General features: G+C 34.7%; 5 protein-coding genes and 2 non-coding genes across 8 annotated transcripts; 4 read left to right on the plus strand and 3 right to left on the minus strand.

The window, feature by feature from the left end:
- The first annotated feature begins 5,599 nt into the window (after positions 1–5,599).
- Positions 5,600–15,520, plus strand: LOC131644131 (5'-3' exoribonuclease 4-like). 2 transcript variants are annotated; one of them, XM_058914545.1, is made up of 22 exons: positions 5,600–5,985; positions 6,212–6,314; positions 7,157–7,233; positions 7,318–7,509; positions 7,694–7,813; positions 7,917–7,979; positions 8,092–8,238; positions 8,329–8,493; positions 8,692–8,769; positions 8,979–9,065; positions 9,181–9,261; positions 9,500–9,595; positions 10,477–10,547; positions 12,095–12,223; positions 12,302–12,378; positions 12,470–12,510; positions 12,604–12,678; positions 13,213–13,370; positions 13,471–13,575; positions 13,655–13,730; positions 13,958–14,040; positions 14,376–15,520. In XM_058914545.1, the coding sequence occupies exons 1-22, from the start codon at positions 5,779–5,781 to the stop codon at positions 14,989–14,991; spliced, it is 2,847 nt and encodes a 948-aa protein (XP_058770528.1). In that variant the 5' UTR covers positions 5,600–5,778; the 3' UTR covers positions 14,992–15,520. The 2 variants fall into 2 exon arrangements, with proteins under 2 accessions (XP_058770528.1, XP_058770529.1); XM_058914546.1 differs by having other exon boundaries at positions 13,219–13,370.
- An 853-nt stretch (positions 15,521–16,373) lies between these two features.
- Positions 16,374–17,913, minus strand: LOC131644132 (probable transcription factor At3g04930). The gene has a single exon (XM_058914547.1). It carries the CDS (start codon positions 17,784–17,786, stop codon positions 16,605–16,607), a length of 1,182 nt encoding a protein of 393 aa, XP_058770530.1. The 5' UTR covers positions 17,787–17,913; the 3' UTR covers positions 16,374–16,604.
- Positions 17,914–21,963: 4,050 nt separating this feature from the next.
- Positions 21,964–23,010, plus strand: LOC131653496 (probable transcription factor At5g28040). The gene has a single exon (XM_058923656.1). The coding sequence runs from the start codon at positions 21,964–21,966 to the stop codon at positions 23,008–23,010; it is 1,047 nt and encodes a 348-aa protein (XP_058779639.1).
- LOC131644133 (guanosine deaminase-like) lies at positions 22,911–24,238 on the minus strand. The gene is made up of 3 exons (XM_058914548.1): positions 24,138–24,238; positions 23,718–23,902; positions 22,911–23,595 (listed from the first exon to the last, which is right to left on the minus strand). The coding sequence occupies exons 1-3, from the start codon at positions 24,166–24,168 to the stop codon at positions 23,431–23,433; spliced, it is 381 nt and encodes a 126-aa protein (XP_058770531.1). The 5' UTR covers positions 24,169–24,238; the 3' UTR covers positions 22,911–23,430.
- A 13,848-nt stretch (positions 24,239–38,086) lies between these two features.
- LOC131645553 (small nucleolar RNA snoR14) lies at positions 38,087–38,171 on the plus strand. The gene has a single exon (XR_009297159.1). It is a non-coding gene; the product is annotated as a small nucleolar RNA snoR14 (small nucleolar RNA).
- A 79-nt stretch (positions 38,172–38,250) lies between these two features.
- On the plus strand, positions 38,251–38,344 carry LOC131645501 (small nucleolar RNA Z101). Its single transcript, XR_009297118.1, has one exon. It is a non-coding gene; the product is annotated as a small nucleolar RNA Z101 (small nucleolar RNA).
- A 23,130-nt stretch (positions 38,345–61,474) lies between these two features.
- LOC131616458 (small ribosomal subunit protein eS24z) lies at positions 61,475–63,342 on the minus strand. The gene is made up of 5 exons (XM_058887794.1): positions 63,188–63,342; positions 62,710–62,751; positions 62,436–62,606; positions 61,781–61,867; positions 61,475–61,685 (listed from the first exon to the last, which is right to left on the minus strand). Exons 1-5 carry the CDS (start codon positions 63,257–63,259, stop codon positions 61,644–61,646), a joined length of 414 nt encoding a protein of 137 aa, XP_058743777.1. The 5' UTR covers positions 63,260–63,342; the 3' UTR covers positions 61,475–61,643.
- Positions 63,343–72,089: the final 8,747 nt, after the last annotated feature.

Raw genomic sequence — 72,089 nt, forward strand, 5'->3', positions numbered from 1 at the left:
TTTGCTAGATAAAATCTAAGGTAAGGGTGGAGTTTTAATTATCTAAGGGTATGTATGATGATGGTGGGTAGATTATGTCTATGCTTGGTGTGTATTTTTCTTCTCTCAATATTATGATCATTGTTGCATGTGAATGTTGGATTAATTGTATGTTGTTGATGAATTAGATGTGTTAAGAATATTATATGATGATGTTGTGGTTGATGGTTGAGTGTTGAATTATGTAATATTACTATTGAAATTATGCATTTGATGAAATTGTTGATAGTGGATGCTGTGTTGTTGTGTCTGGTTGCGAATCAGAGTCGGAGCTAAGTTATGAGTGTTTTCGGTGAAAACTATTTGGGGGTTGAAACTCTGGAAAAATGATTTTTCATGTTAAAACATAAGCTAAATAATTTGTAAGAAAATGAGGATTTTGGGATGGCTTAAAAGTGATTTTTCATTTGAATAAGCTGTAGAAAAGTACTTCTATCAATGAAGTAACCCGTTACCTGGATTGAGGTAACCCGTTACTATGCTATTAAAAGGTGTTTTTAGGCCTTTTTGGATGAAGTAACCGATTACATGAAATGAGGTAAGAGAAAAAATGCATATTCTGTTTTCTGAGTTTGAAATAACCCGTTACCTGGATTGAGGTAACTTGTTGCCCTGCTGTGTTGAAATTTTTGAAAATTCATAACTTTAGTTTCGGGTGTCCGATTCGAGTGTCGTTCGAAAAGTTGACGTGACAAACTTTATTTTATAATTGGTTTCAGTACATGAAAATGAATAATTAGTTATGTGACGGTGTTAAATGCATTGTATTATTTATATTATGGTGTGACATGATCTGAAATACATTGTTGTTGCTAGCTATATTGTATGTTGATGTTGTTAAGTTGTTATAACATGTGTTGGTGCATGGTGGCCAGTATTGGCAGAGTACTTTGACTATGGAGGTGTTGGTCATTGTGCTTGGTGCTGTTGTTGCTTGTGTAATATGTTGCATGCATTCATGATGTTGGACAATGGCCCGTTATTGATGTGCCTCAGTCCCATGAGGTGGGAATTTGGTACAAGTAGTTGATTTTGGAGGTGATGGAATCAATGAAGTGTTATCGGAGGTGATGGTAACGAATTGGTGGATCTGATCCTAGGAGGTAAGGATCGGAACGGTGAACCTAAGTGTTCACTTATTGGTACCATGTACATTGAGTCGAATGATTGAGTCTCATTGCATTATATATTGGTTGTGTTGTTATTGTGTTGGATGGTGTTGTGTTGATTGTATGGAATTGTATTGTAGAAAGAGTGATGCGCATATAATAATCTGATGCTTGCTTATTATCATGCTTTCCTTTATATAATTATGATATCTCACCCCTTCTGTTAGAATGTTGCCTTTAAACGGCATCATGCAGATAACTCACAGTAGAGGAGTTGGTGTGAGTGGAAGATGGAGTCTTCCTTTTTATTTTTTAGTTTCGGCGTTTCTATAATGTGTAACACTGGGGATGTAACGTTTTTTATGTCTTTTATGTTGTTGGAGATTAATTGAATATCTCTCGAGTTGATGTTGATATGTTTACTTTAAAAACGTGATTATGTTTTGAATATTTATTTGATGATGATGTTTTCGTTGCTTAAATACAAGTTGAATTTTCAAACATGTTTTATTATTATAATATTTATTATAATTTTAAAAATAGTATGTGTTACATATCATGATGTATGAGAGTTTTGTTGAATTGTAACATCCTAAATACTTTTGTGTTGAATTTACTTTGATAATCTATTTAAATCACGTGGAGTTATTTAGGGTGTTACAACTGGCCTTGGTATGCGAAGTTCATTGACTATGTCGATATGTGTGGTAGGGTGAGTTTGATCATTTGGTGCAGGTTGAGATTTTTTGCATAAAGCTAGAGGTAAGGAAGAGCTATTATGAGCTTGGTCTAATTTTTATACAGGTAGCCTGTTAATTAAGTAAATTGTTGTTGTAAAGTTGTGATCCCAATTTCAATTGGTACGGAGGCATGATCTAGTAAAGTGAGGCCCATTTCCATAATTTGTTTGCCTTTTCTTTCTATTGTCCCATTTTGATTAGAATCATGTGGACAGGTTAGCCTATGCATAATGTCAAGTTCATTGAAATATTTTGTTAAAGGTCTTAATTCACCACCATAATATGACTGAACTATTTTGGTGTTGGTATTAAAAATAATCCTAGCATAGCTTTGAAACAATTTGAAGGAAGACAAGGTATCACTTTTATGTTTTAACAAGTAAATCCAAATGTATCTTGTAAAAGTAACTACAAAAGAAACATAGTAGGAGTAGCCACATCTAGACGGTGAAGGTGATGGTCCCCATGAGTCGCTGTAAAAAAATTCAAAGAAACATCTATACTTAGTTAGAGTCAAGGAAGCATATATCCTCTAAGACTTGCCAAGACAACAAGAAATGCCAAAATTAATGGAATTTTTATGACTCAAGTGAACGTTACAAAATGCAAGTACATTAGTGAATAACTTTAGGATGAACATGCCCTAGTCTAGAGTGGCAAAAGACACCATTATTTGGAACATAAATAACATTATCATACCTAAGGCTAACACTTGTATTATTGACAACAAAATACATATTTTTCAATTTATTAGATATGAAATTATGGGAGAGTTCTAAAGCTAGATTGTTGAAGTAGCACAATTCACTTTCATCAAGGAACCCTTTAAATAACCCCAAGCTAGATATTTGTGATTTTAACACATCACTTGTTAGAATGAAACTCAAAATACAAATTTTTGTCTTTAAAAAATTTAGAGACTGATATTAGATTCTTAGTGATACTAGGAACATGAAGGAGATTATTCAACTTTAGCATAAAATTTGACAGGCTTTTGGACCTAAAGTTTGAAAAACCAACAAACTTGACTACTAAGCTTTATCCATTTCCAACTAAGACCTTATTAGGATAAACGCAAGATTGAACATTTTGTAATTTTGAAGAGCAATAAGTAATATGATGTGATGCACCTGATTCTGCAAAACAAGCTTGAGACTCCAAACCTTGAGGAACCTGAAGGCTATCTTTATGAGTTAAGAGAGTAGTTACTTGAGCATATGTCGAGGCCTGGTTTTTCTGATTGTCATAACTCTAACTAGTTCCAATTGAGAAAGAAGAATGTACTTGAGGCTTTAGTGGTGGAAGCTTAAAGTAATCATCATATATGTACCCATAGTCAATAACAACATGACCATACTTGTTGAAAAGTTGACAGGTTAGTTGATTTCCTGTGATGTTGGTCTGTCTACCACAACCCCTGTCTTAAAATGAAAGAGCTCTACCCTAAAATGCTGATAAGGACCTGATGCCACTCCATTTCTGCTCGAAAAATTATTGTATACAACTTGACCAACATTAACAATTATACTTGGAGTCGAAAGTTCTCTGGAAAACTTATCTAATTATACTTCTTGAACATATAACAATGCCTTAACATCATATATGTCAGTTGGTTCAACTTTATCAAGAATCATCATAATAAATGGATTATATTTCTCAGGGAGGCTTTACAAAATCAACTATGGCTCATCAATAATGAATCAACTATGGCTCGAATTCGAAGGACATATATACTAAAAAATTGAAAACGATTACCTTGCTAGTTTTCAACTCAGATCTTAGTTGATGAATTAAAACTCTCATATGTGAATAGAAATGTTTGTGCATCTTATCCTACACTTCATAAGCATGTTTGCACGAAAGCACATGTGATAACACAATTTCACACAATTTCAAAAATTGTAGATATCAACCAAGTAAAAATCGATTGATCTTCGTAATCTTCATAAACAACATTAACTAGTTTCTCATTGTCAATTTTGAATATATGATAGATGTGAGAATTTACCACTATTTTTTGAAGTTTGTGAGATAAAAGGACACCTTATACCTATTGATTCCACATGAAAAAGTTATTTTCTTGGAGTTTGACTGATAGCTTCAGTGCAAATGTGCCGGACGAGCTTGAATTTGCCATTTGCGATGAAAAAGCTTGCGAAGATCAAACCACATGATGTGTGTTTTGCAACGAGTTTTCTTTATCTGCCATTCAAATTTCTTTGAAGCTTGATGAAGGAATCGATCGGCAAAAAGTACTGAACAGAGAAAGGAAGCCTCTATGAATTATGAACTTAAACAATTAGAGAAAATGAAGATGAATATCTACTTGAGTTCATTAGATCGAGTTCTTGTGTTCATTAGGTCTAGTTCATTATTGTGTACATGGATCCAGTAATCTATATGTACAAAGATACAAAGGCAAGAGTTAGTTATTTTAACTAGGGGTGTTCATGGTTCATGAACTGCACTGAACCAAACTGTATTTATGGTTCGGTTCAGTTTGTAATAACCACTTTAATAAAAATGCAGTTAATTGCTAAAATGGTTTCAATTCAATTTAAAACTAGTTTAGAACCGGTTTATATTTATAAACTAGTTTATAATCAGTTTGCACTTTTAAACCAATTTTATATTTTGAACTCTTTTAAAATCAATTTTTTTAATTTCATGAAAAATTATATTTTCAGAATATTTTTTTTCAAAAAAATATTTTTTTATTTTCAGAAACAAAAATTTATTTTCGATTTTTTTATTTATTTTCAAAAAAATAATTTTTTCCAGATTTTTTTTATTTCTTTTATATTTCAAAATAAAAATTATTTAATTTTTTAATTTTTGCTTAAATAATACTACCATAGAAAAGTACAGAGCCACCGTTCGAAAATTTCAATTTCAGCCGCAACAATTATCGACAAGTATGCATGTGGTTTATATATTGTTTATTATTCACACTCCCAGGTTATTTATATTTCTCGATACATATTATAATGTCATGGTAAATGCAAACTAACTGCCGCAAAATTAAATATGAATTATTCAATTTAAACCAATACATGGTTATCTCTCCTAACGCAGAGTCACGAAAAACAATTATATATCAATTTCAACTATATTCTCATTATCATAAACAAAACACTATCCTCGTTTGATTCCATCATATAATTTAAAAGTTATATAATATATAAAGTTAGAGTACAAATTTTATTTTATGTAGTATTATATACGCAAACACAATTTTATTTTTGGTTTTAGGAAGAAAAAAATTTGAGAAAATTCTTTTTGAATTTTTTTAATTCCAAATGTTTTTTAAAATTTTTTTATTTATATTTTTTTTTAAAAAAATTTTTTTACTCAATTAATTTTTTATTCTTTTTATAAGAAATTATTTTATATAATTAAACCAGTTTATAAAAAGAAATTGGTTCTGAACTGGTTTTAAATTGAATTTGAATTGTTTAAATTAAATGGTTCAGTTTATTAACCATTTAAGTGGTTCAGGTTTTTTATGGTATAATGCAATTTAGTTCAAGTATACAATTCAGTTAACCATATTTTTGAACACCCCTAATTTTAACTAATTTTTTAACCTCTTTTAACTAACTATCTAAAGTAGTTATTCTACTTTTTACTTTTCAGTAATATAATTTATAATTTATTTACCGTGATAAGCATTCATTTTAGAGATGGTTAATTAAAATAAAAGGCAAAAAGATAAAAATACATAAAAGTGGAATGTTGTTGTCTTCACCGAGGCAATTAGTGTGAGTATGATGGAATCGCGCATCCAAATTGAATGAAACAGCACAAGAAAGGAATTTCCGTCCATCTACAACAACTCTTCACGAACTCACTCTTCGCCTAATTCACCGTTCCCAAACTCCTTCCCAGCTATGGGAGTCCCAGCTTTTTACCGGTGGCTCGCCGACCGTTACCCACTCTCGATCACCGATGTAGTCGAAGAAGAACCAACCGTCACCGACGACGGCGTTCCTTTGCCTATTGACGCGTCTACACCAAATCCCAACGGAATGGAGTTCGATAACTTGTACTTGGACATGAACGGCATCATTCATCCTTGTTTTCACCCTGATGGCAAGGTATGCAGTAACATTCTTTTCTTCACTTTTTCTTCTTCTGAATTTCAGCTAATCGTTTGAAGTTCTGCAACGCCTTTCTTGATTTAATTGAGTTTAGGTGTTATTGTACAGTGATCTGAAGTGAATTTCTGCGTTTTTGTTGCTTTGGAATTGAATTAATTTGAGTTTCTGAATTACAAATTAGCTCTAGTGCACCTATTATGATTCATGAATCTTGTAAATGCAGCCAGCACCAGCTACATATGATGAGGTGTTTCAATTGATATTTGATTATGTTGACCATCTCTTTTTGTTGGTTCGACCGAGGAAGCTTCTCTACCTTGCAACTGGTATGTGTACTATTGTATTAAGTAGTAGCAGTAGTAGTATTTTTTCTTTGTTCCGTAACATATTAGCATCGCTCACTGTGGAATTGTCTTATTTCTGTTGCTAAACCCTAATGTGTTAGAAGTAATCACTTTGTGTTAAACCTAGAAATCACATTGAAGTGATGTTTTAAAAACTGGGCCAGAGATCAGACTGGCGAGACTTCCGGATCATGGTTCAATTGGTTTAACTTGTTCAACCGCGGTTGAATTAAATGATAGATAAATAAATAATTAAGTGTTAAGAAAACAAAAATACCAGTTAAACCAACCGCTATTCGAGCACAATTCAATTCGGTTGAACCCACCGCTGTTTGAGCATAGTCAGTTTGGTCCAACCAGACTGTAGTACAACAGAGCTGAAACCAACCGGTAAATTGATTGGTTTCCCGGTCCAACCAGTTTGGTCCGATTTTAAAAACGTTGCATTAAAGAGGTGGATTTATCAACATCCAACAATTTGGTTCCAAAAACCTTTTTGTTTGTTTTTTTTTGTGAGGATGTCTTGTCGTCTTGCATTGCACTCTTAATTTTTTTCTTCCAACTAAACTCACTACTGTATGGTTTGAAGTTTGATTTGAACATTTCAAGTTTAGTGCAAATCTTTCCATAATAAGACTGGCGAGTATTTATTAAAAAAAATTACACATCCAGTTTTTGGAAGGCTACAATGTTTTTGTCCTTAAAGAGTCTTAGTTCCATAACACACAATCTCTCTCTGTCCATCTTCATGTTATTTTTTTTTATATTTACTATTCTTGCCATGCCAGCTTTTGTCTCCTGTTTCCTTACTTTGAAATTTGCAGATGGTGTTGCACCACGAGCAAAAATGAATCAGCAACGTTCTCGGCGCTTCCGGGCTGCAAAAGATGCAGCCGAGGCTGTAAGAATGTTAATATGCTCATTCTTTCAAGGTTCTCCTACTTTTTTCTGATGAAGGTACTGAGCTTTTTTTTAAACATTATAGGAAGCGGAAGAGGAAAGGCTGAGGAAAGAATTCGCCGGTGAGGGAACACCTTTGTCTCCCAAAGATAAGCCCGAGACTTCTGACTCAAATGTCATTACCCCTGGTACTAAATTTATGGCAGCTCTTTCAGTGGCTCTTCAGTCTTATGTACAGACTAGATTGAAACTCAACCCTGCCTGGAAAAATATAAAGGTACTAAACAATTGAAACCACATCCTATTAGTTCTTTATGCCGCTTGATCCCTTCAAGATGGGGTGATTCCTTTCTTCTGGAGTAATCCCATCTATTTCCTTCTCCCTTATACATCTGGCTTTCAGGATGCTCTTTCTCTAAATATTTATTTATGGGCTGCATTGGATGATTAATTATTTGAAGGTTATACTTTCTGATTCAAATGTTCCTGGTGAGGGAGAACATAAAATAATGGAATACATCCGGTTACAACGTAATGTTCCTGGTTTCAATCCGAATACTCGCCATTGTTTGTATGGATTGGTGCGTTTTGTTTTGTCCTAATTTTAATTTTCATCTTATCTGTCTAGGGTGCTTTTATCCTTTCCTTGATTTTTTGCATGATATTTTATGATCTTTAAACCAGGATGCTGATTTGATTATGCTCTCATTAGCTACTCATGAGATTCACTTCTCAATATTGAGGGAGGTTAGTTGTCAATGCGTGAGCTGCTCAGCTGATACTGTTATCTCATTGATATCAATAGATAGTATTGGGAATGTTTTTCACAGTATCAAATGATTAATTGCTTGATGGACAGGTAATTACTTTACCTGGACAACAAGACAAGTGTTTTGTGTGTGGCCAAGTTGGCCATTATGCAGCTGATTGTCACGGTAAGCCAGAAACTAAAACTGAGGACGGGAGTTCTGCTGATGATAAACCAGTTCACAAGAAGAAATATCAGGTTGGAAGATTGGAATCCTGCATGTTGATCTGAATCTTCATTTTACTTTCTTTTTCTTTTTAACGTCAAACTAATTCATAGTATTCACAGTTTCTTAACATCTGGGTGCTTCGTGAATATTTGCAATATGAATTGGAGATTCCCAACCCTCCTTTTGAGATTGACTTTGAAAGAGTAGTGGATGATTTTGTATTTCTATGCTTCTTTGTCGGAAATGACTTTCTTCCTCATATGCCAACATTAGAGATCAGGGAGGTAAGCATCTCGAAGGCACCCCGTTACACTAATCTGTACTTGAAACAGAAAAGATAACATTGCTATTTGCTTCTTATTACCATGTACTTGATGTAGGATCTTAACATGCTTTGGTTAGGCCTTTTTATTCTACTGCTTATTTATCTTCCTACCCTAGTGTCATTGTTGTACTCGTTAATACACTTTCTACTATTTCAGGGAGCTATAAATTTACTGATGCATCTATATAGAAAGGAGTTTACTGCCATGGGTGGCTATCTTACTTATGCGGGCAAGGTAATCTTTTTATATCCCGTGTTCATCTTTTTATTCGTCAAAATGTCATTAGGTTGTGATATGTTCTTTTACAGTCTTCTACAGCAATTATCTATTCACTTCTTCAGTTGTTTATATTGTGCTTTGGATATAACTCTTAAATTGTCAATTCAGAATTTCTTTTTGTCAATGGGTGTTGCATTATGATTGAATATCTTTATGCCTCCCAGGTTTTCTTAGATAGAGTGGAATACTTTATCCAATCTGTCGCTGTTCATGAAGATCAAATCTTTCAGAAACGAGTTCGAATTCAGCAGGTATTTTGCTTACTAATTAATTTCGTGAATTGATATGCATGGACTGTGCTACTTTCGTACAATATTGTATTGTAGATTGCTTCCTGATATTTAATTATTGTTACTGTATTTATAGGTGGCAGAAAATAATGAAGAGATGAGAGCTAGGGCAAGAGGAGTAATGCCTCAAGAGCCACGGCCCTCACTTTCCGATAAGGTTCGGTATTAAATTTGTCGTCCGGACATTTTTAGTTTTATCTTGCCTAAATTTAGTTATTATATCTTTGACTTTCTACAGCATGTTTTGGAACTCCACCGGAATAACTTTTCTTGATTACCAAAGTAATTCTACTGGTGTTCCCTAACATGCAAGTGGGTAACTTGCCTGTGATATAAGTAATCTAGAAATCCTGGCAGAGTTTTCATAATGAACTGCATGTTTCTTATTTTCTCAGGTCAAGTTAGGGCAGCCTGGATACAAGGAAAGGTATTATGTTGAAAAGTTTGGTGTATCAAGTTTGGAGGAGATAGATAAAATTAAGAAAGATGTAGTAAGTTCTATCAATTTTTCTTACTTACAAGTAATCAACCTTGTCAAATTATTTTCTGTTCTTGGATCACATTACATGCTCATATATTGGACTGACTCTAATATTTTGTTAGAGATATTTTGTAAGAAGTTAAACCTTTCGAAAATCTTATGTTTTTACTTAATAACTTCAGCTTTTTGAGTAGCTGTTTCATACTACGGTAACGAAACATCCATGACCAAGAGGTATGGAGTTTGAACCTTGCCGCCCCATTCTTCAAATAAAAAGCTGAATTTTAGTAATAGATAGGTGTGTTTCTGCATGTTCATGTTTAAAGTCCAAAGAGCTATTTCATGGGGGGCTATGTTATACATATAAGATAAAAATCATTCATGTTTCTTCAGCTAAAAGCCTGGGGTTTTAGGATAGATGATTCATGAAATGCGTGTATGTGCGTGTACGTAATTTCCGTCACATTTTCTCGTTTGTTCTGTTAAAATGGAAATCTACAAGCATAATTCTCCCCTTCTAAACTGGTATCTTTGACAGTGACACATCTTAGATGGTCTTGAAATTGTGTTATTATTCCCAGTCTTTGTTCCAAAGGAGAGAAGTAAGTCTGTTCATGTGAATATGTTGCTATTGTATGGGCATCTGTAGATACTGGTGTTAATGAAGTTCAATAGAGCAACCAATAACATTTTTTTTGCTGGATACATCTTTCACAAAATCCAATGTAGGATTCGGGTTATGCTTAATGCAAATTCTTATTATAGATAGATGGACTTGTTGATTTTGAATAGTTATCTTCCTTTCCTTTTGACAATTATCCTGCTCATTCTCATTAATTTCTTGCTATTGGAAATTAATATTTTAAATTATTGTCTCTGCTATCTTTGTAGGTTTTGAAATATGTGGAAGGCCTTTGTTGGGTTTGCCAGTATTATTATAATGGCGTATGCTCGTGGAAATGGTTAGTGATTATTTTATTTTATTTTTGTTTCTTAATTGCTTCGTTTTTCATGATTGATTTGGTAGATTGGTAACTTTACATGCATGACTTGATATGCTGTTAGTAACATAGCAGCCAACAAGTTTTTATGGACAGCTTCACTTTTAAACTCAGAAAATGATAAAGCTATCCCACAGTTGCTCAGAATGTCAAGTCCAACCAGTCATACCTTTTTTGTTGGTCTAGGAAGCTTGAAGACTGAATGTTTAATTGTGTTAGTGATTATTTCTGTGCTTAAAGATATTAATAATTAAGAGGTATGCATTAGGGCGATTTGAATATTAGAATGTGATAGAATAATGCTTCCTATTGGATAGGTTTATGGAAAGAGGAAGCAGAAAAGCAGTTGGGATTAGGAGGGGCTTACTGAAATTATTGTAATTTGAACTGTCAATAGCTAGTTAGTTGGTTTGGTAGAGATTTGGGACCAGTGCTATTAAAAGGAGGAACTAAACTGAAAAAGGAGTTAGTTGAGATTTTTGGAGTTAGTTGCAATTCTGTCATCCTTTCATCCGTGAGAGCAATGCAATTCATTCTTCATTCACGTTATTTCTTCTGATTTCAGTTCTATCAGAATGCTTCACTAGAAGGATGACAATATGATTAAAATAATGGATTCATAATTGTATTAAATTATTAAGTGGGACTTGATAAATGGCATGGTGCGCTTTCCAGGTCCAGTATCTTTCTATTGTGTGGGAACATCAGTGCTACTTCCAAACATAATATAGACCATGGCTGTCAAGATCGCACTAAAACTCGTGAAAGCACACAATCTTAGGTGTTGATCTTCCTGCAACGTAGTGGCACTGTAGAAAACTCTCCGCATATGGTGGTGTGACCGACGCGGAGAGATAGACTATGGAAGCGTATTGAAAATGCTCCAGAAGCGTAGGTTTTTTGACCCATTTGAAGACGGCGTATTGAAAGAGAAAAAAGCTCAGAAGAGACTTGGCAGATAAGATGGGACCGAGAGAGGCAGAGTGGATGGCTTGGTAGAGAAGATGAACAGAAAAGATGCTGAGAGAGACAAATGGGCAGCTAGGATTAGAGGAGAGTGTAGTCTTAGCTTTAGGGTTTCTCATGTGGAAATTGGGCCATTGAGCCCAAAGTCTTTTCTATTCCCCTTTTTTGGTGCAGTCCAATTTTTATTATATTAATAACAAAATAAAGGAAATTAGACAAAAAAATTAAGACCCACCAAATTAATGAAGAACATACACAATATTTATAATATATAAATAAATATGGTTTTGTCTCTTTGTTGGGATCTTGCGATTTGTGTTGCAATCCCACGATGTACGGTTTTCCTATACCCAAACTATCTTAGAATTTGACAACAAGTGATATATACTGATTGCTTTGATGACTGAGCTTTAGTCTATATGTCTGAGTTGCTTTTTGATAACTGACGTGAATTTCTAGCAGTGTCTCCGATGTTTTAGCTGAATTTCCACTCATGACCATTGTCCATTTCTCTCTCTATTGTCTTTTATTGTTTTTTCCAGGTACTACCCGTATCATTATGCTCCTTTTGCTTCTGATCTTAAAGATCTCCTTAATATGGAAATAATTTTTTCACCGGGAGAGCCATTCAAACCATTTGATCAGCTTATGGGGGTCCTACCTGCTTCAAGGTTCTTCCTATCTCATGTCCCTAGATCTTTACTGTTGTACTTTCTGTGATCTGCTGATGTTTCCTAATTTTGTTACAGTTCAAATGCACTGCCTGAAAAATATAGGGATTTGATGACCAATCCTTCATCACCAATTTTCCACTTCTACCCAGCTGGTAAAATAGATAACATTGTCCATTTACTTTGTATTCTGCTATATTTTACATATTTTCTTATTCTGGTATTACATTGATACCTTTTTGACAGATTTCGAGATTGATATGAATGGAAAAAAATTCGCATGGCAGGTATTTTAGCGCTTTTTATGTATTCAAACTGTTTTTGAATTACCCAAGGGTTAAGATTGATTTTTTTAAATTAATGTTGTGGATTCCTTTCAGGGTGTTGCCAAATTGCCATTTATTGACGAGAAGAAATTACTTGCGGCCACAAGGAAGCTTGAAGACACGTTAACGGTAGGTTTTGTTTGTGCGTGGAAGGGTAGGGTGTTTGATACATGTTATAATAATTACTTGTCCTTCAAAATTATCAAAGTATAACATGTAAAACTAAGCCTGCCAATTCTTTTGGAGTCCACCGGGAATATTTTAATGTTCAGAATTATGTAGAACTTAGGTTTCCGCAAAAGAATCGAAATTGTTTATCTCCAGAGATTAATTGTTTATTTTATAAAAACTTTTGAATCATAAAGTGAGTTGCATTAACGTATGCCCAGAACCTTGCAGGAGGAATGCAGCTGCAACTAAGTAGGAATTGTTGAATGTTGATGAGTTGCAACCATTTTAAAATAGATAGATTTTATAAGTGTTGATTACTTTGTTATATTTTTGTTGCCATTTGCTGGAAGCTTTTGTTTTGGATCTTTTTTACTCTTCAATAGATGTTTCAAATGGATAACTGTGAGATGCATTGAAGTGTTGTTCATGTTTAAAAGCAAAAGAGTTCAGATTCTTTGCCGTGTCTTTAGTGCTGAATTTCTGTTTTGTTAGATGCAGGAGGATGAACAACTTCGGAATAGTGTGATGCTTGATTTGCTTTATGTCAACCGTGCACATGATTTGGCTTCACATATTTTATCGTATTACAAAGTTTATGGCCAATTACCTACTCATGAAAGATGTGTTTCACCGATTAAAGCAAATGCTAGGTTGGAGAATGTAAATAGTCATCACTCATAATTCATGAATATCAGTAGATATTTTAGAGGCTTATATGCTTGTTTTGTCATCTCTTTTATTTGTTGCCAGTGGTGGGATGAATGGATATCTTTGGGCGTGTGAGAGAAATGTTTTAAACTCTATTGTTTTGTCTCCAATTGATGGATTGCCAGATACCGAGAGTAATCAAGTTTTGTAAGTAATTTCTCTATACTCGCCAAGTATTTTACAATCTTTGGTGAAGGACTCATATTGAGTGTTTTTTGAATTTCAGAAATATTACATATCTTAATCCTTCTAGACATGGACACATCCCAAAACCACCAGATGGTGTAGTGATACCCAAAAAGGTTTGTATATGCTGACCACACTTGGTACCCCGCTAGATTTGTGCATGTTAATTATCCATTTACCTAATTGCGGAAATAACTAGGCTAAGATGATTGACATGGATGGTATCATTTATGTGTTGGCCTATATTATGTTTCGCTCAATGTAAATAATGATGATGCCTTCTGTTCCTTCCTGGATCAGTTATATTATGCAGACTCCACTTTGACATTATTGTTTTTTGCAGTTAGTAGAAGACATTGATATCAAACCTTTTCCTATGCTATGGCATGAAGACAATGTTGGCCGGGGACAGCAAGGCAGGGAAAGGTGAGAATAGTATGACGATGTCTAGTTGCTATAGTATAATTTTCATGTTCTCTTTGACTAGGCTTTAAAAATACAAAAGACTAACTATGCCATACATGATTGTTAAGTTTAATGTTTCATATGATAATGGTGCTAATATAAGTCAATGTCATCTGTTGCCATAATTGAGAAGTAATCATGATTAAGTTTTTTGTTCAAGTAATTTATTCATGGAAAATTTGGAGAAATCATTTTTTAGGAGATTGAAAAGTTCTGAATAGCTTTCAAATTGTTCATATGAATTTCTAGATGCATGAAACATGCCCTTACTTTTGTTTATGTGATGCATCTGACAGGCCACAATTACCTGGAGCAATAACTGGATTTCAATTAGGAGAAGCAGCTCATCGCCTTGTCAAGAACTCCCTTAACATTAAATTGAATAATACATCCCATGTACTGGCAGAGCAACCTCCAGTTCGCCATACAGTGAACAGGTTCCAATCAGCTGGACCATCTGGATATGGAACATATTCTCGCGAGAACACCAACAGTTATTATGGAGAATATAATCACCATGGCGTAATGACTAGACATAGAAATCCAGTCTCATCTAATGGTGGGCACATAGACAAGCAGAATTTTAGAATACAAGATAGGTCACGGCATCAAGAACAGCTCCAAAATGTGAACAATGGGTTTTCTTCTCTAACAATGAAGGAAGGATCGAGACCTACACCATCGAGGCAGTCAATTTCTCGTCCAACAACCAATTTTGAACCCCGATATGTGCAAAACACAGGTCCTCCAACACCACATCCAAAGTGGAATACTAAAGCACCTATAAATGGAATATATACTAGGCATCAAGAAACTGCATATGGGGCAGTAACTCGCGATAAGCCGGCGAAGAAGGTTTACCAAGTTAAAACACGGTTGCCCCAAGAAACTCCAGACTGTGGGAATCAGTAGTGGTTTTTGTGGGTTTTACTTGTATATAGTGTGTGATGTGATGTGCCTTCTCTCTGCTCATTCCTCAAATTGGAGCTATGCTGTCTCTCCACCTGTTCCTTGAATTTTATCTATGCTCTCTCAATCGCCATCCTAGTTCCATAATCGATGGAAGGGGCACATAGTGATACTGTGATGTGATTCATTTGACAGAACAAAGGGGCACATAGTGATATTGTGATGTGATTCATTTGACAGAACAATGATATTTGAAGTTTTATATGATAAATATTGGATGCAATGAAGGTGCTACTTGGTTCCTCATCCGATAATGGTGTCCAGGCTTTGATAAGATGCAAAAGCTACAAGATTTGCAATTTTCTTGGATTAGCATGTAACTGGTGTAGGCCAGTGGAGAATATCAAATTGCGGACTAGGAATCTGTGTAGTTGTTTTGTTCGACAATATGTAACTTTTCTTTACAATAGTTAACCTGTACATACTTGATGTGAATATAATTCAATATGCCTGGCGGGGAATGTTAAATATTTATCTGGGATTTCTTACCCAGCGTTTGTATTCTGCATTAAACGTCACAGAGAAAAAATAGGCTGAAAAATATCACGTTTGGCACATTTGTTATTTCCCTTGTATTGAGGCAATTCAGGCTTGTTTGGATTAGTTTGTTGTAGAATATATTATTCCCGGAAATCATATTTGAACATTAAAATTTGGGACAGCATAATTGTTTGTTTTTAAAATTCATTATGTATTTGTTTATATTATTTAAATTTGTGAAAGTGTAGTAAAATTAGAAAGTAGAGCAGGTGTTAGTTTCTTTTTTAAATTCATTATGTATTTGTTTATATTATTTAAATTTGTGAAAGTGCAGTAAAATTAGAAAGTAGAACAGGTGTCAGGAAACTTGATATTGAAATAATTGACATAGTGTCGGAAAAATTGATTTCAAATAACAGTTTATTATTTCAAAAGAATTGACATTGATTATTTTTTTGAAATAACAATGTTAAGAAACAAGAATTGTACAGGAAAACCATAATTGAAACAAGAATTGTACAGCAAAAGCATAATTGAAATAGTTGATAAAAAAACTCAGAAAGTACAAAACGCAAAGCCATTCTGGTTTCTGGATATTAAAATGCACATATTTAAAAAGTAAATAAATCTACAGTAATCACATAAAATATCAAATGTGTATAAAATACCAAATGTGTCTGCGACAGACACAAGACACGCCATTGTAGGTGTCTGATTTCAGAGGTTTTATTCATGTCCAAATTGCAAACACATCAAAACAAAAATGTTTTAAACAAGTGCATTCTGAATTCTCTGTAAATTTACAAGAAAATTCACCAACAGAGTAGTAAAAAAAGCAAAACATATTGTTGAACTGTTTCTATGCAATTGCAATCATTATCAAACGCCAATTCTCTGTAAATTTACAATAAAATTCACCAGCAGAGTAGTAAAAAATTAGAACATATATTATTGAGCTGTTTCTATGCAATTGCAATGATTATGAGAAGCCAAAGCTGTATTTCCAAACAAAAGAAAACCAAAACTGTAAAAAGAAAATTACTAGCTGTCTAGATATGCTATCAACTATTAAATGGTTAAAATTTTCTGCTTCCTCCAGCTCCAGCTCCCGCATTTGACCTCAACTCCTCCAAAGCAACCTTGATCTCATCCTGCACTAGCTCCAATCGCTTAGAATACACTTCCAGCTCCAAAATCTGTTGCTTCTTCCACTTTTCATCTCCCACCTTTTCCCCATTCCCCATATTCAGAAAACTAAATGGCATCGGATTCAATGACAAACCTCCACCTCCAAACCCTCTCCCTCCATAACCAAAAGGACTCCCCATGTTGCTACTACCGGTTAACTCCTTCAAGAATGGAGTCAAACAACTCTTCACAGTCTCTTCAATCAATCCAGATACATTACTCTTATCTCCACTTTCATCTTCAGCATTGCTACTATTGTTGTTAGTAGAATTATTATGATTATCTTTATTCATCATTGCTGAATTATCATTCAATTTCCGCTGCTGTTGCTTCTCCTCCGTTGCCGCCGTTCGGGATCCCTTCCTTTTCTTCTCAATTACCGGTGGCTCAATCTTCACCGGCGTAGTATGACCTGAATTTGGACTACGGTTAGGGTTAGGGTTAATTTCGCCGTCATCTTCAACAGGAATCCCAATTGGAGTCACAATGTTCCAGATTTTGTGTGAAATTTCGAACGTAGCTTGTTCATGCGGGGTTTTGAAGAAAAACTCCTTACCAGAATCGAATTTCTGGAGAAGGTTCCGATACTTCTTCTTCAACCTTCGCAATTTATCAACAAGCTGGCTCTTGTTGAAATCGAGCTGAAGCTTCGACTTAATCTGATCATAGAACGACGCCGAGTCGTTATGATAAGCCGATCCTCGATTCGCGTTGTAATCCAGAAACCCTTGCAAGATTACGATCTCATCCTCGTCAGTCCAAAGCCGCTGAAACAATTTCCTCGAATCCTCCATGGACGACTTCTTCTCCTCCACCTGGTCAATTCGCTGCCGTTTCGGCTCAGGCGACTCAGCAGCAACAGCCGTTGCGGCGTTCGGTAAGGCTAGGATGACGGTGGGAGCGGCGGAGGAGGTTGAATGAGATTGTTCGGTTTCGTTGTTGGTGAGATACTCGTGTGGCTCTAAAACGTAGTCGTCTTCTTCTTCCTCCTCTTCTTCCAATTCGTATTCCTCTAAGATCTCAGGATATTCCTCTTTCGGGAAAACGACGCGGTTCTGGAAGAATGCCATTAGAGTGGGGAAAGGGGGAGAGGAGTTAGTTAGGGCGAAAGCGTGACCGGTGGTGACGGTCACGGGGTTTGTTTTTGTTTTTTTTATGGAGTTGTTTCAGTTGTTGGGAATAAGAACAAGTGTGTGTAAGAATGTGGAGTGAGTGGAAGATTGGGGCTTTAAGTAATGGGCCAAGTTATTTGGCCCACATGAATTTTATTTATGGAAAGATTTGATAACATTTCTTCTATTTTTAATTTACTTATTATAAATAAATAAATAAAAAGGGAAAGATAATAAGATTTCTTCTATTTTGATTGATTTATTGATAGATTTCTTCTACTATATGCAATGGACCAAATTTGACCAACGCGGTTTTTATTTATGTAAAGATTTAATGAGATTTTTTCTATTTTGAATTTATTTATGGATATATTTAATAATAATTCTTTGTTAGTCAAAAAAAGAAAAAGAAAAATAAGAATTCTGCTATTTTAATTTATTTATTGATATATTTAAGAAGATTTCTTCTAATTTTAATATATTTGTTTATATTTCTCTCATGAACCATTATTTTGAAAAATTAATGACTTACCAACTTATAAACAAACTACCAATTGTATAAAAAGTTAATGATAAATAAATATCCAATTGTACAAAAAATTAATGATTAATATATAAATAAATACCCAATTGTATAAAAAAAATTCTTGACTAATCTATAAATAAACATTGAATTGTATTTCACTCTCTTTTCCAATCAAATTTAAATTAGTGCATTATAATTTTTACTTCATTTGTTAAATAAAATTAATCAATTTTTTTTGAACTTTTTAAAATTAATTATATTACATAGAGGTGTTTTAATTAACTGAGTATTTAAGTTATCCATATTCTTATTTAAAATCAATTATTAAAAATTAATTAATTATTAATATATGATTTGAATCAAAAAAATTTTTTTTGATTAAAGAGGACCAAAGCCCAAAAGAGAGAGCTTACACGAGTTCTTGCGGACACTCAAAAAATAAACTAATATCTTGTACACTAGTTGTTCCCACTGTAGCAAGACCGTCTGTAGAATTGTTGACTTCTCAGTAGATGTGTATCACTTGAGTCTCCAATTCATTTCTTAAGAATATCTTGATATTACTCTACAAGCTCATTCTTTGTTGAAGTGGTATGCTCTCTTTTCTAAGCAACTGATAGATCTTCAGACAATCTGTATGAATTAGCACTCGGTTAAACTCGTTTACTCGAGCCAGCTGTAATCCTTCCCACTCTTCCCACAATTCAGCAACTATCACATAGCACCTGTCTAAATTCTTTGCAAAACCAATCAGCCATTCTTCGTTTTTGTCCCTTAGGACACCTCCACATCCAACTTTCCCTAAATTAAGAGTTGCACCATTTGTATTAAGAGACACTCAATCATCTTCAGGCGAATTCCACTTGAACTATATGAAAACTCTAGACCTGATCATACTTTTTTCAACCAAAGTTGTGATTTCCCAATATGGGTTCACCCGTGCAAGAATAAAATTTAACAGACTAAAAGGCATTACATATTCTTTTGTGAATTCTTTGATTGCGCCAATACCACATCGTGTGACAAGGTATCGCCCAAGTAGAAAGCCAATCTTCATGATCTAATTTCTTCCAAAGTTCTTGGTCATGTTTAAATCCATCCATTCTTGTAATGGAGAGTTAAAGAACTTTTCCTTGTAAGTTCTCTTTACAAGATTTGTTAGAAATTTACATTTTTCTAACATATCAATTACTTTACTTGTTGTTGTTATTTTGCTTGTTATTGTTACTTTACTTGTTGTTGTTACTATAATGATTAGATTCTTGTTTGTCAAGATAGTAAAAGTAGACCAAAGCTATTCATCTCTTCTACACCACTTTGCCATATCCTTTGTTTTTCTTACATGGTATCTAGAGCTTCATTGATCTTAACGGGTCTGTGAAGAAAGAAAACCAACAAGAAAAAATTCACAAAAAACCTTTAAACACCATAAATGACTTTTAACAGTAGTTCCTTACCTCCACGTCCCGTGTTTGTAGGAGAAAACTACCATCTTCCTTACCTCCACGTCCCGTGTTTGTGGGCTGCAAAAATGAAATCTTATTTGAGAGCTCAAAGTTTATGAGATGTTGTAGAAAATGGAAGTAACTCACCATCTCTTCCAAATAACCCAACAATAGCTCAAATAAAAAATCACATTGAGGAAGTGGAAAAAGAAGGAAGAACACTTGCCATAATACATGCAACACTACACAATGATATATTTATCAAGATCTTTAATCTTGAGACTGCAAAAGAAGCTTGAGACAAGCTGAAGGAGGAGTTCCAAGGGAGTGAAAGAACAAACAAGATGCAAGTATTGAACTTGATAAGAAAGTTTGAAACACTTAAAATGAAAGAAACCAAAATTGTTAGAGAATTTTCTGACAAAATTTCGAAGATTGTTTCACAAATAAGATTACTGGGAGAGAAACTCAGTGATCAAAGAATTGTGGAAAAATTGTGGTGTGTCTTCTAGAGAGGTTTGAAGCAAAAATATCCTCTCTCGAAGAAATTAAGATTTTTTATCAAATCACACTTGTATAGCTTGTTAATGCTTTGCAAGCTACTGAGCAGAGAAGATCTTTAAGGATAAAAAAGCGTACCAGCATTCGGAATATGAAAGAGGGCATTAACATCATCTAAAGTCACTGTCATCTCCCTAAATGGAAGATGGAAGGATGATGTCTCTGGGTGCCACCTCTCAACAAAAGTTGATAACAAGGAGGCGTCCAGCATCCAGCAAAGTCCATCAGATGAAAATTCTGAACTATCCTCCTCACCTGCTCAGGCATCGGACTCTCGAGGAAGTTCTTCAACTTCGACCCGTGAGAAGCGACCTTTAACACTCGACGTTCCTGTAAAAAAATAATACAATTAAAACAAATTAGTATAAATTAAATCTCGTAATAAACATAAACATTAAGCACTCAAACAACCAATATTACATACCATGCCTTGCCATATCCTATAAGCGACATGGTCAGCGTATCCAGCCAACACGGACCTATCAGAATGTCCTCCGGGAAAACCTCCATCAGTGTGTACTGATGGCTCCATAGATGCACAGGGGGTGGTGTTTGTATCCTGAACCACCTACTCCTGACCTATCTGATCCTCACCCACCGACACCTTAATCTCTCCCACCGGCACCTCAACCTCACCCACCGACACCTCAACCTCTTCCACCTGCAACTCAACCTCACCCACCGGCTCCTCAACCTCAACCACAACAGTGAATGCTCTACCAGTCCAGCAGCAAGGTGCCCGAAACCTTGCCACCGCATGCTGCTCAGTCCTCCGTTTCTGGGTAGAACCGGTCGGAGGAACGCGTCCAGCACATAGTTCAGAGGCCTTCGCCTCATCAGCAGCTCGAACAATTGCATCTGCTCTATCGGTGGCCCGTCCCACAATAGAATCGTCCATGCCTCTGGTCCTCACTGCAAAATTTAAAAATATAAGGAAAATAGTTTTTTTTTTTTAAATAGAAATATTGGAAATTTCGAAATTCCCAGTGCATCGGAAATTTCAAAATTCCGGTATGATAACTAGTAAATGAAAAAACTGGAAATTTCAAAATTTCCGGTAGAAAATATCGGAAATTTCAAAATTTCCGATAGAAAATACCGGAAATTTTACATAAAATACCGGAAAACTTACTTGTTTTCGTTAAATATCCGATATGCTTTCGAAATTTTCGATATCGTCTAAAAATTTGAAGAATCCGATTGTCTCCGTAAATTTGTAAAAATGTAGTAATGAAAATTGATTGGATATTTTTGTCTTTTCATAGGTTTGGGGTGAAAATTGATCGTGTTCTCTCGACGGGGTGTTATCTAGTGAAATCAAAATTAAACACTAAATGCGGAAAAATAGATATGAATTGAATACCTACAATCACTTCGTATCTCGTAAATGTCATATTCTTTTTTGCCAACAGAAATACTAAAGACTACCTAAAATCAACGACCGTTATTGTCAACTAATTAAGCTCTTCTATATCCAATTATAATTGTGAAAATTATAGATAAGTATTCTAATAATAGTAAATGCATAACTACCATCAACGAACAAAGGTTTTGTTCAAGATTCTAATATGTGGAAAAGAGAAAGTATGTTCTCTCCTCAACAATGTTTTCACCATTAGTTTCTTGGATTTTGTCAACCTCATCCTCTTCCTCATCATCATCATCTGAAGAAGAAGAACATGAACCTGAAAATCTTGACATTAGCAATGACGAATCAGACTACGAAAACTTTCCAACAGACAATGTTGAAGACCAAATCGATGATGTGGACGATGAGAATATTGATGACACCATTCCCATTGGACTTGCCATTTCTGATACCTCCCCCGCGGTAACCGTGGCCTTGCCTGCCCCTACAGATTACACAAACACTGCCACCACTTCTAAAGAATCGCGCTCCAAACGACATCACAACAAGTATTCTGGTGGGGTGAGACAATATCAACGGATATGGACTAAGCAAGATGAGATAGAATTATTGAAGGGATATCTGGATTACATCAAGCAACAAGGAAGAACAACCACCACTCTTCAAAGTGACGTAGCATCGTTCTATGATCAAGTTACGCCCAAATTCAGAGCGGATTTCAATAAGAACCAGATTGTTGAGAAGCTACGTAGGTTAAAAAGAAAACACAAGATGGTTTTGGATAAATGCAAAGAGGTTCAGGTTTCTTTCAAAAGCTCCCATGAACAAGCCGTTTTTGAAATTTCTCACAAGATTTGGGGCAATGACACAGACCATGATGTTTTGGATGTTGATGAATCAAGACCGGTTCCTGACAGTCCTGATCTTATTGACAATATTAAGATGAAAGCCGAACATGTTGACAATTGCGAAGAAACAGATAAAAGGGCGCCAAAGCGTCCAAGGCTCGCAGCAGACAATGGTGATGCTACTAGTAGTATACATGGATTCATTGAGGAAACCATGAGGTCTTGTTTCTCACCATTGCTGAAGGAACTACTGGATGATGCTCCGGTAGAGCCACTCGACGTGTTGCCAATGTTGTTATCCACCGAGGAAGAGAGGGACGAACAACGGTTAAAACGGAGGATTTTGGAGTTAGAGGTGTATTTGAATCGGTTGGAGTTGTTGCAGGGTCAGATCAAGGCTAGGTTGGAGGGTTTGAGGTCTAGCTTAGGTTGACTAAGGTTTTACTCTTCTCTGATGTGCACAAACAGCTTATGATTTCTTCAATACATAGGTTTCGATTAGTCGCGACAAAAAATAGTAGCGTAGTTCCAAATTGTGTAATCTTTTGTATCATATATTACATGAATCAGAAACATATCAATGATCATTTTGTAATGTCATAGCAATAGAAAGTGCGTTTTTATTGTAATCAGTAGAGAGCATATTTTCCCTTTGTCTTCTCAAATACTTGTTCCGCAATTGCAGCTGCAGTACCATCTATCTTTTTGATCTCCAGCTGAGGCTTCTGATGAGAACTAGTGTCCTTCTGTGCATCAGCGATGTAACTATCAAATCCGATAGCTACTGCAGCTTCTGCTTTCGCTCCGTAAACCAATCTCTGCTTGATGTGAATGAAACAAATATGTGATCAATTTAAGAGAGGTTAGAGAAATGTGTGATGTGAAGAGAAATTGAGAGAGGTTGAAGGCTTGCCTTAATTTTTGAAAGATTAATGGCACCAAAGCACATTGGACAAGGCTCACAAGAAGCATAGATTTCACAGTGAGTAAGGTAAATTTGATCCAGCTTTTGACAAGCCTGCAGATAATAACTTCCAATTATATGACATCGATGCATAGATTCAAGCCAGCCCTGATACCAGACACAATACCGACGCTGACATAAACAGAACAAAAAAAGAAGATAAAAATTAATTTGACCTCTCTTATAGCAGTAACCTCAGCATGAGCTGTAGGATCTTTGTTTCTTAAAACCATATTATGACAGCTAACAACAACTTCATCATTTTGAACAATGACTGCGCCAAATGGTCGTCCATCGCCACATTCAACACCTTTGTATGCTTCTTCAACAGCTTTTATTAGAAACTTGTTATCTCTATCTTCTGCAGTTATTATCATTTATCAACTATAAGAGCAAATAAAGTATGAAACAATAAAGAGAATAACATGAGAATTCAATCTGGTTTATATCCATAATTAAAGTAAGATCTGTTTTGTCTCCATAATAATACAAACACCAGATAGTAGAATACAGTATTAAGGAATATAATTGAAGATGTTTAGATTTTGAATAACTTCATTGACCAAAACGGATGAATATATGAAAAATTTATCAACCCTTAGGTATAGAAGTAGCATTATGCTCCATGATGATGATTGTATCAAAAACTAAACCTGTTTTTGACTTTTTGTTGAAATAGTATTAGCATTTTTCGTTTCAGCTGTGTTATACGAAGCAAACCCATGTGTTTATTATTTAAATTGTATAAACAATTATTGAATATTTCATTATAAAATTCACCTCAAAACCATGTGGGGTGTTATTTTAAATTGATTAGGAGTTTCTTGTGTTATACCAATCGATTCAGATAATCATTCTTTTCATTTTTGTGGCCTCCTTTTCAAATCAAATGGTTTAAAATATTATAAGTGATTTGGTTGGCGTCTATTTGGTTATCATATAAAGAACAAAATTTTAGACAATTTGAACAAATATAAGCATCTATATTTCATATTGCTGATAAGATGAAAATCTGTTCTAGGTGGTGTTTGAAAGAAAAGTCTCCATACTTTAATTATCTACTAACTCAGAGAGGCTCGTTTGAGCTTTTCCAGTTTAAAGTCCCTTTAACACAATGTATGATGGAAAGACTATGTGATTAATACAAATTGTATCAGTTCATGTTGTTTTTCAGTTTTAGAAAAAAATGTCATAGAGGAAATTATTGGCTGAGTCGCGGATCGGTACGCTTTCTTTAAGACGTTTCGCGGTACTGTCAGATTTATGCAAAACAGCTCTTAAATACCCACGACGGCCTCCAGGATAAAACAGTTCGTTTCAAGAAATATGATTCACACTTGCACGTGTGATGAATCAGTCTAAGTGATATACCTTCAGAGATGATTTAAGAACCAGTCGTAGTATCTGGAATAAATCCAGTAGAAAATAGAAAAGAATATTTTTGTAAGATGAAGTAGAATAAGGGAAAGACGAGAGAATTCGGATGTGAATTCTGGAGTACCGGAAAATGAATGAAGGCAGTATATTTATAGGCAAAGAAAGATCCAACTGAGTGGACCAAATCGTGGGCGAAAATATAGTGGGGGAGTGCAACCGGGCCAGTCAAGGTAGCCGTTATTCACTTGGTCAGCAAGTCACGAATGACTCTTGGAGGGCAAGCAAACCTAGTCAAATTTTAGGTTAAGACTTGGTCTTAAAACACGTCACCAATTCGTAATAAATTAATTTCCACTAATTTGGGTTCCAAAAAATTAATTCATGTAGACCGAACCGAACCGAACCGAGCCGGACAGACGGCGCGCACGCGCGTGTGTGTCTTCTTGGCACATTGGTGTGTCCTCACTCCTTTACAAAATTGAAGGTGCCCTTAGGCCCAAAAACAATTGTCCAAGTTGAAATATATATACACTACTAACATTTGTGTTCCCTCCAATGTGGAACTTAAAATGAATCTTTTCAAATTTATCTCCATATTAGTTCTTACTTGTGCTCATTTATTGCTCATTTAATGTCAATAAATAATTCCAACTCCTCCTCCTCCAAATTATCATCATTCCAAATATTCCAACAGTTCATGGTCTCTCAAACTTGTCCTAGAAGGACAATGTTATCAATGTAGACTTTCCCCATCGACAACCCCTTTAGTAGGAGATCCAGAAGTGTGAGCCCATGAGACATGAGGTCTAGAAAAGCGAGTTGATTTGGGCGCGTTTAGCAGTGGGAAGGGAATGTTCTTTTAACTCTTAGTGGTGCCTTCCACACCTTAGAAAACTAAAGAATGTTTTTCATGTGTCCGGAGGTGCATCTCCAAATGCACCCAAAATCATCTCAATCTTCTACTTTCTGAATTTCACCCCAGTTTAAAAAAAATGGTCCAGAGATGCATCTCCGTATAATATTTGGGTGTATTCAGAGATACATCTTCGAAGTACCCCCTACACTCATTTATGAGGTTTTGTTATTCCCACAATTGATTTAAATAACAAGTGATATTTTCATAAATGCATCTTCTGAAATGCCCAACACGGAATTTGATAAAATACCACCTTGCATGATCTTTTTCTTCATGCTAAAAACAAAATTCATTGCAAAACCCTTTAAAAAAAATTCTCTCATTCTAAATCAACTTTTCAACACCAAAACATCATTCTTGTATTTTATCACTTCAAAGGAAACTAAACAAGTTGGAATTGCGGGTAAAGATCATTCATTTTATCCCTCATTCCTTGCATTAATTTTGTCTTTGAGCTGAAAAATGAACGTTGAATCTGGATATGCATCTTCAAACGAAGTTTGGTGTGGTCCGGATGTGCATATATGGAATGTCCTGGTAGTTTGAATTTTAACACTGTTTTTTTGTTATTGGTGGTAATATATATGGTGCACCCGAATATGTTTTCCAAAACTATTGTGAGTGTGGACGTTAAACCGGTCAAAGTGAAACATGTTATTAAACTAGATGAATTGAATGATGATGTTAAATCGGATGAAGTGAATGATGATGTTAAACCGAACGGTGCTCGTCTGGTTGTTATCGAGGTAGATGTTTTTGGACAATTTACAAATAAAGAAGTGTTTATTGTTCGTGAACATATACTATAATGGGCTCATAGGGAGGTCGAGAAATTAGGGTTAGACGTTGTAATCGGAAGGTTTGACAATGATTTGGATATAAGACAAACATTTGTAACAATGATATGTGAAAGAAGTGGCACCTACCAACCAAGGATTATGAAGTTGAAACGAGATGACATGGAATCGAGGAAATGTTAGTTTCCGTTTAAATTGTGCGGATACTGTATGACGGATGAGACAAGAAAATTTGATGTGATTTTTAGTATACAATATCACGCCTTAACTGACAAGCTAGTCGGTAATCCCATTGTATGTCACCTTGTTCTAGAGGAAAGGAAATTTCTTTCGGACATGACATTAAACATGATGACGCCGAAAAACATACTAGTATATTTGAAACGAAAAAGACCTTTAAATGTTTCAAATATTAAGAAAATATACAACGTGCATGCTCAAGACAACAAAGCGGTAGGAGGATGAAGATCTTAGATGCAACAACTGTTAAAATCTTTTGGAAGATGACGATTATATTTCGAGGTACAAAGTTTGTGAGTCATAAAGTCATCGTTCGTGTTATGTTTCAGAGTCATCCCGATTCTGTGAAGTTGTTCAACATATTTCCACTCTTGGAAATTGGCCGTGTTACTTCTACAAAGATGACTTATTCATTCGATTTTGCATTTTTGGAATCCGAAAAAGAGAACAATGTGACATGGGCTTTGAAAATAACTTATTCTTTTGACTTTGTTGGTTATAGGATCGACTGTCACTGAAGGTGCCCACCCATGGTGGGAAGATGAAGAAGTTCTTAGATGCCCCAATGCCACGGGAGGTCAGGGTGATTATCGAAGAGTGAAGTCTCATTTCACTAGTGAAATGTTCGCTGACCATGGTCGACAGTTAGCTATTGACGACCTTTGTGTAGCAATGGCATAAGGAGACATCCTTCTTCCATCTTCTATTTGACGCGATGACGATTACATTGGATGATGTCTCCTCTATGTTCCATCTTTCCCTACAAGTAGTTTTTTAACTGCTCCTATCATTAGCCAGGAAGTCGTGTGTATGGCTGATGTACAAGACTTAGGGTTAGTTAGAAGCAGGTGATAGACGAGTTTAGGATTATGAGGGGTGCTCACTTTCGCCTATCCATGCTTCGAGATAGGTATTAACATCTAGTGCATTAGGGTATATATGAGGCACTTGCTAGGGTATACATGCAACATCTTGTAGGATGTATTATCTTAGTGGAAAAGTGTAATGTATATATCAATGTGAAGTACATGTGGCTCTTTAATTTCCTTGAGCATTACAGTTGGGCATGGAAGTGTGTTGCACTGATTGTTTTATATGTTGCATTTGGAGAGGGGGTTGATTTTTATACGAGACAACTTGCTAGTTATATGAGTCTATATGAGGTATAAAAAATTACTATTTCTTATTATTTTATTTCTTTAACATTTCTTGATGGTTATATGAGTTTGTGTTATTGTGAAGTGTTGAATATACGAGCATTTCCCGATCATTTGTGTAAGGTAGGTTATGACTAGGCATGACAACAAAACTCGTATCTGCGGGCACACATTCAAACGCACCCCGGAATTGACGGGGAAACCCGCTTTGATTGGGTTTGGGTTTTCCCTGATTACAAAATATGGGGACGAGTAGGATAATAGGGAAATTAGTACCCATCTTAAACCTGTCCCATTTATTTTATTATGTACATTATTATTTTTTGATCATTTAGAATATTAAATACGTGGCCAGTGTTTTGATATTTTTATTTGTATTATTATTTAAAATATTTGAAATGTATGTCTAATTTTTAAAAAATTATTTTATTTTATTATTTATAATGTAGTTTGATTTTGGAAAAAATAAGTATTTCTCTTAAAAAAATTGATTTCACTAAATGAATGGTGGCAGGGCGGGGATACCCGAACTCGTTTTGGTTGGTTTTGGCTTTTAATTGTTCATCCCCATTTGGGTTTGGGGCGGGGAACGAGTATTGTTTGGGGATTCGGGTTTGAATTTTCGAGAGGTAATAATCATCCTCGCCTTGTTGTCATACCTAGTTATGCCTACCATTGTTGGGTATACACGGGCCAAGAGGTGGAGGGGCAGACTTGCACACCCGAGAGGTATTACGAAGTACATGAGGAGCACTGATGCGCTGGTCTATATGATATCATTTGGACACCCTACGCAGACCTTAGATTTCATCAGGAGTTTGATGGAACTTCACTTTTCTGATTATCTGCGATAGGAGATGTTATTGGCTTGAAACTTACATGAGAGTTGTTTGCGCCAATTTGGATACGTCCTGGACATCCCACAATTAGACCATATTATTCTATCTTAGGGCATTGATAAATGGTTTGTTGATCATGTTTTGGAGTGTGCTTGTGCAATTAGAGATCGTGCAGTGGATGTTCAGTTCCTAGAGGAATAGGTGGATGGGTACTTGGAATGATACCTTGTGGCATCATACACCCGCATCATCCCACTTAGGCAGCATGAAGATGATGTCAAACCATGTCATGTTAGACCTTCAGATGTTAGGGGATCTTTTAATTACGTGTCGCCGCCTCTAGCGTCTCTACATAGTGCAAATGACGCTCAACGCATGCAGATGATAACATTCATTATGGATGACCTCATAATTTGGTGAATTCATATGGTGAGGTTTATTCTTTGGCATCGCAGCGGACCTATTTAGATCTTATTATTATATTTTATATTATTTCTATTTTATGTGTAGTATTACTCAGACATTTTCACAACATTGTTTATTGGATAGTATTTTGAGACTTCCATTGATGCATGATGAAAATAACTTAACATTTGACAAACGAAATTGGAACTTTCCATTGATGCATGATGAAAATAACTTAACATTTTGAGACTTCCATAACATATTGAATTTTTGAAATATCTGATACACCGGAACTTTCATATACACTACTGAATTTTTTTATTTATACCCGTTTTTTTAGTTATTTTACCTGATTTATCATTCAAATTCTTTAATAAAATTTTGACAAGGGTGACATGGGTATTATGGATATATGTGGGGGTGCCTGGTCAAAGTGAGGGGGTGGTAGGATAAGATCTCGTGGATTTATGATTTCTCCTAGCCACCATACTCCTGATGCAAATAAGATCTCATTTTTTATCCAAGCATTTCAATCTTGAGTCAAGAAAAATATGAATGATTAAATCCAAGATACAGCCAAAGGTTTCTAGAGTCCCTACAATCAATAACATAATGAATGAATGACTAATCTTCTAAACCACATCTGGAACTTATAACGAAAGTGATTATGTTGTAATGCTAAAGCACAAAGAGTTGTGACATACAAGCTAAAAGAGGAACTTGATCTTTTTTAGAAGACATAGTTTCCAAATTCAATTCCAAGGTTAAGGCTCCAAATTAGGTTCATTAAAACTTTCTTTGTTGTGGAGGATCCAAGCATAGCCATTATATGTAGTGTAAATTCCATTTATGTGATCGAAAATGAAGACAACTTACAACTTTTGTATTGAGATTGAAGTTATAACTTTTAGACATTTTACATCAGGTATCAAAATATATGATGTGAAAATATAATTTAGGAAAAAATATAACATGGCCGCAGTTTGGTAAATAAAATAAAATTTTGTTATACATGATTTTACATCGGACCTAGATTTTCCCCGATGTGAAAAGTCCAATAATAAAAAAATAAAATACGGTGGCAGTATTGTAAATAAACTAAAATTTTGTTATAACATACCCTCACATCGGGCCGTACACACAATCGAAATGAAATATTGGCCTACACATCGGTTTATACCCAAAAACCGATGTAAGGACCTTTCTCTTATTTCACAAAACGTTGGTCCTTCCTTTTCACTAAACCCATTCCTCTTCGTGAACTCAACCTTCTTCTCTTGCGCCGCTCGCTTCCGCTCTTGCTCTTCTTCTTCACAAAACAAAATGTACCACGACACCCTCTCTGTTTCTGATCAGAACGCCACCGTGATTCGAGTTCCGACTAACTCCATTTTGTTGGGTTCGACGCCTCTCTCCATCTTTGATTCTGCTTCACCCATCGTCGTCACAGATCTCATCCTCTTCGTTCGTCCGTTATGGATTTCTCTTCTGCGATTGTGAGGAAGGTGTAGGCCGTGGTTGCTCGGTTTTCGTATCATTATTTGTTCAATTTATTGTTGTTTTTACTAATTAATTGAATTGAAGCATTTAATGTGTTACATATTAATTGAAATTCAGGTTAATTGTAATTAGGATCTTGCATGTCTATGGGAAAAGACGGGGCGTCACGAGATTGTGAAAGAAGACATATCTAAGTATGGAGGAAAATATTTCATTTTATTTTTCTCTCAATTTTTTTATTTTTTTATTTAGAGTTTAATTTAATGGTAAGTTGGTGACAGAAGCTCTGGAAAAAATGAAGGGGAAGATTCATGAGATTCCGTGGTCTTGCATTACTTCTTGTGTTCTTCAGGTTTACTTACTAAAAAAACTCAATGAACTAACAATACTATTCCAAAACTCATTAGAAACATTACTATTCCAAAACCAATATTTTGACAAGATGAGTTAGTTTAAAAGATATTTTAGTATTAAACAATACATTTTAATAGATGAATGTAATGTAACAAATTTCTTATAAAATACTTTCATAAGAGATCATAAACCATCAAACAAACAAAAGAAAAATAAAATATCAATGAACTAACAAAATAAAAGCATATATATTTTGATGTTAAAGTTATTAGCATAAACTTGATTATATTGAAACAGAATGTACAAAAACTAATAAAAATAATACACTATACAAGAACAAATTAACTCACTCTGATAAGTGTGTCTTTTAATTTGGTTCATACTTCTTTGCATTCTCAACATAATCATATATCAAACCAAAACCAGTGGATTTGCCACCTCCAAAATGAGTGTTGGTGATTTTAGTATCATCAATGTATTTTGATAGTAATGTGATTTACTATAGGCCGATGCAATTATGCGTTAAGTTTGAAACGAGTTAGGGTAGTGCGGAGTGCACGCTCTTCGAGCCAAACATGTAACTGAATACGAATAATAGAAACGGGGTCCAAGGGGCAGAGCCCCTGGCGGGGAGCGGGGCAGCGCCCTGCCGGGGTCCAAGCGGCAGCGCCCCGTTCGAAAAATTTGTTTGAATAGTTGTACCCTTTCCCAACAGACATGATAGTTTTTTCCAAAAAAGTGTGTCTGTTCGTTTTCTGTTATTGGTCTCCTATATAAGGAGTCATTTGGCCTCGATTTTGGTACACGATATATACTTCCTCTCTACATTCTGATCTGTTCTCTATTGTCAGAAAACAGATTGCTCTTCGAGAATTATCCCCACAAAGATTTCGTGAACCCAGACAAGAATAGGGTCGAAATACTTTGTTCAGAAAGTGAACGAACACGATTCTTCGAAGATATCCAGGATTATCATACCGAATATCTAACAAACGAACAAAGTATTATTTCTGGTAATCATGGCTGGAGGAGGAAGCACCGTCAAGGAGATGACTAAAAGTTTCGGAAAATTTGACAAGTTTCAAGGACAAGACTTCAGGCGTTGGCAGAAGAAGATGCATTTCATGTTGACAACGTTGAAGGTGGTGCACGTCCTGTCTACACCAATTCCAGAACTTGAGGAGGATGACACAGTTGAAAATCTGAGACGCCGATCAAAGTGGGAGAACAACGACTACATATGCAGAGGGCACATTCTTAACGGTATGCCTGATCCCTTATTTGATATTTACCAAAACGTGGAATCTGCAAAGGAATTGTGGGATTGTCTTGAACCCAAGTACATGGCAGAGGACTCATCCAGTAAAAAGTTCCTGGCGACCGATTTCAACAATTACAAAATGGTTGAATCGAGGTCTGTCATGGAACAATTCATTGAACTCCTCCAAATCCTTGGACAGTTCACACAACATGGATTGAAGATGGATGAAACAATATCTGTCTTAAGCATCATAGACAAGTTGCCTCCTTCATGGAAGGATTTCAAACACAATATGAAACATGGAAAAGACGAACTGTCTTTGATCCAACTTGGAAGTCACTTGCGCATAGAGGAATCTCTACGAGCGCATGAGGATAACAAAGGAAAAGGTAAAGAAATTGTTGGACCCTCGGTTAATATGATCGAAGAAGGTGGTAAGAACGATAACAACAAAAACAAAGGAAAGAAACGTGCTTTCAATAACAAAAAGGGCAATTTCGGTGTTAACAAGAAACCCAAACAAGAATGTTGGAAGTGTGGCAGAACAGGCCACTTCAAGAAGGATTGTGGTTTCAGTAAAAAGCACAACAACACGAACGCAAGTGGTTACGGAAAGGGGTCTAAGGACCAATCCAAAAACCAAGGTCAGAAATCAATTTGTGATTTGAATAGTTTGATTAAACATTCAGTTTTACTAACTTCTGAGGCATTTTATGTGCAGGATGATGCTATCGCGTGGTGGATTGATTATGGCGCCATAACACATGTTTGCAAGGATCGTTTCTGGTTCAAGACTTTTGTTCCAGTGGAAGATGGTTCTGTTCTATACATGGGAGATGATCACTTCGCTCCCGTTGAAGGCAAAGGAAACGTGGTGCTAGAATTCAGTTCTGGAAGGACTATTACTTTGTTTAATGTATTGTATGTTCCTAAGTTACGTAAGAATTTAATTTTTGGTCCTGTATTGAATAAGCTTGGATACAAGCAAGTGTGTGAATCCGATAAATATGTTTTATCAACGTCTGGTGTGTTTGTATGATTTGGATATTATAATAATGGAATGTTTGTGATGAATTTGAATGGAGTTCCTAAAGATTCTGGTTCTATATTTATGTCTTCTTCGAATGTTATCAATTTTTCGTTATGGCATGCCCGTTTAGGACATGTACATTATAAAAGAATGCATGAAATTTCTAAAGACGATTTAATTCCTGTTTTTAATGAAAATAACAAAAAGTGTAAAACTTACATGTTAACAAAGATCACTAGGCAACCTTTTAAAAGTATAACAAGGAAATCTGTCATTCTTGAGTTAATACATAGTGATTTATGTGATTTGCATGCTACTCTATCATTAGGGAATAAAAAATATTTTGTCACTTTCATTGATGATGCATCTAGATTCTGCTATGTTTATTTGTTGCATGCTAAGGACGAAGCCTTAGATAAATTCAAAATTTATAGAACTGCAGTTGAAGTGCAACTGAATGTGCTGATTAAAACATTACGTACCGATAGAGGTGGTGAATATTATGATCCTGTATTTTTCCAATCCGTAGGAATCATTCATGAGACTACGGAACCTTATACACCTCAACAAAATGGTGTGGCTGAAAGGAAAAATAGAATTATTAAAGAAATGGTAAATGCCTTGTTATCTTACTCTGGTTTGAGTGAAGGGTTTTGGGGAGAAGCAATGTTAACAGCTTGTTATTTGTTAAATATGGTTCCTAATAAAAGGAACAAGACAACCCCATTGAACTTTGGTATAAAAAACAAACCAACTTAACATTTCTACGTGTTTGGGGTTGTAGGGCCGTGGTTAGACTCCCTGACCCAAAAAGGAAAACTTTGGGCGAAAAGGGTGTAGCTTGCATTTTTGTTGGATATGCTGAACACTCCAAGGCTTATAGGTTTTATGTTATAGAACCTAATGACTCGATTTCTATTAACACAATTATAGAATCAAGAGATGCCATATTTGATGAGAATTGTTTCTCTTCTATACCTAGACCAAAGATATCTATACCTAATTCAGACGAATCTCTAAGGGATGATCATTCATATGGTGTGCCAAGTGAGACACTTGAACCCATAGGAGCAAAAGAGCTAGAAAATATAGATCTTATGGATCTAATTTTCAACTATATTTAGTTGAGGGATCAAAGGATCAGATTGAAACTCAATACTATTATTGCTATAGTATAGAGGATGATCCAAGAACGTATGATGAAGCTGTGAAATCTCGAGATTCTATTTTTTGGAAAGAAGCCATTGATGAAGAGATTGGTTCTATCATGGAAAATAATACTTGGATATTATCTGATTTACCACCAGGCTGCAAACCATTGGGTTGCAAATGGATCTTCAAAAAGAAGATGAAAGTCGATGGTACAATTGACAAGTTTAAAGCTAGATTAGTTATCCAAGGCTTCAGACAAAAAGAAGGGATTAATTATTTCGATACCTATGCTCTAGTTGCCCGTATCACTACTATTAGATTGTTGATTGCCTTGGCGGCTATTCATAATCTATTGATTCATCAAATGGATGTCAAAACAGCATTTATAAATGGTGATTTGGAAGAAGAAGTGTATATGAAGCAACCTGAAGGATTTGTAATGCCTGGTAATGAGCATAAAGTGTGTAAGCTAGTTAAGTCGTTGTATGGGCTGAAACAAGCTCCGAAGCAGTGGCATCAAAAGTTTGATGAGGTTGTTTTGTCTAATGATTTCATTCTAAACCAAGCTGAAAAATGTGTATATAGAAAATTTGATACATCCAGTAAAGGAGTTTTCATTTGTCTATATGTTGATGACATATTGATTTTTGGCACCGACCAAAATCAAGTTGATAAAACAAAGAATTTCTTGTCATCAAAGTTCTCCATGAAGGATCAACTCGAATACTCAAGAGCTATAGGCTCTTTGATGTATGCTATGATTAGCACTAGACCGAATATTGCTTATGCGGTTGGAAAGTTGAGCAGATTTACTAGTAATCCTAGTAGACATCATTGGCATGCGAAAACTAGGGTATTCAAGTACTTAAAGGGTACTATGAATTATGGATTATCATATATGGAATTTCCTTCGGTGTTAGAGGGTTATTCGGATGCTAGTTGTATAAATAATGTTGAAGATTCATCCTCTACAAGTGGATGGGTGTTCTTGCTTAGGGGAGGTGCCATCTCATGGGCTTCCAAGAAGCAAACATGTATAACTAGTTCCACAATGGAATCTGAGTTTGTAGCATTAGCTGCTGCTGGTAAAGAAGCATAATGGCTAAGGAACTTGGTATATGAGATTCCGATATGACCTAAACCGATATCACCAATTTCTATCCGTTGTGATAGTAGTGCCACACTGGCTAAAGCATATAGTCAAATATACAATGGAAAGTCTAGACATTTGGGTATTAGACATAGTATGATTAGGGAATTAATCATGAATGGGGTGATATCTATTGAGTTTGTTCGGTCGCAACAAAACTTAGCTGGCCACTTGACGAAGGGGTTAGCTAGAGACTTAGTGAAGAAGTCGGTAATTGGGATGAGATTAAAGTCCATTTAAATCTATTAACTATGGTATACCCAATTCCCTTCTAATACAACGTTAGAAGCAAAATTCAATGTGGAAAGATCATAATTAAAGATTGGAGCAATTGTGTTTATCCTCCCAAGGTATGTGCTTAGACCTACAAGTGATGGCTAGGGTGAAGTATATCTTCTTAATGGTTCTTTTGAAAAATTGCAAATGCAGGTGCAAGATTAAAAGGATCACCTATGTGAGTATATCTTCTTAATGGCTTCCTATATGCTTATTAATGGATAAGGACACATGGCTTGTAAAGTGTCAAGTTTGAATAGTAGAGTATTGTAAGAAACATATGTGTACTATATCTTCAGATATTCAAATGGATTGACGGGTTCAATCATTGTGACACCCCGATTTTCGAGTATTTGGAATGTGTATTTGTACTAAGATGAAAATTCAATCGCAAGACATTTTCGTCTATGCATTTGTTTGATCGTTATACCTGTAAGTAAATCAAGGATTATACTAAAATAGGGGGAGTTTGTTGGTGATTTTAGTATCATCAATGTATTTTGGTAGTAATGTGATTTATTATAGGCCAATGCATTTATGCGTTAAGTTTGAAACGAGTTAGGGTAGTGCGGAGTGCACGCTCGTCGAGTCAAACGTGTAACTGAATACGAATAATAGAAACGGGGTTCCAAGGGGCGTAGCCCCTGGCGGGGTGCGGGGCAGCGCCCCTGGCTTGGGTGCGAGGCAGCGCCCTGTTCGAAAAATTCGTTTGAATAGTTGTACTATTTCCCAACAGACATGACCGTTTTTTTCCGAAAAGGTGTGTCTGTTCGTTTTCTGTTATTGGTCTCCTATATAAGGAGTCATTTGGCCTCGATTTTGGTACACGACATATACTTCCTCTCTACATTCTGATCTGTTCTCTATTGTCAGAAAACAGATTGCTCTTCGAGAATTATCCCCACAAAGATTTCGTGAACCCAGACAAGAATAGGGTCGAAATACTTTGTTCGGAAAGTGAACGAACACGATTCTTCGAAGATATCCAGGATTATCATACCAAATATCTAACAATGAGTTCTGAACTTGAAGACAAAAATTGTGTTTGGGTCTTTCACATCATAAATTCTTGTCAACTTCTCTTTCAGTTCAACCTTCATATAATAAGTCAACAAAAATTATTTTGTATTAATAAAATTGTTGTATAGAAACAATTATATCAATATATTTTTTTCAGACTGTGATTGTACCGATAATTTTGTATGTTAAGTCATATTATATTAGTTGTGTTCATGATAAGGCATGTTAAAATATGTTAAATTATGTTATATTATAGTATGGCGATGTTAATAATGTCAAAAACATAGTAAAGAAAGTTTTTAAAAAAACAATTAACTATAATTTAAAAAAAAGGTAAAACCTTGTCATATCAAACATTTTAATATATCTAACACTCAAATTAAAAGTTTTGATGAATTTTTTAAATATCTGATACACCTCTATACCGAACTTATGAGAAGTGTGGTAGAAAATATCCCAACAATTAATTTATACCTTTTTTTTTTCTTCTAAAAATCATATATAAACAATTAATATTAGTACCAACATTTTTTATAATTCCGTTAAAACCTCGTAGATTATCTAAAAAAAAATTGATATTTTAAAGAAAAAAAGTTTGATAAAATTAAAAAATTTATGGATAAATAAGGATTTATTTGTTGTTGTAAGTTGTAACAGTCCAATATTTTGGATAAAATATCTCAACAAACACCGATTATTTAAAAAATCCAAACAAAATTGATTTTATTATTTAAGGAGATTATAGTAAAATCGTAGGCAGTGTGGATAAATAGATTGAGTTGTCGGGCCCATGAAATATACCGATCCAAGTGGCATTATAAAACCCTAATGTGTAGTAACTCCCAAGTTTGTCCGTTGCAACAAATTAAGAGCAATTCTTGTTTACGTTCCTTCACTTCGTCTTTACGTTCATTTTTGGGATGAACAGTTCCTTTGAGCGAGAGCGAATAATCTTTTCGTCTGAATTTCGATTTATGTTTTGTTTATGAAAACCATTTATATGCATACCTGATTCGGTTTTGTTTCGATTTATAGAAGTTACTTGAATTATAATATAGAGGGAAAAGAAAAGCGAAGTGATGATAGAAATTCATTCGTCTGTCAATCCGCTGATATTCTTTGATGTAATTCGTGAATCCCGACAGGTTCTCATCCTTTTCACATTTCCCTCTTTTCCTTTGTTGGCTTTCTTGATTTGTTGATAAATTATTTATGGTTTTTGAACTGTTATCAGAATTGGGCAAATGATGAATATGTAATTGTGTAAATGGGTAATTTGCATCTGAATTTCGTTGATGTTAATATCACCTTGGAGAACTGATGCCCTAAATTCGAATGTTTCTGTGTTTTGTTCTCTGTTTATTGGATCCATATAATCTAAAATGACCTTAGAATTAAATATCGCCGTACTAGAATGAATTGGCTATTTGTTCTCTGTTTTTTGGATCCATATAATCTAAAATGACCTTAGAATTAAAATTATCGCCGTACTAGAATGAATTGGCTATTCTACATGGATGGATCACTCGAGTTGCTGATATAATTATATTACTATTGTCCCTTCATTGGCATTAATGACATTGTCATAATTGAATTTAGAGAGGAGGTAATAAGAAATGTTGGTTGGGATTGCGAGAGATCGAAGAATCCTGACCCGAATAACATAAAATTCAAGTTTAATTAGTTTTGGGATGTGATTAAAGTGTACTTTCACATATTCATTGCGGAATATCATTCTAATGGCAAATATTGTGTGGAGCTAATAATGTTTTTTTAGCATTGATTCCAAAGATTAAGAATTTGGTGAAGCTAACCTATTTTAGGTCGATATCTTTGATTAGTGACATGTGGCTAAAAAGTTATCTCTGATTTGCAATTGCATTCTTAGAGGGGCCAAAAGATGGTAGATGGATTACTCAGCAAATGAGTTAGTAAATGATGAAAATAAGAGGAAAAAAGAAGCATTGATGTTTAAAGGTGAAAAATCATATGACTTATATGACTATGTGAACATATTTGGATTTTGATGAGATTCAATGTTAAATGGAGAGGCTGGATTTCAGAGTGTCTTCGGACATCAACTAATTTAGTGTTGGTCATTTTAAACCTCACAAAAAAATTCGAAGTTGGTAAAGGTTGCGCTTTCCTATTTTTGAGGGTTATTAGTTTGGTAGAGGAGATGTTCACTTGTTGCATATGCTGTACGCGAATGATTCTTTAATTGTGGAATGATATTTTAATTGTGGGAAAAAGTTGGAATGGGAGATGTTCACTTGTCGCATATGTTGTATGCGAATGATACTTTAATTTTGGAATGATATTTTAATTGTGGGAAAAAGTTGGCATAAGAGATGTTCACTTGTCGCATATGCTGTACGCGAATGATACTTTAATTGTGGAATGATATTTTAATTGTGGGAAAAAGTTGGAATAGGAAATGTTCACTTGTCGCATATGTTGTACGTGAATGATAATTTAATTGTGGAATGATAGTTAAATTGTGGGAAAAAGTTGGCATAAGAGATGTTCACTTGTCGCATATGTTGTACACGAATAATACTTGATATTTTAATTGTGGGAAAAAGTTGGCATAGGAGATGTTCACTTGTCGCATGCTGGACCCGAATGATACTTTAATTGTGGAATGATATTTTAATTGTGGGAAAAAGTTGGCATAAGAGATGTTCACTTGTCGCATATGTTGTACGCGAATGATACTTGATATTTTAATTGTGGGAAAAAGTTGGCATAGGAGATGTTCACTTGTCGCATGCTGGACTCGAATAATACTTTAATTGTGGAATGATATTTTAATTGTGGGAAAAAGTTGGCATAGGAGATGTTCACTTGTCGCATATGTTGTTCGCGAATGATACTTGATATTTTAATTGTGGGAAAAAGTTGGCATAGGAGATGTTCACTTGTCGCATGCTGGACCCGAATGATACTTTAATTGTGGAATGATATTTTAATTGTGGGAAAAATTTGGCATAGGAGATGTTCACTTGTCCCATATGTTGTACGCGAATGATAATTTAATTGTGGAATGATAGTTTAATTGTGGGGAAAAGTTGGCATAGGAGATGTTCACTTGTCGCATATGTTGTACGCGAATGATAATTTAATCGTGGAATGATAGTTTAATTGTGGGAAAAAGTTGGCATAGGAGATAGTCACTTTGTCGCATATGTTGTACGCGAATGATACTTGATATTTTAATTGTGGGAAAAAGTTGGCATATGAGATGTTCATTTGTCGCATGCTGGACCCGAATGATACTTTAATTGTGGAATGATATTTTAATTGTGGAAAAAAGTTGGCATAGGAGATGTTCACTTGTCGCATATGTTGTTCGCAAATGATACTTGATATTTTAATTGTGGGAAAAAGTTGGCATAGGAGATGTTCACTTGTCGCATGCTGGACCCGAATGATACTTTAATTGTGGAATGACATTTTAATTGTGGGAAAAAGTTGGCATAGGAGATGTTCATTTCTCGCATATGTTGTACGAACTTGAATGATATTTTAATTGTGGGAAAAAGTTGGCAGAGGAGGCGTTCCTATTTTTTCCATTTCTTGAGTTTCTCAATTTTGTGAGGTAACTTTATCAATTATGTATGGCTTTTGAATTCTTTTTTAGATATAAGAATGGGCAATTGTGTTAATGGGTAATTTGCATATGAATTTCATTGATTTTAATATCTCCTATGCTCCTATGTGTTTTCTGTTTATTTAGATCCATCTAATCTTAAATTACCGTAGCATTAAAATTATTATCGTCCTATAATGAATTTGTCACTGCTACATGGATTATTTGATTTGCGATAGAATATATTAGTGTCTCTTCATTGGCATTCAATCCATTGGTTATGCAAGATATTGTGTTATAATTTTAATCATTCACTTATTATTTTGATTCACGAACAAAGTTGAATCTACTTCTAGGATTGATTCAGGTTGATTGACTTTTTGGAACATATTTTAAAATCTTTTTGGTTATTTCAAGGGGATATGTTAATTTGTTAAAGAAGTTAAATCACTTAAAATGAGATTTATAAGACTAATCAGGGTGATCATGGTTTGGATTAATTGATTTGGATTAATTGCGGGTGGAAAAAGGCTATTATCGAGTATATTGATGGAGTTGGTCGAATAAAAATAGGGTGCTAGATGGTGCGTAATGTGGGATTAATGCGATTAAGTTAGAATGAGAATACAAAGGAGTTGGAGAAACAACAAGAATGGTTAGGTGTTAGACTTTGTGAAGTTTTTATCTCAAGCCAAACTAATAGATTTACTCTTAATTGGCTGAAGATTTACATGGTCAAAATTAGATGATCAACAATGTGCTATATTGATAGATTCATATTTTCAGAAGGATGGATATATAAAATGGCCAGAATATTTGCAATGGTGATTGGATGAAGGACCCATATCACTTTCCAATTCTAACTCGTGAGAAAATTAGTATTTGAGACCTAAACGGTTTTGTGTATTCAAATGTTGGAGTGAGTTTGAAGGATATCATACATTAGAGGAAGAAAAATGGGAATCTCTGGAAAGTTCAAGGATGGAGTGAATTGGTCATTGCTACATGGATGGATCACTTTTTTTTTTTTGACCGAGGATGGATCACTTGATTTGCGATAGAATTATATTATTACTGTCCCTTCATTGGCATTAATGACATTGTCAGAGTTGAATTTAGAGAGGAGAAAATAAGAAATGTTGGTTGGGATTGTGAGAGTTTGAAGAATCCTGTCCCGAATAACATAAATTTCAAGTTTGTTAAGTAGTTTCGGGATGTGATTAAAGCGTACTTTTTTCACATATTCATTGCTGAATTTCATTGTAATGGCAAATAGTGTGTGGAGCTAATAATATTTTTTTAGCATTGATTCCAAAGATTGAGAATTCGGTGAAGCTAAACTATCTTAGGTCATCTCTAATTAAATTTTAGGTCGATTGATATCTTTAATTAGCAGCATGTGGCTAAAAAAGTGTAAGGAAAATTGCCCAAGTGGCATAATCAGCGCTGATCCTTACTTGGTCGAGTCAACCTTCTAAAATTTGTTATATGCATTACCTATCTATTTCCTTTCTTTCTTTAAAGCCTCCTTAGGTATTATTTCTAATCATGAATCTGTTTAAAAATTTCTTATGGGCTGGAGGATTGGAAAGCAGAAAAATAAGTTGAGTTTAATTGGAAAAAAGTATGCTAGGAAAAAGAGGAAGGGGTGATCTAGGTATAAAATATTCAAGGGTGTTCAACCTAGCACTATTAGGAAAATAAGAATGGAGATTACTTGCAAAGAAACAAAGTTTCTGGGTTAAGGTTTTAAAAAGTAAGTATGGTGATATCATTGGTAGAGAGTAAAATTGAGAGAATGGGTCGGATTGGTGGCGGGACATAAAAAAGGTAGAAAGTGGGTTATGGGATTGAAAAATGATTCTTGATATGTCTTGTGCTATGTTAGTAACCGATGAAGTTGATGTTGTCTTGATGTTTTGTTGTTGTTGTGTGAACATGTGATGAAACTATATTGTGGTTGTTGTTTCTTGTTGTCATGACATATTGATTACACGAGTTTGGTTGTTATGGTTAGAAATTAATGAGGTTAGGAAGTGATGAAAATATAGTACATATATCCTTTTATGATGATGAAATTTATGCTATGAAATGTTTGAGTATGTTAGAATATGATTGGATATTGTTTGGGTGGTTCGAGGTTGAAGAAAAATGAGTTAAAAGTGAGTATTTGTGCTCTTGAGCTGTCTGGTTTGTGTTATAGTTTTCAAAATGAAAATTGTGTTGAAAACCCTCCTCTTTTTCTAAAATCTAAATTTGGTTCTATTTTGGGTAAAGCTTATGTTAGAACTTAGAATGATTTCAAGTTATCCTTACCCGGATTTTTCCAAAGAATAGACTGAGAATGTAGAATGATTCATTTCATTTTATTGGTTTTCTTGTAAAATTATGTGTCAATTGTATTTTAAGGTGACATGAGATTATAGTTGTCTAATGTTACAGAGTTGACAAGTGATACATTGAGGGAAAAGAAAAGCGAACTAATGATAGTTGTCTATCGCTATTTATTTTTTATTGTTTGTTTCTGTGTTTTGTTTTCTGTTTTTGGATCCATCTAATCTTAAATGAGCTTAGCATTAAAATTATCATCGTACTAGAATGAATTAGTCATTGCTACATGGATGAATCACTTGATTTGCGATAGATTATTATTTCCCTTCATTGGCATTAATGACTTTGTCGTAGTTGAATTTAGAGAGGAGGAAATAAGAAACGTTGGTTGGGATTGTGAGAGATTGAAGAATACTGGCCCGAATAACATAAATTTCAAGTTTATTAAGTAGTTTTTGGATGTGATTAAAGTGTACTTTTACATTTTGAGTGTTGAATTTCATTCTAATGGCAAATAGTGTGTGGAGCTAATAATGCTAGCATTGATTCAAAAGATTGAGAACTCGGTGAAGCTAAACTATTTTGGGTCGATATCTTTAGTTAGCAGCATGTGGCTAAAAAATTATCTCTGATTTGCAATTTGCGTTCTTAGAGGGCCGACAAATGGTAGATGGAATACTTAGAGCAAATGAGTTACTAAATGATGCATATAGGAGGAAAAAAGAAGCGTTGATGTTTATTCGGTGAAGCTAAACTATTTTAGGTCGGTATCTTTAATTAGCATCATGTGGCTAAAAAATTATCTCTGATTTGCAATTTGTGTTCTTAGAGGGCCGACAAATGGTAGATGGAATACTTATAGCAAATGAGTTAGTAAATGATTCGAATAGGAGGAAAAAAGAAGCGTTGATGTTTAACGCGAATTTTGAAAAAAAACATATGACTTTGTGGAATATAAATATTTGGACTCGAGTGTCTTTCAACTTCAACTATGGTCAATGGAAGATTTGCAAAAGAATTCGAAGTTGGTAAAGGTCTAGGCAAGGTGATCCTCTATCGTCTTTTCCTATTTTTGAGGGTTATTAGTCCGGTAGAGATGTTCACTTCTTGCATATGCAGTACGTAAATGATACTTTAATTGTGGGGAAAGTTGGCAAAACATGAGGGCTTACAGTTATTTGAGTTTAATATCTGGTCTTAAAAAAATCTTTCATAAAAGTCTTCTAGTTGGAGTCAATATTCTACAATATTAGTTAGATGAAGCAGCAAATATGTTAAATTGTAAGATTGGAACTACTAGATTCAAATACTTGGACATTCCTGTTGGTTGTAATCATAGAAGAAAGGAGATTTGGAAATTGGTGATTAATGCAGTGTTAGGAAGATTGTCCAGTGGAATAATCAGCCATGTCAGGTATTATTTCTAATCTTAAATCTTTCTTTAAAAATTTATTATGTGGTGGAGGATTGGAAAGCAGAAAAATAAGCTGGATTCATTAGAAAAAGGTATGCTAGGAAAGAGAGGAAGGGGGATCTAGGTATAAAAAATTTAAGAGCGTTCAACCTAGCACTATTAGGAAAGTGAGAATGGAGACTATTTACAAAGAAACATAGTTTGTGGATTAAGGTTTTAAATAGTAAATATGGTGAAATCATTAGTAGAGTGAGTAAAATTGAGAGAATGGGGTCGACTTGGTGGCAGGACATAGAAAAGGTAGAAAGTGGGTTGTGGGACTTTAAATTACATTGGTTCTTTGAATGGTTGTGCATGAAATTAGGAAGTGGAGCTGAATCGCATTTCTGGACCGATTCTTGGATAAACGGAATAATCTTGAAGAACAGCTATGTGGGATTGTTTGGTTTAATTGAGAACAAAAAGGCTTCATTTATGGAAGTGGTGAAAGATGGAGAAGACATGACTTGGAACATAAGGTTGAAAAGAACCTTGAATAAAGAGGAAAGAAATCTCAAAGAATTATGCTGAAGAAAGATTCAGAAGATAAGTGAAATTGGGGTAAATAACTTATTCGGTAAAGGAAGCTTATTCCTCAATTTTGATGGAAAGCACAAGATATGGTATGAGAAATTTTGCAGCCACGTGGAGTAACCTGATCCCGCTTAAAGTATTTACACTGGTTTAGAGATTATGGCAAACTAAAATCCCTACAAAAGACAGCCTGGTAAAGAGGGAGGTTTTGGATGATCTAAAATTGTGTGTTCTTTTCGGATGCATAAAAGAAGATACTAGATACTGTTTCTCACATTTTCTTGGATTGTTCAAAAATCGGCGAGGAGGTTTGGAACGCAATCTTTCTGTGGCTGAATGTATCTACATTAATACATAATTCAATTTTGGAATAGTTTTTAAAATTTGGAACCCTCTTTTTCTAAAATCTAAATTTGGTTCTGTTTTGGGTAAAACTATTGTTAGAATGATTCCAAGTTATCCTTACCCGGATTATTCCAAAGAATGGACTGAGAATGTAGAAATACTCATTTCATTTGACTGGTTTTTTTATAAAATTATGTGGCAATTGTGTTTTAAGGTGACATGAGATTATAGTTGTCTAATGTTGCAAAGTTGACAAGTGATAGGTACATATGTGATAATGAGTGAGAATTAAAAGTTGGGATATAAGATGATGTATTGGTGAATTGCGAATGGGTGTGTGTTTGTGTGACAGTGATGTCTATTGAGTTGTTGTGTAATGTCATTGTCAAGAAATGTCACTGCCGAGAAGAAAACTATAATCCTAAGAGTGTAATTTGAACGTGTTAAGAGATAATCAATAGTGCTAATATGAAGAAAATTATATGATAGTAGAGTTACATGTCGCGACTGGTTCATACAAGATGATGCAACTCAGAAGCTCGACACAGGGTGTGCCTATAAATCGGAAGGACTCACAATCTCCAATACCTGACAACATTGACCGATCCCATAGTCAAGCTTTTTTACATATACTATGTGGTAATGCAGTATGGTTTTTTCCGGTTAAATATTTGCAAGCTAATAATTACAGAACATATAATAAATATTCATGTGCTGTATGACCTGAGTTATTGATAGGATGAATGCAAAATGTGATTATTTTTGTTGTCTGTAATGGATTTTGATTTTGCCATGGTTACCTACACATGTGAATAATGGTAGAGAAGATGGATATTAAATGAATTTGGTTCACTTATTGAGTATGTTGAAACAGCTTTTGGGAGAAATCTCCGTCAAAGTTTCACTTATCTGGCGTAGAATTTGCATCGTATAATTTAGTCGGTTTGCGAATTCTTAGCAAGTAGTATTCCTGAACAGAGGGGGTCTGATTATTATAGATGAATAGGATGGACATAATTTTGTGTTTGTAGAATGTGCGGTTGCATAGAGCTGCTGTGAATGTCTTGCGTCACTCAAAGCTCCCAGATCGGGATGAAATCGGCTCACAATGAGAACCATAGTGCCAATGTGATGCCGATGTCGATGATAAAGTTGGTTAGGGCAGATCGGTGAGTCGAGATGAGACATGAATCACCATGTTGATACTGCTGATACCGCCATTTGGAAGATAAGTATTTCTCACATAGTTTATTGACCGAGTATGATTAACTATTGTTTGCTTACAACGCTTTGTTTGATGATCTAATGTCATATAACTCAACTTACAATGTGTATGTGTTATCTATATGTTGTGGTGTCGATTTCTGCATGTCTTGCAATGCATTTTGATTTTATAGTTACATTTGGAAGATTGTTAAAATTGTTGGGACAAATTAGCACTGCTATGATTCGAAAAGAAATTGAAAATGACACTAACAGGATGGCTGGGAAATCAAATCAAATATGTCCTGTCTCTGTTCATCTCAGCGTCTACCTGCCATGTTATCAATTTGATGCTGGTAGATCTGCCTGTTTTAGCAAAGGTCGCAGTAGAGGGACAACCAGAAGGTGTGTCATGTGAAGAGTTGGTGTAACATGAATACTCGATGATTTCTGGATATCGGGGTGACTATTATTCCGGTTATATCGACATGCTCATTACAAGCCGGAAAGATAAGTAACTCTTACCTTTTTAACTTCCTAAAATCACAGCCGACTATTGTCTATTAACTAAAGTGTCCACGAATCCTTATCTTTATAGACAAGATAAATAAACTATGAAAGTACGAATATAATGGAGATTATAGTTGTTTACGGGCTTCCTCTACAGTTTGTTGATAATAATCACACTACATTCATACTTGGTAACTGTTGTTTTGTCACATTATATGTTGCAGGTTGTTTCTACCAGGATAGTGGGCCATTTGGGTGAACTGATACGCTATTTGTATGACGAGGTTATGATGTTTGATTACCACTTTAAATGTTTGAAGTAAGCATCCGTGATGACAACGACTACATATCGAGTCGTAAGGGAGGAGAAATCAAGATTGCAATGATCGGAGATGACCATTCAAGCTCTAATGTCATCGTAAAAGAGTCGGATTGAAAATAACAATAACAATGACACTAGACACAACACCGACGCTGGCACCAACAGAACCATAAAAAGAAGATAAAAATGAATTTGACCTCTCGTATAGCAGTAACCTCGACATGAGCAGTAGGATCTTTGTTTTCTAAAACCATGTTATATGCTTCTTCAACAGCTTTTGTTATAAACTTGTTATCTCTATCTTTTGCAGCTATTATCATTTATCAACTATAAGATTAAGAGCAAATAAAGTATGAAACAATAAAGAGAAAACCATGAGAATTCAATCTGGTTTATATCCATAATCAAAGTAAGATCTGTTTTGTCTTCATAGTAGTAGAATACAGTAGTAAGGAAGATAATTGAAGATGTTTAGATTTTGAATATCATGATTGAGCAAAACTGATAAGTATATGAAGAAATTGATCAGCCCTTAGGTGTAGCAGAAGCATCATGCTCCATGATGATAATTGTATGAGAAACTATATCTGTTTTTGACTTTTTTGTTGAAATAGTATTAACATCTTTCGTTTCAACTGTGTTATACGAAGCAAAACCATGTGTTGATTATTTAAATGGTATAAACAATTATTAAATATTTCATTATAAAGTTCAGCTCAAAACCACATGGGGTGCTATTTTAAATTGATTAGGAGTTTCTTGTGTTACACCAAACGATCCATATAATCATTCTTTTCATTTTTGTGGCCTCCTTTTCATATCAAGTGCATTTAAAATATTATAGGCTGGCGTGTAATTTTGGTTATCATAAAAAAATAAAAGCAGTGAGCCAGGATTTGAAAAACAATGTGAAGTGACTGGAGATTGCGCAGCTGAGGATGATGCTATGGCATCAGTGGAATGTGTACAGGAGAACTCCCTGAGTGTGTAACTGTGCTCGCTTTACATTTGTTTAATGATGTATACATCCGATATAATTATTGTCTGGAATTATAGAGCCGTGGCGAGCAAGGCGTTCTATCGGTATAGCGAGCAATATATTGATATGTATAGGCCTGCAATGTTTGTAGTGCTAGAAACAAGGTGTGATCCTATCACACTCAAAAACACTTCGACAAAGTTGGGATTTGATGACATGTTGTATGAGGAAAATAGAGGCTTCGCGGGAAGTATTGTGGTGAGCTGGAATTCTAGTTTAATGGAGGTGAAACTGTGTAAGAAAGCTTTTCAATACATCCATCTTAGCATCAAACAAGAGAACAAGCATGAATATTTATTTACTGCGGTGTACGCCAGTCCGCAAGAAAATAACAAGAAATTGTTGTGGGAAGAGTTGAAACTGCTAGCTAATGACATTAAAGATCCTTGGTTGGTGGCAGGTGACTTTAATGACATAGTGGAGCAAACTGAAAAGCAAGGAGGATTGCCAGCCTCGAGTTTGAAATGTACTTTGTTTCGTAATCGTATAACAAATTGCAAGCTACATGATATTGAGGCTAGGGGATATAGATTTACGTGGCGTGGTCTTATCTTTCACGGGGGACAACGTATTTGTGAGAGGCTTGGTCTTATCTTTCCTGATGCCTATGTGCAACTGCTGGTACGGATTGAATTCTCCCTCCGATCATCACCCAATTCTCATCAGTCCTACGGTTGGAGTTAATGGAAATATGGCTAAGCCGTTCAAGTTTGAAAATGCATGGTTGCTTAATGGTACGTGTCATGATATGCTTAATCAAGTTTGGGATAAGAATAGTGATATAACTCAGAACTTAAGCAACACAGTAGCTGGTATAAAGGATTGGAAATACGAAACGTTGGATGATATCTGGCAGAAGAAGGGTGTGCTTCTGCGCAGACTAGAAGGGGTCCAGAAAAAGCTTCAAATGCATCATAATTATGGTGGTATGAATATATTAGAAGGACAAATTCAGACAGAACTTAGCACCACTCTCAAACAGGAGGAGTTGATGTGGTTTCAAAGGTCAAGGACCAAATGGCTAGCTGATGGGGATTGGAACACGAAATACTACCACATGCAAACTATCAATAGACGAAGGAGGAACAGAATTCTCATGCTAAAAGATGAGAATGGCAGCTGAGTTGAGGATCATGAAAAGTTGCATGAGATGGTTACAAAGCACTTTGAGAACCTGTTCAACTGTGAAGAGTCTTGGTGCCCCTGGGTGCAAACTGTTGTTTCGTATCCCAAGTTGGACTTCCAAGCGTACCAGAGATTGAATGAACATATCAAGGATGAAGAGATCCGTAAAGCACTTTTTGCTATGAAACCTTGGAAGGCTCCGGGACCAAATGGATTCCCGACAGGTTTTTATCAAAAGGATTGTGCGTAAAGTTTGGAGAAGTCCAGGCAGTATTAGTGACTTCAACAAAACTGACATATGCTTTATTCCAAAAATAAAACAATCTCAGCTCGTTACTCAGCTTCACCCTATATCTCTTATGTAATTCTATTTATAAAGTGGTAACTAGAGTTTTTGTGGAGAGGCTCAAACCTTATATGCCAGTATTAATTTCTCCTTATCAAACCGGGTTTGTCCCGGGGAGATCAATCCATAAGAATATTATCATTGCAAAAAAAGTAATGCATAGTATGAACAAGAAGAAAGGGAAGAAAGACTACTTTGCTATTAAGATTGATCTTGCTAAAGCATATGATAAGATCAAGTGGGAATTCATTTGGATAGTTCTTGAGGAAATTGGACTTCTAACAAATATGACAAATCTTATTATGCATTGTGTCACTAGTGTCGAAACAAACATCAACTAGAATGGGAGCATAAGTGAGTACTTCCGTATGAGGCGGGGCATCCGTCAAGGCGATCCAATTTCACCATATCTCTTTGTGCTTTGCATGGATAAATTGTCTCACATTATAGAGCATGAGGTTAAACAGAAAAATTGGAAAGCTTTTCAAGTAGGAAGGAATGGCATGAATATCTCCCATCTAATGATCGCGGATGATTTGTTATTATTCGGGGAGGCTACTGAAATTCAGATGCTCTGTGTCAATAATAATATGAACACTTTCTGTGATTTGTCTGGACAAGAAGTGAGTAAAGAGAAATCAAGCATCCTTTTTTCCAACAATGTCAAGAGAAGCGTGAAGCTGAATTTACTGAATATCTCAGGGTTTCGGGAAACTACCAATTTTGGTAAATACCTAGGAGTCCCGTTGAGTGGGAAATCTCTTAAGAAGATTGATTACCAATACCTCATTGATTAGGTTGCGGAAAAATTGGAAAGCTGGAAATCTCGATACCTCTCAATGGTCGGAAGAGTGACATTGGCCAAGAGCGTCATTGAAGATATACCAACGTTTCCTATGATGACGAACAGTATTCCTAAGACGTGCCTTAAGGAGATTCAGAAGCTGCAAAAGAACTTTATTTGGGGGGATACATATGTAAAGAAAAAGTTTCATGCGGTTAGCTGGGACATGGTTACGCTTTGTAAAGAGGATGGAGGATTGGGTATTGGACAACTTAAGATTATGAATCAAGCTTGTCTTATGAAACTTGGCTGGAAAATGATGAATAAATCTAATGATTTATGGTGTAGGATTCTTCAAAACAAGTATCGGATGATGAATTCCAACATGACAATCAGATCAAAAGTTCCGACTCTCAAACCTGGAGAGCCATTATGAAAAACATGCCTTCTCTTATGGATATGAATGTTTGGAGGATAGGGAATGGAAAAGATATTCATTCTTGGAAGGATTGCTGGGTTGCTCCTGAAGTGAGTATTGCGGACTATAACTTAAACATTACGTTAGCGCTTCAACATACGAAGGTCTGTGACACTATTGATGACAATGGAGAGTGGAATTGGACGATTATGAGTCCCTGGATGCCGGATGAGCTGCGGTTTGTGATTAGTGCTATATTACCACCTATAGGGACTGATGAGCAGGATGTTTTCACTATAGTAGGGATGTCAAATGGGCAATTCAAAGTTGGAGACATGTACAGGAAACTTCATATGGAGGATGAGAATAAGAGTGAAGAAACATGGGAACATATTTGGAATCTGCAAGTGCCTGAGCGTGTCAGGAATTTTATCTGGCTGCTAACTCATGACCGGTTAATGACCAATTTGCGAAAGAGTATTTGTGGCATCGGTGAAGCTTACTGTCAGCTTTGTGGAAATGCGTGTGAGTCTGCGATACATGCCATGAGAGATTGCAGAAAGGTTAGGCAGATTTGGGAGGAACTAATCCCAAATTGTGTTCGACAAAATTTTTTGGCAGGTGATTTAAAGGCATGGATAAACGTCAACGTTATAGTGCAAGGAAGTCATGATAATTGGATCAGCTTGTGGGCGGTTGGCTGCCATGTAATTTGGTCGTGGAGAAATCAAGAAGCTCATAATGACGTGTTTGTGAGACCTCTCAATGCTCGCGAAATAATTGTAGGACGCATGAAAGATTATATTGCTGCTACAATGGTACACAATACGGTCATGAGCGGAGATCATTTCAAAATACCAGTTAGATGGATTATAAGGATTACTCAGCGATGGCGTTGATCAGGCAATTCAAGTTACTTATGGCGAATCATGACAAGGTGATTTTAGATCATACCTTTCGAGAAGCAAATTATGCGGCAAATGAGCTTGCTAAAGCAGGGATGAAGATGAAAACAGGTTTTCTTCGCTTTGATGAGATCCCGCATTGGATAAGGAATCAGAATCAAGAAGACTCAAGGGGTCGTTCTACTGTTAGAGTGTTTGAGTTGTAGTTTTGCTTTTTTCGGGCTTCGGCCCTCTTTCTTACCAAAAAAAAACAAAAAAATAAAATTTTAGTCAATTTGAACTAAAATAAACATCTATAGTTCATATTGTTGATAAGATGAAAATCTGTTCTAGGTGGTGTTTGAAAGGATGAATGCAAAATGCGATTATTTTTGTTGTCTGTAATGGATTTTGATTTTGCCATGGTTACCTGCACATGTGAATAATGGTAAAGAAGATGGATATTAAATGAATTTGGTTCACTTATTGAGTATGTTGAAACAGCTTTTGGGAGAAATCTCCGTCAAAGTTTCACTTATCTGGCGTAGAATTTGCATCATATAAATTAGTCGGTTTGCAAATTCTTAGCGAGTAGTGTTCCTGAACAGAGGGGGTCTGATTGTTATAGATGAATAGGATGGACATAATTCTGCAAATAGAATGTGCAGTTGCATAGAGCTTTTGTGAATGTCTTGCGTCACTCAAAGCTCCCAGATCGGAATGAAATTGGCTCACAATGAGAACCATAGTGCCAATGTGATGCCGATGTCGACGATAAAGTTGGTTAGGGCAGATCGGTGAGTCGAGATGAGACATGAATCACCATGTTAATACTGCTGATACCGCCATTTGGAAGATAAGTATTTCTCACACATTCTATTGACCGAGCATGATTAACTATTGTTTGTTTACAACGCTTTGTTTGATGGTCTAATGTCATATAACTCAACTTACAATGTGTATGTGTTATCTATATGTTGTGGTGTCGATTTCTGTATGTCTTGCAATGCATTTTAATTTTAGAGTTACATTTGGAAGATTGTGAAAATTGCTGGGACAAATTAGCACTGCTATGGTTTGAAAAGAAATTGAAGATGACACTAACAGGATGGCAGGGAAATCAAATCAAATATCTCCTGTCTCTATTCATCTCAGCATCTACCTGCCAAATGTTGTCAATTTGATGCTGGTAGATTTGCCTGTTTTAGCAAAGGTCACAGTAGAGGAACAACCAGAAGGTAGTGACATCTAATGCTATAAAAATTCCTAAACAAATTGACCCTGCTGGTGAAAGAACAGTTAGTGTAACATGATTACTCAATGATTTCTGGATATCGAGGTGGCTATAATTCCGGTTTTATTGACATGCTCATTACAAGCCAGAAAGATAAGTAACTCTTACCTTTTTAACTTCCTAAAATCACAGCCGACTACTGTCTATTAACTAAAGTTTCCACGAATGCTTATCTTTATAGACAAGATAAATAAACTATGAATGTACGAATATAATGGAGATTATAGTTGTTTAAGGGCTTACTCTACAGTTGGTTGATAATAATCACACTAGATTCATTCTTGGTTCCTGTTGATTTGTCACATTATATGTTGCAGGTTGTTTCACCCAGGAGAGTGGGTCATTTGGGTGAGCTGATACGCTATTTGTATGACGCGGTTATGATGTTTGATTACTACTTTTAAATGTTTGAAATAAGCATCCGTGATGACAACGACTGCATATCGAGTCTTATGCGAGGAGAAATCAAGATTGCAATGATCGTAGATGACAAGTCAAGCTCTAATGTCATCGTAAAAGAGTCGGATTGAAAATAACAATGACAGGTCAGCGTTTCTTTTGCTTGTGCTTCTCGAATATGAATGGAAGTGTGTCATCCTATGTTCCAAATCGGACGTGGAAGTTAAGGTGGTTGAGGTGAATCATGTGTACCAATAGCTTCAGATCAGTTGCTCTCGCAAATAGTAGCAGATTTCCAGGAGTCGTAACTGAGCCGGAAAGTTCGCCCAGGATGAAACTTGAAGCTGGTATATTCGAGAAACATGGATCTTGATGGCTTCGGTGATTATGGTACTGTTTTGCGTGACTACAAAACTAAAAAGATTATATGAAATCATGATTACTAGTCTTAGGGATATTGGAAAATCATACAAACTGGGAAGTCTGATGTAAATTGTGTTACATTATTTACAGCTTGCGCCCCTGTCTTTTCATGAATCCCGACAGGTTCTGATCGCTTACCTATTTTCCTCTCTTGCTTGATTTCTTCATTTCTTGAGTTTCTCGATTTGTTGAATCAATTATTTATGATTTTTGAATTGTTATCAGAATTATTTATCAAAACAATGAAGTCGTCATCGAGTATTTATTTATCCCACGCTGAAAAATGTGTGATGTGAAGAGAAATTGCGAGAGGTTGAAGGCTTGCCTTAATTTTTGAAAGATTAATGGCACCAAAACACATTGGACAAGGTTCACAAGAAGCATAGATTTCACACAGTCAGTATGGTAAATTTGATCCAGCTTTTGACAAGCCTGCAGATAATAACTTCCAATTAGATGACATTGATGCATAAATTCAAGCCCGGACACTAGACACAACACCGACGCTGACACAAACAGAACCAAAAATAGGAGATAAAAATTAATTTGACCTCTCTTATAGCCATAACCTCGGCATGAGCAGTAGGATCTTTGTTTCTTAAAACCATGTTATGACAGCTAACAACAACTTCTGCAGCTATTTTCATTTATCAACTATAAGATGTTTAGATTTTGAATAACATCATTGACCACAACGGATAAATATATGAAGAAATTGATCAATCCTTAGGTGTAGCAGAATCATCATGCTCCATGATGATGATTGTATGAGAAACTAAACCTGTTTTTGACTTTTTGTTGAAATAGTATTAACACTTTTCGTTTCAGCTGTGTTATAGGAAGCAAAACAGTCTATGCTTCAGCCAGAGACGCTAGACTCCTCGTCCCAGTTCTGAAGATGATCGATGCCGTCATGTTCCCCCCGAGGAACAAGTGGAGAAGCCTCCAATTAGAAACCAACAGAAACACTCTCTTTATGCTTGCATCCTTGACAGTCGGTTATTGAAATCATTAGAAAAACCTCCAAAGTTGAATAGCTACAACGGAGAGGGAGATCCATATGAACATGTGTAGCATGTTGATGATCTCTTGAATTATCACCACGTTAATGAGGCGGTTAAGTACAAGCTCTTTGCACTTACACTAATCGGATCAGCTAGGATCTTATTCAAATCTCTATCTAATGAAAAACATTGATTTATGAACCGATTTGTGTGAGAACTTCATTGCTCGCTTCATGATCCAGGAAAGGCAACTTTATACGTCTTCAGTGAGTTACTTAGAGGAAGAAGGAGAGTTTGCAGTCATATATCGAACGCTTCCTACAAGTGGCCGTAGAAGTGGTAGGCTTCAACGAGAGCCTCAAATATTTGATTTTTTTGAACAATTTGAAATAGAATAGCTCCTTTAGGAGAAGTTAAGGCATAAGGGGACCACAGTCTAAAAGAGTTACTGAATATGTAGCATCACTTTATTACTCTTGAAGATAAGATAATTGTCAGGGGAGAAGGCCGAGTATCATCAGACGCATGTTCCAGTCGACTGTACGGGAAGGAGTCCAATCAACGGAAGAAAGAATTCGACCACGGGACCAACAGCCGCTTTGACAAGTGCATTCCTCTTAATACCTCAAGGGAGAATATCTATAAAGAATTTTCTAATACCGAGTTCCAGAAGGCCTGGAAAAAGAATCCCTACCCGGTCAAGGAATCTTCTCAGACCTGCAAGACGAAGTATTGTCATTTCCGCAAGAGTCTCAATCACGCCAACAACGACTCCATCCACTTGAAGGATTCCATCGAGGGCCTGTTAAAGAGAGGTTGTATATCTGAATACACCAAACATAGTAAAAGGGGAAGGGAAGTTTCCCCGAAGAACAAGTCCCCGTCCAAGACAGTAGATGTTGTGACTAGTGGTTAAGAGGCAAGCAGCAAAGAAGAAGAGGCTCATAAGAGGAAATGCCAATACATTGCGACCATCATTGGAGGTGTGCATTGGACGGGTCAAGGTTTTAGGTCGGCGCCCTCAACAATACCCGCCCCTCCCCACCCTTTTATTTGCGGGCTTTTGCGAGGCGAGTCAAAATGGGGCAGGCATGCCCGTTTCAACCCCTGCCAGATAGTGATTGATGGTAGAAGCTCTTCTGACATAACAATCTATTAGTTGTTCAAGAATATGAGCCTAAAGAAGGAAAACTTATGGCCATATGAAGGATCCGAACTACAAGCATTCAACGGCACAATAATGTATCCTTATGGATGTATTGAATTGATGATCACCATGGGGAATGGGAAAGATTTTGGTACCGTCGAGTCGCACTTCCTCTTGGTTCACTGTAAGAGATTCTACTATCGCATACTGGATAGATCCTTTGTGGTGGTCCTGGACATTGTAGCGTCCCTGGTTCACCTTATGCAAAACTTCCACGATGTTCAAGGTAAATCGCTCACAGTCAATGTCAATCTTGCAAGAGCCAATAGTTAAATCAATTTGAACGAAATAACATTTGGAAACTTGTTTTCAAAGGTTCAACTAATCTAGCGATTGGTACCTGATGGATCTTTCGCAATAAGATTGACGGAGATAGAAATGTTTTAAGAAACAAAGCCAGACTTATTACGAAATGATACAATCACACAAAAGCATAGATTTTGATAAAAACATATGCTCATGTAACTCGATTAGAGACTATAAGGATGTTATTATCTTCCAAGTGAATGTAAAGAGTGTGTTCTTGAACGGTTACATCTAGGAGAAAGTGTTTGTTGATCAACCTCTATGTTTTATCAACTCTACTTTACCTAGTCAAACATTTAAACTTAAGAAATCTTTATATGGTCTGAAACAAGATTCTAGAGCCTGATATGATCATCTAAGCAAGTTCTTACTTGAAAACAAGTTTCAAAGAGGACAAGTTGATAAAACTCTTTTTCTAAAGACAACTGAGCATGACATTTCACTAATTTAGATTTTTGTTGATGATATTGTCTTTGGTGCAACTAACGAATCCTTGTGTAAGTATTTTTTAGATATGATGCAGAACAAGTTCGCGATGTCAATGATGGGGGAGCCTCGATAATTCCTATGGCTTCAAATTCATCAAGCTAAAGAAGTAATCTTCTTTAACTAAGTTAGGTATTGCAAGAAGCTTACAAAGATGTTTAAAAAAAGAAGTATAAAACTATAGCAACTCCAACGGCCACCTTTCTCTCTTTTATCTTATTGCATCTCGTCCTGGTATCATGTTTGATGTGTGTTTACATACTCGTTTTTAAGCAAACTCCAAAGAATCACATCTCAGTGTCGTCAAACGCATCATGAGATATCTCACTAGCACGCAACAAATGGGTTTATGGTACTTTAAGGGAGCGGGTTGTGACTTAATTGGATATATCAACTCTGATTTTTCTGGATGCAAATTGGGAAAAATACCAGGGGTATGTGTCCCTTACTTGGTAACTCATTTGTCTCTTGACATAGCAAGAAACAAGCAAGTGTAGCATTATCCACAATTGATGAAGAATACGTTGCTCTGGAAGGATGTTGGAAGGATGTTGCGTATATATTTATGGATGAAACAATAGCTTGATGATTACGATGTTAATCTTAGAGTTGTCTCGATAAAATGCGACAACACTAGTTCCATAAACCTCGCCAAAAATTTGGTGCTTCACTCTTGGGATAAACACATTGAGGTTAGGAACCACTTCATTAGGGATCATGTTGAATCAACTCGCAGAAATGTTTGCTAAACCTATTTCCAGAGAAAATCTTCTTTTTCATAATAATTGAATCATGAATCTTAAATATATTATGCATGGATTAATATGTTAATTGTCTCTTCTCCGTCTTCTTCCTCCCTTTCTATAAATGATTATATGTGATCTATGTGCTTTTTTGTTTCCCCTTTTTTTATTATATCAAATGGAAAGAAGTATCCTCTCAGGGGGAGTAGAGTATATTTATTACTCATGTGAGGGGGAGTTTAACCACTCCTAATCTTGCTTATGTGTTTTCTCTTTTACCATCTCTCAGAGAGATGCATTGGCATCATCAAAAAGGGTGGAGAATAAGAACCCATGTACTTGAAAGTATGAAGCTAATAGAGATGTTCCCGAGCTAATGATCTGAATTCTGTTAACTGTCTTGGTGTTTTAATGACGACAGTGGAGATGCTTGTTGAAGTCGGTAGTTATATCTTTCCAACTCTCTAATAATGGTGATTAACTTGAAGATATCTCAAGCATCATCAAGTAAAATATTCAAAGTTTCAATGAAGTGCTTATATGATTGGTTTATTTGAAAAAGGAACTTGAAGCTTCAAAGTTGTGAAAGATAAAAAGTGTGAAAGCTCCCTGGGTCGTGTTTATCAGAGTGACTAGAGTCTATTGAAAGTAGAGGAATAGTTCTTAAGCCACTAAGGCATCTCACACACACATACTTAAAAATTTTAAGGAGCCTTTCTTTATTTGTTAAAATCATCTAAAAACCTTTTTAAAGCCTAGCTAGTTGATTAAAGAATTGTCTGATCAACTGGAAGTTATTTTACAACTAAATAATCGATTTTTCCTAGTGTTATAATCAATTATTTTGCTTTATAATGCTAAAAATCGATTGGAACAACTTTTTTAGGGATTAGCAACGGTTAAATATCAAAATCTTCCATTCGCAGCTTGAACAATTGATTATTCACATGTAATAATATATTAGCATAACTGATTATCTCATTATTTGTGCTCATGGATTGTTTCCTTTTTAAGCCATATTTTCTCCTATATAAATTAGGCTTCTCCTCATTGAAAATAACACAAGAATTAAGATTCTCTCTCTCTCTCTCTCTCTCTCTCTCTCTAAGATATTTTTCCTTCACCAAACTTAGAGTCATGTGAGTGAAAACTACTTGAGAGAAAAAGTTGTATACTAGTGTCGTTCCTTGTTTGTTTATTTCAAGAGTGGGATTCTCTACAAGGTTATTGTTTTGGTTCGAGAGATAATCTAGGAAAAATCTCTATTTAGTTCTAGAATTCAGTTTGATAAAATTTATATTTGGTTACCGAGATAACTGTTAAAATCTCTACTCATTCATGAGCTCAACCTGTGGAAAAGTTCTTGTTTGGTTAGGGGATAAGGCAGTGTAATGTCTCTCGATTAGCTTGTAACAAAGGTTTGTGGGCATGACATGTAAAATTCTCTAGAATATCTCTTGGAGAGAGGACCATGCCAACATTCGATCAAACCTCTATAAATCTCGGAGTCATGTTATCTCTTTATTTTCTGTCATTTATTTCATTTTGATGCTTTTCTCTAATGCATACTAACACAAGTTGTTGTTTTAAATTAACAACTTTTTAAAATTAACTACGAATTTTAAATACCATAATTCACCCACTCCTCCTCGCGACTCTTGAGTTTGGAGTCACTTGTTCAACAAATAATAGAAAATGAGTAAATAAATTGGTGAGGGGACGAAATTCACCTCCTTAGACATGTTGAATAACTTTGATTTTAAAGGGGAATTATAGTCCAACCATGATCTTAAATTGTTGAAAGATGAGAACAACATCTCACTTTTCTTTAGAAGGTATATCAAGGTGAATTTGGTAAAAGCGTCAAGAAAACATATATAATATGAGTAATCAGTGCTTGAAATAAAGGGAGCAGATCCCCATAAATCAGTGTAAACAAGTCTTAGAGGACTAGAATATGTGTGCTCTTGAGAAGGACTTCATTGGCAGCTTGAGATTTTACAATAAAAGAGTTAGGGAGAAATTCAAAGAAAACAAATTTTTTACGAGCACATTGACTGACACTTAGTGGTTTTTTGGTTATGGTTGGAACATGAAGAAGATTTTGTAAAATAAATTCAAATTTATAATTATGAAGAGATTTAAAAGAGGAAGTGCCAATAGATTGATTTGACAAAGCTTGGTCAATGCCAATAACTTGATTTGTTGGTGAATGTTTAATAAATTTTAAGTGATATTGTTGTGAGAAGCACCTGAATTAGGATAACGACAAACTGGGTTTGTAGGGTCAATATTGACCACAGTGCAAGAGATTTTAAGAATGATTATTGAAGTTTTCTTATTAGGGATGTAAGGATTCAAGTTAGGAGATATAATATAAGTTAGGTTTTGCCATGTGTTGTAACGCCACGGTAATAAGGAGATGAAGGTCTTCAAGGTGTAAGATTATGAAGTGGAGGGTAGGAATTAGACTAGGGAGGTAGGGTTGAGAAGTGAAAGGTGTGTCACCTAAGAGGTAGTTGAGGAAAAAAATCTCTTGAACCCTTTGATAGCAAATTAAGGCATCATGAATGTCCCTCTTAAAAAATATACATCATGACCATATTTGTGACATACTTAACACTGAATTCAGTTACGGCCTCCACAGTTACAACCACCATGGCCACTAGGGGTGGGAATAGGCTAGGCTAGGCTTTATAATGCCTGGGCCTGGCCTACGATAAACTTACAAGGCCTGAGTCTGGCCTATGGCCTATTATAGGCTCGTTTTTACAGTCTGGTCTGGCCTTTTTAAAAATCTGGCCTGGCCTGAAAGCCTATTTAAAAGCCTTTTTCTTATTAATGTTTTCAATTAATTCATATTACTTAAGAAACTTTATAGGTCGCATATATATGATTATTTAACCTGACCTATTTAGTTTTTTTCCTAATATATATACATATATAGGTTAATCTATTTAACACATTTTCTAATATATATGCATACATAGGTCAACCTATTTTGACTAATTTTAATATATTTGAAAATATAGGTCAGCCTACAAGGCTTTATAGGCTTTTTTAATAGCCTAGGCCTGACCTATTTTTATTAAATAGGCTTTTAAAAAAGCCCAAGCCTGGCCAGGCCTTAAGTAGGCTAGGCTATTCCCACCCCTATTGACCACAAGCACCACTACCACCACAAGGTTGCACATTAGATTCATAATCATGCTCTGGTATTTGACTTGCCGCCATAAGGATGCACATTAGATTCATAATCATGCTCCGGTATTTGGCTGAGATTTGCAGACATCATGACCCTATTCGTGAGATACTAGACATTGAACTGAGTAGCAGACATCATGACCATATTTGGGACTTGACACGAATGTTCAGTGAAATGCAGTAGCAATGTTCAGTGACTACTGTTTATTTAGAAAGGCGTGTTTGATCTTGATATGATTATTAAAAATATTATATCAGTAGTCACATGAACAAAATATTTAAGTGTACGATACATTTGTGAAATGTACGAAAAAGTTAGATATCAAATAATACATAACAAGCCTTTATCAAGGAAAAAACAACTCGTAATTTTTAAAAACAGCAAAATGACTATAATAGATTTCAAGATTTTGGTTTTTATAGGAGAATTACGCCAAACATTGAACTAAACAAAAAGGAAATAGTAACAAATTAACAAAGTAAAAGCATATAAAATGTTCAGCTGAATAATCAAAACTGGTCACATATGGTACTCAAACTCAACACATAACTGTTAAAGTACAAAAGATAACTAAATCAAAATCCTTGGTTCTAGAAAGCTACAAGACTATAAAATAGTCTCAAAGAAAAACCAACAATAAAATAACTTTAATATCATAACAAAAGGCCTGAAAATTTATTTCTTCTTTCCAGCCTTGGCAGCATCACCAGCCTTAGTCTGCAGGATGTAACAGGACAGATGTTACACTTATAAGGTTTTATAAAACAAATTATGTAAAATGAAAAATAACAAGGCAACCCATATGTTTTTACCTTCTTTACTCCACGAATCTTCTTGGCCCTGTTCTTTCTCTCCTTCATTTGCTTCCTTGACTTCTCAACCTTAGTGTCAAGACCATTCTACAAAATACAAAATGAAGACACAAATTAGAATTCCCAATACAATCAAATGCAGAGCAATACTAGGAAAATAATTGCAAGGACACAGGCCAGACTCTTAAAATAAGCCCAGAATTTATTAAGGAATTGCAATATCTAGGTAGAACATATGCCATTCAGGTAAGAAAAAAATAATCATGTACATTTAAGAAAATCATTTTATTAACATTGACAGCACTGGATATTCTTCAAAAGATTAAACATTCGAAGTAAAATAGCCATGGATTTTGCATTATACAACTAAAGGACATGTACAGCTTACTTTAAGAAAAACTTGTTACAATTTCTGAAATACAAATACATTTGATTTGCACAACAAAATAGTTGATGTTAAGTTAGTATAACATGACTTACTAACAATCAGTAAATAACAAACTAAATAATTCCCATATTCAAAAGGAGAAAAAAACGGAGGCAATGATAACTTACAACTATGCCAAATAAAGATCAACGCTGTAACAAATTATAAGGAATAGGAATATAAGAAAATTTAGAGATAACAATCCACTGAAAAGACACAATAGCTCACCCTGATAAGTCTGTATTTTGGCTCGTACTTCTTTGCATTCTCAACAGAATCATAGATCAAACCAAAACCAGTGGACTTTCCTCCTCCAAAATGTGTTCTGAACTTGAAGACAAAAACAGTGTTTGGGTCCTTCACGTCATAGATTCTGGCTAACTTCTCTTTGAGTTCAGCCTTCACAAAAAAATAGCAATTTCAACTAACAGAACAATAGAAAAACAATTTTCAGCTAGTAATTATTCAAAACATAACTCACAAATCATAACCAAAACTGTACCTTGGAAACATTGGCCCTCCCTGGATGAAGAACATCAATGACCTGCATCACATCATGATAAATACTTGTCAGAAAACCCTAAACATTTCAACCAATATCATAAAAGAAAACCCTAATTAACTGCATAATATATATTTAGAGAATAATAAACATACAAGCTTGGTGATTAATCATCTAACAATAAGATAAAACATATTAGTAAATAATCACTGAAAAACACAGATTTAAAATCACAAATTCATATAAATATAGTGTTTCAACCGAATCAACTTAGACTGAGTAATCGACTAAAGCAACTAAGTCAAAGGAAAACAACCAAAAAGCTTCTATTAAGCAGAATAACAAATCAATTTCCGTTACGATTAAACTATGGCTTTCAGTACATTACAGTTTACAAAGATCTGAATCCCTCAAATGAATCCAACGCATTCAAAATTAGGGTTTGTGAAAAATAGATAACTGGAGACGAAAAACTCACAAATTGCTTCCTTGATAGAAGCCTGTTTGTCATGAACTTCCTGGTTCTGATGGTGACTGCCTTGTCCGCCATGTTGTTCTTCCGCGCCGGTAAACAAGCTTCAGAGAGAATAGGCAGTGATGCACAAGCGCAGACTAGGTAGATGAAAGTGGAGGACTGAAACAAAACCCTATTTTATACGAAACCCTAATGAAAACCTATGGGCCGGCCCAATTCAAGACTATCGAGAGACTTTGGTCATGTATTTGAAATATTCTCTTCACACCCCATATTTATTTATGCATTTCCTTCTCTTTATTTTTTTTTCTTTTTAATGAATAATGTGTCCTTAAAAAAAATATTTGAAAGTAATTAAATTAATGAAATTATATCACTAAATCATACTCATAAAATAATTATAAAACTTTAATTTTATAATTATTATAAAAATAATTTTATTATAAATCCCTTTTAAACTCCCACGCTTTATTGTTTTACACTCAAACACGTAAAATTTTCTCTTACACTTGCAATGATTGAAAACTAAATTTATTTTAAAATATATTTTTCAGGTAAAATACATCTTTTGGTCCCTTAACTATACTCCCTAATTCATTTTGGTCCCTCAATTTTTTTCGTGTCATTTTGGTCCTTTAAAATTCAAAAAGTTTCAAAGAAGTTCCTTCCGTCATGTTGCCTAAAACGTTTGTCTATTTTGTCTACATGACGGGTGAGTTTGCATGGTGTCACCTTTTTCGTTTCCCACATCTTCGGCAGATCCACGCCTCATTTAACTTGAATCTGCAGATCCTTCAATTCTCACCAACAAGAATTCCAACAAACCTTTGCCTAATACTCTTCCAAAATACTCACTAAAATTCCCCACAAAAATCCATAATCCTTGCTTCCTTCAACTTCATGCACAACAACAACATACTCGTTTTCAATTCAGAAATGGCAGACAACCTCATCAACCAGAACACACAGAGAAGCAATATCATGCAACACACTATAACAATACAAACGCACCACACTCAACAGCAAATCCAAACCTGACAGATTCACAAAACAAAAAACTCGGGAGATTGAAGAAGAATGAGAAGACGATGAGGAAAGATAATGAGTCCAAAGAGCAAATGTACCTCTATTATTTGAATCTTCTAGTTTTTCTTTTTTTGCAGCAAACTTCATGTACTTGTAAGTCTCCCTGAATCTAGTGAAATATTAGGGTTGGAATCGATTTGGGGCTTAGGTTTTCTTTTATGATTGTATTGTTCATTTGCTTGATTTGAGATATCATAGAGTCACGATATGCAGAGAAGATTGAGAGTTTTTGATTTTGTTGTTTCGTTGGAGAGAAGAGCGATCGAGAGAGATTGAGAGCGAAATATCTCTGTTTCTCTGTTCTTTGGAGAGAAGAGCAAACTTCATGTACTTGTAATTGTCACAAAATCTTTCACCCTGGCCTTTTAATTAAATCTTTAATGTTTAGGGTTTTGTTCTTAAAGCTTGAAATAAATAGGATTTGTGATGTGCTTTGTAAATTTTGTTTTTGCAAGAGGAGAAGTTTTCTTTGTTTGCAGGAGATTGAAAAAAGAACAAGAATAGAGGAAGAGGAAGAGAGATAAAAATAGAACAAGGATGATGATGATAAGAAGGAGGCAGAATTCGTTTCTTCTTGTACATGTATGCCTCACACTGCCATTTGGACTCCACTTACCCACTCATCATACAAACTGTCATCTGAAAGTTTTTTTTTGAACTTTAACTAACGGTTCACTAACGGAAGGACTAACATGGATATGTTAAGAAACTTAAAGGACCAAAATGGCACGAAAAAAATCAAGGGACCAAAGTGAACCTAAAGGTATAAGTAAGGGGCCAAAAAATGTATTTTGCCTATTTTTTATGATAAATTTAAAAGCAGATAATTTTCATTTATTTAAACTTATTATTCAAAATATAAATCTATTCTTTTTAAAATTTTAATTGTGGATAAACTTCACAAATATTTATTTCCAAAATTTAATTAAAACTTTTTAGAACTTAATTTATAAATTACATAATAGGAATGTTAAGATTAAAATTTGAGAATGTGTAATTATATGTTCAATAAGTTAAATTTGTTTTTTTTTTTTTTTACTTTCTACATTCTATATATTAATAACTTATTTTCACATCCCATTTTAAATGTTTAAAAAGAACTAATTCATTTTTTTTATAATATATAGTGTATGTTTGATTTAGCTTTTGGAAAAGTTAAAAGCAATTTTAAAGTTATATAATTGATTCTGAAATGACTTTGAGGTGTTTAATTGTTCTAAAGTGAAATTGGTTATGTCTCTAGAATTTTTTATTTTTTGAAGCTACAATTTGTAGCCTTTAAATTTAAACGTGATTTTTACGCTGAAAGTTATTATTCAATTCATTTTTACATAAATACTAGTAGAAGACTTGTGCTTCTGCACGGGTAAATTCATTCATATCGAAGATCATTTGATAAGATTTGATTGTTATTGACATATAAATATGATTATTATAAAATCACTAATGATAGCAAATATTTAATAATAAATATGTAGCAAATCAACAGGATAAATCTAATATGCCTAATAATTATCGATATTTACAAATATCACTAATTATTATCAATATTTACAAATATTTTGTTGATTAAAATAAATAATAAAATATGTTATAGTGATATGACCCGTTAAAATAATGAGTTCCAGTGATAAAATTTAAAGGAATCGGTAAAATTTACTAATATTCATTTGATACACTATAAAATATATTTAAATATAAATTAAATTGTATTAAATAATTAAACAAAAAGAAGAAGAAAAATAGATCCGTGAGATGAATAAAAATAATAATTTGACATTGAAAATAAAAAATTTACTTTTCAAATAAAGAAAAATTATTCTTTAAAATAACAAAAATGCTTAATATCGCGAATGATATTTCACGAAAAATTCACGAATGGAAATAATTAAATCTACAACCTACGTTTTAAGATGAATTTTCCACGAGAAATGATAGGCTTACCTAATTGACAGCTACACCGTAAACTATATTATACAATATACTTCCTTTTATTATTTATTATTTTATATTTATTGAAATACGTGCCAATTTAAAATAAAGTTTTAACAATTACTATGGTGTCTGAAATTAGGTGTAAATATATAACACATCTCCTAATGATAAATGATAGGCTTACATAATTTTTTTACATCTATGCCGTAAAATATATTATATAGTATACTTCCTTCTATTATTTATTATTTTATATTTATTGAAATGCCTGCCAATTTAAAATAAAGCTTTAACAATTACGGTGTAGACTTCTACGGTGTTTGAAATTAGGTGTAAATATAACACTTCTCTTTCTAATTTTTACTATTTCCGCAATTTTGCGTGAGAGTTGCACCTATTTAGCATAAATTCACCATTCAAATTAATCAAAATGACATTTACTAGATAACATATAACGAAAGTCAATATTTTGAATGTCACAAACCTAGCTCGCCTATAGTATATATCTTATTTAATTATTAAAAAGGTAAAAAAGTAAAATGTATATACTAACATTTAATTTCAGAAAACAAATGAAGTCTTTTTATCAAAATAAAAAAGTAATGGCTGCTTAAGCATAGGTCACTAATGCAATGTGGAAAATGAGAAGTGTTATATTTACAACCAATTTCAGACACAGTAGACTTAAACTGTAATTGTTAAAGCTTTATTTTAAATTGGCACGTATTTCAATAAATATAAAATAATAAATAATAGAAGGAAGTATATTGTATAGTATATTTTAAATTTACATGTGATTCATATTGCTAAATGCAGAAGTATAAAACCACAAGCATAATTGATGACAAATCAGACAATCCTGTTATCATTGACGAACTAAAGGCACTTATTAATGATACAAATTTCAATTATAGTGTCAAAAACCAATATCAATAAAAGTTAAGTGTCAACTTAATGCATTGATTATGTATTTTCGTGAAAAATACTAATTGAATACTGTCATACTCGTTAATCAGCGATGTTGACTTCACAATCATTATAACAGTCAAATCTTGTATTTGTAGTTGAATGATTTAAGAAAAAAGAATTATCATATTTATTTCTAAATTCAATTTGTACTAATGTTACAAATATAAAATGAAATGTGCATACAATAAAACAACAACAATAAACTAACAATGCATTCTTGTTCCTCGGACGTGATAGCCAAAACAACATCAGTCTTCCAGGTATATGAATCTGTATATAAATCGGTCTCTTCAGTATTGCCTCTATAGGTATTACTCTTACAAGGAGGTGATTCCAATTTCAACTTACTAATACAATTCTCTTATCTTTGCCATAATTTTTGTTATATTCCTCTATTTATGCAATTTTTCAGGAATTAAGTATTTTAAACATTAAGTAGTGCATGACCACAAAACATAGTTTAACTACAGGAAAAAGTGAAAATATAGTATAACTAATTTTCTTTGTTATAAGCAAAACAAAGTTAAAAATTCATTCTTGAACTTTTTCTAACACACACAACCAGGCATAAACTCAAGCAAACTTCAAAAATTCAAACTGAAGGAAAGAAGGCATCTGATCGTTATACTCTAAAAATAACTTCATACTCACCTGTGATGGTACAGCTTATGCTAATACCCGGGGGATGTGTTTCGGTTCAAGAAAGATGTTAACTCGATAGAGAGCTGATCCTGATAGTACATTTGCAAAGAAAATGTTCCATATGGTAAACAACAATACTTTAGTACATGCACTTTTTTGTCGTGTAGTTTTAAATCAAATCCACATGGACCAATGTCAACCTACCGTACTCTATCGTTGCTTTGTAAAGCTGAGGCTAGCGATATTTTAATTATGCTTTAGGGGCAAATAAAACTAAATCTAGATAAAATAATAATAATAAACAGATACCGGTATGTAATTCGTCTAACTTAGGAAATCCGAAGTTCCATTGGCCAGGTTTTTAATCAAATCAAGAATCTTTGTTAATTATGTCAGTTTAAAAGTCCTCCTCTCAAACTCTCGCTCTATTGAATCATACTGCGATCCTAACTCTTAATGTACGCTCTCGCTGTCCCATCAGATTTAGAAACGCTTTTTGAAAACAACATAATTAATAAATGCCTTTTTCATGTAAATATTATTTACTTAAAAACCCTTGTCTCAAACTCTCGCTCTGTTGACTTAGATTATGCTAATATTCCCTAACATACGCTCTTGTTGTCCCGCCAAATTTAAAAACACTTTTTGAAAATAAATAAATATCTAATCAGTTTTAATACGCTCTCGCTGTCCTTAACACTAATGTATATCCGGTTAAATATCTCAAACTCTCGCTCTGTTGATTTCTAACCTTAGTCCAGTTCTAAAATCTCAAACTTACGCTCTGTTGATTTTATAAACTTTAATAAATACAATAAGACACTAAAACCAGAAAAGGTAATTTTTGATAAAATAATATTTAGGCCAGTTTAATTCGGATCCCTTTTGGTTAGATTAATTTACATATCGATACCAGATCGATTTAACTAAACATACTCATTAAATTAAACATGCATAAACAATCGTAATTAATATATTCAGGCATATTCGATAACATCCAGACAAATAGCATGCAATAATATTAAATAAATCAAAGCTATTGTAAATATGAAACCTGGAATAAATCGATACTGGAATTAAACTTCAACTTCAAAGAACTTGAACAATGATTCTTGAATGGAGAAAATAAAACAAGGAAATAAAAGAACTCCGTTCTAACGTAAGGTTAGATTGGTTAAAAGTACATAGCAATTTCCGGTGTAGAAATTGTTGTGTTAAAAATAAAGAAAGCTTAAAACTAAGAAACAAAAATAGAAGAACGAAACAAATTGCAATTGTTCGGTAAAAATACCGACCCTTGCACACTGGATGAAGGGTCTAGCCTTCGTACAAAATGTTTATTGAGAAATTGTAGGAGAACGTAGCTTTGTTTGATCTCTTCATTATTGACCTCATGTGATGCATGAAAGTAGGAGACATGAAGAGATGGAGTCTTGAGACAAAGATGGGCGTCTCAAGTGAAGACGTGGCATGTTAGTTAGAGACGTGGGTCTTGGGTTTGAACAATTCTTGGAGATGTGCGTCTTTGGTATGGGCCACGAAGGAGTGCCGCTCGGCAAGCCCAAATTGACGTGCGTCACTTGTCAAATCCTATGTGTGTCGTTCGTCAAGCTTGTGACGTTCGTCACAAGGTTCTTGCAAGTGGGCCACGTGCTCACTTCCTTTGGGCTGGGTTGTTTCATTTGGTTTGCTTTTGGCCTTTTTGTTCCTTTTTTACACCCCATTTCTTCATTAGTCTTCAATTAAATAGATACCTGCAAAATAAATAAATACCAGTATAATACCAATATAAAATAATTCAATTAAAATAAAATAGGGAAATAATTGATGTAAATCAAGCTAAAAAACGATACATTTAAGTGTTATCAGCTGCAAGGATGTCACCATAGTATGATACCGGGAAAATGCTCACGGGTAAAAATGTTTTCAGGATAAACACCTTCATAATGCAACACCATTTGATTCTATAACTGCAGCCATTAGCAGCAGCACTCAAGTGCGGGAACGTACAATGTTCCTCAGTTTTAACACAGTCAAAAGAAATATAAAAGAAGTTAGCATGAAGAATTTTGAGGTAAAGCATAAAATGAGGCATTGACAACTTCAAATATAAACAATCATTTAAATTAGATAAATACAAGCTTGTTAGCAAGATATGATAGTTGTTAAAATCCTTACACATTTGTTGTTCTGCATTAATCATTAAAGAATAACTTAAAAATCATTATGTTGAATGGAATATAAGTTATGTCTGCTATTGACAATTATAATAGTGAATCCAGTATACATTTCCATTGCTCCATAGACTGCAATATCAGAAAGAAGAGTGCATTAGACATTGTCTGATACATTAAATATAAAGAATAACAATATAATGGGACAACAACATTGGTGTAGATTCAAGGACAGAAAAAAGAAACCTTCTATACCGCAGAAGCAACATAAATAAGGCTAAATAATCAAATAGCTAAAGTAATGCTGCAACAAATGAATCTGAATCACTCACCCATCTAAATGAAATCTTTCTCGAATATCAATGAGGTGAGGAGACGTAAAAATTCTAGTACAAAAACCATAGTTGCGTAATATAGATTATGTGAAGGTACACATAGATCCATATGGAACCACAATTTAAAATAACAATATCCATCATTACAATTTGCATTTAGTTACTAATACACACCATATCGACAAAATAATCAAATTACAAGTCTGAGTTCTGAAATTGCAATTTGTGCGTCATGAATCTATCAAATTCCATGTCACATTTATCCAAATAACACATGATTCAAAGGAAAAACGAAAAAGAATCCAACTTTTGCATACCTTTTCTACATACCTGATTCAGAGACTTGATCCAAACAAAAAGGGATATGTGTTGCAATGGTAATGCCAAAACCTAATCCAGAGGAAAAACGAAAAAAAATCCAACTTTTGAATCATCTAAAAGTACTTAAAACATTTCAGCAGCTAAATATAAATAAAAAATAGTAAAATCTGAAACCAACAGTTACGTAATCTTCGGTTTGGATATAGGGTACCTCCGTCCCACCACCGATTCCCATGATGGACATAGCCTACCATGACAACAGCTGTCGCAACCTGCAACATAATAAACTTTCCTTGAAAACACATTATTTTCATTAGAATCATAAGTTATAGCGAAACCGTAATTATGCCGAAGCCAAAATTAAGTCGAAACCGTAATTATGTCAAACAAAATCCAGCTCAGATTCATAAGCTATCGCAAAACCGCAATTATGTTGAAACCGCAAAAACGAAGCTTACCGTGTTTAAAAAGTAAAACTAATGTTGTAACTTAATTCTGAACCAATTCAAAACGCTGCAATGAACTATTGAAACAAAACAACACCTAATTCAAAATCAAATGCAAATGCAAGCTGAACCAAAACACTAAACCAGAACCGAGTTACTGACACAAGTGGGTTTAACCTCTGCATCAAATAAGCTTCTTTATCAAATCATCCTCAATATTGAGCCCAAACTCTTCCTCTAATCCCATCACTATTTCAACCTGCAATATCACAAAACCAGAGCTCTAACATAAGCAAAACAAAGATCCAAGAAACATTTTCACTGATTTACAAAAAACATGTAGCAAAACGCAAGATTTTAAAAGATGAACACATACCAAAAGTCAGATTTGCAGAAAAGGTATGACCTTTTCACCGATTTACAAAAAACAACGTGTAGCAAAACGTTGTCATTCTCTTTTTTTCGAAAGCCAATTGGTAAAAAATGATTATCCAGTCCTTATCGATTCAATTATTCAAACCCTGAAAAATAATCAGAGTGAAACACAGTAAATCGTCCAAAAACTATATAAAAGCGATGAATAAAATTAAATATACTCATACTATGTCAGGATTGAAAGAAGAAGCGTTTGGAAGATGTTGTTGCGGCAGCTAAGGTTTGGAAGATGGAGGTGGAAATGGATGTAGGATTTAGGGTTTTGGGTGAGGAGGGAATGCAGAGAGAGAAAATAGGTAGACGAGAGAGAAATGGAGAGAAAGAGATAATTAATCAATTTTGAAAAAGAAAGAGAGAAGGAAACATTGAAAATGGGATGTAGTTGTCACTTGGCATAATCCTTAGTTTTCATTGGACATGAAATGTGTATTTAGTCAATTACATAAAAAGGCATCAATTAATGCAAATGAAATTTGAGTTAAAGGGTAATATAGGGTGTTTGGTGGTATGTCTCAATCTTAGTTAGATAGTTGATGTCTAAACACAAATCACTTTACATCCA

Source organism: Vicia villosa, linkage group LG1 (genome assembly GCF_029867415.1).
Source record: "Vicia villosa cultivar HV-30 ecotype Madison, WI linkage group LG1, Vvil1.0, whole genome shotgun sequence".
Lineage (NCBI taxonomy): Eukaryota > Viridiplantae > Streptophyta > Magnoliopsida > Fabales > Fabaceae > Vicia > Vicia villosa.

Coding starts and splice junctions, on each gene's coding strand:
- LOC131644133 (XM_058914548.1), bottom strand. CDS start 24,168: ATGGAGCATAATGCTACTTCTATACCTAAGG. Junction 23,903..24,137: donor TGCTACTTCTATACCTAAGG/GTTGATAAATTT, acceptor TAATAACTGCAG/AAGATAGAGATAACAAGTTT. Junction 23,596..23,717: donor AGGTTACTGCTATAAGAGAG/GTCAAATTAATT, acceptor TATTATCTGCAG/GCTTGTCAAAAGCTGGATCA.
- LOC131644131 (XM_058914545.1), top strand. CDS start 5,779: ATGGGAGTCCCAGCTTTTTACCGGTGGCTCGCCGACCGTTACCCACTC. Junction 9,596..10,476: donor ATAAAATTAAGAAAGATGTA/GTAAGTTCTATC, acceptor CTATCTTTGTAG/GTTTTGAAATATGTGGAAGG. Junction 12,679..13,212: donor AGCTTGAAGACACGTTAACG/GTAGGTTTTGTT, acceptor CTGTTTTGTTAG/ATGCAGGAGGATGAACAACT.
- LOC131616458 (XM_058887794.1), bottom strand. CDS start 63,259: ATGGCGGACAAGGCAGTCACCATCAGAACCAGGAAGTTCATGACAAAC. Junction 62,607..62,709: donor GGAGGGCCAATGTTTCCAAG/GTACAGTTTTGG, acceptor TTTTTTGTGAAG/GCTGAACTCAAAGAGAAGTT. Junction 61,868..62,435: donor CAAAATACAGACTTATCAGG/GTGAGCTATTGT, acceptor TGTATTTTGTAG/AATGGTCTTGACACTAAGGT.
- LOC131653496 (XM_058923656.1), top strand. CDS start 21,964: ATGTTTTCACCATTAGTTTCTTGGATTTTGTCAACCTCATCCTCTTCC.
- LOC131644132 (XM_058914547.1), bottom strand. CDS start 17,786: ATGGCATTCTTCCAGAACCGCGTCGTTTTCCCGAAAGAGGAATATCCT.